At 47.7% G+C, this 71,174-nt stretch overlaps 2 protein-coding genes, 1 long non-coding RNA gene and 1 pseudogene across 4 annotated transcripts in view; 3 read left to right on the plus strand and 1 right to left on the minus strand.

Moving 5' to 3' along the window:
- Positions 1-3,625: 3,625 nt before the first annotated feature.
- Positions 3,626-29,367, minus strand: PRMT2 (protein arginine methyltransferase 2). The gene is given in 12 exon segments (XM_062204085.1): positions 3,626-4,251; positions 4,695-4,784; positions 4,787-4,866; positions 5,942-6,078; positions 6,507-6,636; positions 9,634-9,809; positions 13,522-13,686; positions 14,431-14,592; positions 20,883-21,065; positions 21,729-21,833; positions 28,795-28,892; positions 29,308-29,367. Coding segments are annotated over 11 exon segments (1,338 nt in total). The 5' UTR covers positions 28,834-28,892; positions 29,308-29,367; the 3' UTR covers positions 3,626-4,180.
- On the plus strand, positions 26,410-28,025 carry LOC133769016 (pre-mRNA-splicing factor 38B-like; annotated as a pseudogene).
- A 1,656-nt stretch (positions 29,368-31,023) lies between the features above and the next one.
- LOC133769020 (uncharacterized) lies at positions 31,024-38,687 on the plus strand. Of its 2 annotated transcripts, XR_009867095.1 has the most exons (4): positions 31,024-31,112; positions 31,221-31,374; positions 37,507-37,714; positions 38,306-38,687. It is a non-coding gene; the product is annotated as an uncharacterized LOC133769020 (long non-coding RNA). The 2 variants fall into 2 exon arrangements; XR_009867094.1 differs by lacking the exon at positions 31,024-31,112 and having other exon boundaries at positions 31,129-31,374.
- Positions 38,688-62,897: 24,210 nt separating this feature from the next.
- The window catches only part of S100B (S100 calcium binding protein B), an 8,476-nt gene continuing 199 nt past the window's right edge, over positions 62,898-71,174 (plus strand). The window contains exons 1-3 of the mRNA XM_062174996.1: positions 62,898-63,008; positions 67,816-67,962; positions 70,793-71,174. The exon at positions 70,793-71,174 is cut by the window's right edge and continues 199 nt beyond it. Coding sequence (XP_062030980.1) covers positions 67,825-67,962; positions 70,793-70,933 — 279 coding nt within the window. The 5' untranslated portion in view covers positions 62,898-63,008; positions 67,816-67,824 and the 3' untranslated portion in view covers positions 70,934-71,174. The remainder of the gene's footprint in view (positions 63,009-67,815; positions 67,963-70,792) is intronic.

The following is a 71,174-nucleotide window of genomic DNA, read 5'->3' on the forward strand; positions in this document are numbered from 1 at the left end:
GTTACTGTCTAATGTCCATTAATTTCAAACTGAAGGAGTCCCTTTAGCAGTTCTTGCAAGGCATGGTTAGCAGTAACAAATTTCCTCAATCTTCTGCAACTGAGATCGTCTTAATTTCCCCCTCACTTTTTTTTTTTTTTTTTTTTTTTTTGGACAGGCAGAGTGGACAGTAGAGGGAGACAGAGAGAAAGGTCTTCCTTTTTTTGGTTCACCCTCCAATGGCCGCCGCGGTTGGCGTGCTGCAGCTGGCGCACCGCGCTGTTCAGACGGCAGGAGCCAGGTGCTTATCCTGGTCTCCCATGGGGTGCAGGGCCCAAGAACTTGGGCCATCCTCCACTGTACTCCCTGGCCACAGCAGAGAGCTGGCCTGGAAGAGGGGCAACCGGGACAGGATCGGTGCCCCGACCGGGACTAGAACCCGGTGTGCAGGCGCCGCAAGGCGGAGGATTAGCCTACTGAGCCGTGGCGCCGGCCCCCCTCACTTTTGTAGGCCAATTTTTGCTGGATGGGGGATTCTTGATTGTTAGGTTGCTTTTTCTTTCAGCACTTTGAATATATCAGCTCCCTGGTTCCTGATGAGAAATCTGCTGATAATCTTATTGAAGATAACTTGCATGTGATGACTCACTGTTTTGTTGCTTCCAAATTTTTCTATCTTTGGCTTTCAACAGTTTGATTCAGTGTGAGTCTCTTGGAGTTTATCATAACTAGAATTCAATGAGCCGCTAATGTTTGTGTTCATGTCTTTCATTAAATTTGGGGTGGGAGGTCTGACCATTATTTCTTCAAGTATTCTCTATGTCCCCACTTCCCTTCCCTTTCTGTAACTTCTACACTATACATGTATGACCCCTTTGACAGCATTCAGTCTACACTGTATATGTATGATCCCTTTGACAGCATTCAATGCGTCCCTTAGTATTTGTTCCTTTTCTTTGTTTTCCTTTCTGTTCTTTAGACTCAGTAATTTTCATTGTCCTCTCTTCAAGACAGCTGATTCTGTTTCCCCACTGAGCTCTGCATTTAAATATCTCCAGTGAATTTTTCACTTCAGTTATATTTTCATCTCTAGAATTTGTTGCTGGACTCTGTCTCCTTATTGACATTATCACTTTGTTCATACATAATTTTCTTTACTTTCTCTACATCTTCATTTAGTTCTCTGAGCATCTTTAAGACAGTTATTTAAAAGTCTTCGCCCAGTAGATCTGTGACCAGATGTTTCCCAAGGACAGTTTCTGACAGTTTATTCTTTCCTTTGAATACCATACTTTTCTTTTTCTTTCTATGCTTGTCAATTTTCTGTTGAAAACTTGGCACTTGAACCGAGTGATATGTGGTAATTCAGGAAATAAAATTCTCCTCCTTCTCCAAGGATTCCTGTTTTGTTTATATCTTTGTTGGTATAGGTTGTCTCTGTGTTGAGAATGAGCTTGAGATAAAGACTTCAGGTCTTCTTGGGTCTTTTATTTCTTTTTTAAAAATTTATTTATTTGAAGGGAAGAATTACAGAGAAAGAGATAGAGAAATCTTCCATCTGCTGGTTTACTCCCCAAATGACTGCAACCACAGCTGGGCTGATCCAAAGTCAGGAGCCAGGAGTTTCTTCCAGGTCTCCTCCATAGGTGCAGGGGACATGGCACCTGGGCCATCTTCAGCTGCTTTCGCAGGAACAGTAGCAGGGAGCTGGGTCAGAAATGGAGCAGCCAAGACATGAACCGGCACCCATATGGGATGCTGGCACCCACTACACCACAGTGCCAGCCTCTTTTTTTTTTTTTTAATCCTGAACCTTCTCCCAGGCACGCACATTGATTTCTAGTTCCCTTTTATACACAGCTGTTTCTGAATGTCCTAATCTTGCATCTATTTTTATCTAATTAAGACTTACTATCATGTAGAATGCATTTGTTGCATAGACTTGTAAATGTTTACACATATTCTGAGGATAAAAGGTGCATTTTAAACCTAGACAGGTGGTGACACCTCTGTCCACGTATGTGGGAATATTTCAGTAGCCCCTCTTCAAGGATGGCGACCAGAGTCCAAGGAGCCACCGTGCACCTGGCCTGGCTCCTGCTCTGGCAGAGGAGGCAGTGGCCATCACCCTGGAGCATGGGGCTCCTGTCTCAACAGCCTGGGCAGGGCAGATGGGGCCCCATGAGCACCGCCTCTGCTCTTGCATCATCATCACTGCCAACAAGAACCTCAAGTCACAAGACCAGCCCAGGGAAACTCTTCCTAGTCCACCTAAGTCAAAGTTCAAAAGCAACAAACCTCATATCCTCTCGTGCTGTCACTTCTCTCCATTTAAAACATGATCTCCAGGGCCCACATTGTGGCACAGCAGTTACACTGCCACCGGAGTTACCAGCATCCCATATGAGCACCAAGTCGTGTTACAGCTCCCTGTTAATGCATCTGGGAAAGCAGATGATGACCCAAGTGCTTGTGCCCCAGCTACCTATATGGGAGACCTGGTTGGAGTTCCCGGCTGCTAGTTTCAGCCTGGCCCATCCCTGGCCATTACAACCATTTTGGGAATGAACCAGTAGATGGGAGATCTCTTTCACTCTCTCTTTGTAACTCTTTCAGATATATAAATCATTAAAAATAAATAAATAAAAATTAAACATGATCTCTGGGTTTGACATCTGACTCCTCAGTGTCCAGTCCACCTTCAGTATCCAAGACAGTGAGAAACAAGCCACAGAATGGGAGAAGATATTTGCAAAATTATTTCTCTGAAAAAAGACTCCTAGCTAGATTATATCAAGAACATCTACAAAATCAATTAGAGATAAACAACCCTAATAATAAAGTGGGCAAGTGACTTAAATAAGCACTTCAGAAAATAAGATAATCAAATGACCAGTGAATAAATTAAACCACATTAGTCTTGGGGGAAAAAAACATATTAAATCCAGATGGCCACAGGACAGGTCAGATGGGAAACACAGTACTGGTTATTGCAAAGGATGCGGAACTCTCACTGTGGCTGGGAGGGACCTGACTCCCTGACTTTGAAAATCTTATGGTATCCAGGACAGTCCACAGCCCCAAGAAATGTGTACATATGTGCACCGAAAGACATAAGCCGAAATGCTCACATGCTCACTCACTCTGATGGCTAAATATTGGGAAAAATCCAGCTGTCCACCCACAGAGGAGTAAGACAGATAAGTTATGGTCACACTGCAGAGTACTGCATGAGGTGAAATCAAACTACCCTGCCCCCACAGCTCAGGGATGAACCTCACAAACACAACATTCTTCACAAAGGAATACACATGTCCCAAACCAGGGCTACCCACCATGCTGCCCATCAGGGTACTGCTCCTGAGACAACAGAGTGGAAGGGGCGTCCGGGGCCCTCTGGTCTGTGGACTTGTCGTGGCCTGGGTGCAGGCTATGCTGAAATTTCACCTGTCTATAAACTCAAGACTAGTGCAGTTTTTAGTATATACTGTATATTTCAGAAAAACTTCACTAAAAAAAAATCCAGAAAACAACAACTGTAGATATTTTTCTACTGACATGGAAGTTTCTTCACAATACTGAGAAAAGGTTAAGAGTAATGCATACAGAACAACCCCAAGCGTGTGAAGAGTGATACACATTCAGGGGTATAGGATACACAATATTAGTTCATTAAAAATATTTATTGAGCATGTACTATGTGCCAACACATAATTTATCTGGAAGACATCTACACACTGTACCATCCCATGCAGAGGCCCAACGCATGCATCCCCACCTGCAGCACCAACGCTGAGCACACCACCCACACAGCTCCATGCAATCCCACATCCCACAAGTGGAGTGGCTGGGCCGACGGCAGCAAGGATAACACTAACACATGATGTGTAAACGCCACTGGCACTGGGATACACAAGCTGATGCGTGTACGTCCTAGGAGTTCAGAACTAGACCGAGCTGGGGAACACTGAGCCACGACCTACCCATGGAGTGGCACTGTAGGCACCCGTGGGGAACACCTGGAACAACCTATTCTACAGGGCAGCCACTGGGCAGTGAGTGGCGCAGGGCCCAGCCATGTTTCTGAAGGGCCCTGACGTCACCTGCCGGGCGGGAAGGGGTCAGGCGGGGCACACATCCACGGACTGCACAGGAGCATGGGCAGCAGCCAGGTGCGTCTTGATTCGTGTGTGTTCATCCCTCAAGACACGCACCCTGCTTCCCAGAAGAACACTGCTGTCATCTCCAGATTGGAAACACTTTCTCTCCAACCTGAAAACCAGAAAACAGCCAAGCAAATAAGAAGTCACCTCAGCTCGGTTAACACGCAACTTAACATTATTTGGGTACAGAATTCTTTCTGACAAACATTTAAAAGCACAAAACAGGTATTAAGAAACAAAGGCCCACGGGGTGCCCCCTACACTGCTTCACATCTGGAACACGGCCCGCTAGTCTCTCCCACACACCCGCGTCCACTGCCGCCACAAGAGCCACCAGGCTTGCGTGAAGCACAACAGCCGGACCGTGTGCACCCTGGGCAGGCGCACGAGGGGGCTTACTCTCACTGCTCAGCAAGGACCCCTTCCTGAACCCTCCACTTCCTATGCAGTGAGGTGGAAAATGAAGCCAAGAACTGCATGCAAGATGGAGCGAACAGTCACCTGCACTGTCGCTGTCGCCCACACCTGAACTTTCACAACCAATGTTCTTACTTTTTGAGATGTGGGGTCTTGTCCAGAGGTGACCACCCAGCTCAGAGAGACTGACATGTGCCTTCTCCACACTGGGTTTCTCTGCAACACCACTGAGCCTGTGACCACATCTCCTGTGTGGACAGGGACTGGGTCATCCATCATGAACAGCGTCTGCTTCCAGTGTGTTGTGCTGCAAGAGACAAGGCGGAGTTATCTGGGGGCCTGACCCAACTTGGGCTCAGAGTGGCCCCTGAGCTGCTGACCTGGGCTCTGCAGCCTGTGCCCATCTTTGGACCCCTGGGAGCCTGGGAAGGAGTCTGACTTCTCAGGTAAGTGTACGGAACAGACAGCCCCACCAGGTGAGCAAAACGGTCCTTAGGGACACCATTGGGATCCAAGTTACAGCAACAGAGCAGATACCCCCGGCCCACGGCAGTGGTTTCTCCTGGAAACTGCTCAGATCCCAGCAGGAAGTGATCTCACAGGGTGCACACAGCCACCTGCAGGGCCCACCCTGGACCCTGCTTCTTGCTCTGAATCTTTCCACCCAGCTCTTGTGGCTGCTGTGCCATGGTCCGGTGATATACAGCCACGAAATCAAGTCCATGCAGTCAGTTCTGGGAATCTGTTAATATGAGCAAGACACTGCAATATTTGGGAGTAGAAAAACTGCGATTCTGCACCTGGCTGTACTGGAACTGCCTCTATGTCCCATGGGCTCTGGACCCTCGTGCCCACCATGGTCTGGGTCCAGCCGCCCTGGCCCATCCCAGCCTGGCCACACCCTCCTTCCACCTTAACCCCTGCAGCTGCACCCCCTGCCACCCTGGGCAACCACCCAGACACCTTGGTCACCTGGCTTCCAACCTCCACACCTGGTCTGGGTGAGGGAGCATGGTCTGGAGCCTTGCCCTGCACCCCTGCCCGAGCCTTAGTCCCACACGGAGCATCCACAGGGCAGTTACTGAAGGGAGTGACAGAAGCCATCAGGGCACAGCTGTGGGATCTCCATGCCAGGCACCAAGGAAACTGCTGCCCACACCCCCAAAATGTCCAGATAAAACCCCTCCAGTTCTGCTGACAGGATCTGTGTGTTGGGACATGACAAGCTCATTCCTCCCTGGCAAGCCTGGGGATCTCGTGTATGCCTGAGGCAGGGTGGACAGGGCCACAGTGAGACCCCACCTCACTCTGCACACACAGGCAGCAGTGCCTCTCCCAATCCTGTGCACCCCTACCCCACCCCCGAGTGCCCCCAGACTCACGGGTGCAGCGGTCCAGTGCTGAGCACCTGTGGCGGCTGGCCATCCTGCAGGCTCTGGAAGTGCACGCTGAACCAGGCGGTGAAGCCGTGCAGGGTGCCCGCCCTCTGGATGTCGAAGTGCAGCTCGCCCCGCATGGTCTGCACTCAAGCACACAACACGCAGGGTGACCCCTGGGCCCTACCCCATCCGCTCCGCTGGCAGCCCAACTGCCTCAAGTCCCTGTGGAATACTATGGGCTCCATTCTTGGTGAAAAATGTTTAATTCCAATACTGTGCCAGCATAAAACAGAATGTAATTTGGTTTTGAAGAGGCTGAGAATGTTAAACATAAATCTAAAAGCAACTGAAAATGTCAAAGAGATCATAAAGAAAACCACGTAAAAAATACCAATGACAGAATCAGAACACAGAACATAAAAACAGAAAAACCAATAGCAAGAGGCTTAAAAAATCAGTCATACAACAAAATAATTACACGCAGTGGCACATCCCATGTCCACGGAAGCACCGGGATCTGCCAGGCCCGATTCTTGGCTGTGTGAGACAGAGTCCACCTTCCCCTCACCTCTAGATCGGAGATCTGCACAGTTCTCATGTCCAGCTGTAATATGGTGCATGGTTCAGACAGACAGTCTTCCGGTTTCAAAATGTGATTATACTTGGGCTTCGAAAAAAACTCCTTAATTGCTAAAGATCTAGGGAAAAAGGCCAAAGTCATCGCCCAAAGTCATCCATACTTGCCTTGAAGCACACGCGTGTAACTCTGAGTGCCTCTGCTCCTGTGCATTGTGGAATTGAAACCATGGCGCCCGGACTGCAGGGGGAAGCACTCTGCTGCCCAGGCCCCTGCTCACCCTCCTCCCCAGAGGATGAGCCCCTGCCCAGCTGAGGGACCTGCAGCCTTCCTGAGCCTGCTCCTGGATAGCGCCCCTGGAGTAGGCCAACAACTGGGGTGCTTCCCCTTTTACATCTTGTTCATGGAAACCTCCACTCGTTCTCCCTAAGCCTAGAGGGCACAGGATGCAGCTTCCTGTTGGTGACTCTAACAAATGCAAACAATCAGCAGGCCTGGCCTTGGGAGATGCTTGTTCCACCACTGTGCAAGCCCAACATGAAGGTCCCTGGGCTCCCGTGGTCCTGCACAGCATGTCACCCGTGTGCCAACCCACACACTGTCTGTACTTGTCAGAGAGCCAGCCATTATGGTGCCACTTTGAAATAAGAAAAAAGTACGTCTTAATGAAATTTCATTACATGTATATATTTCTGAATATTTTCGTGATACAAATAATGATGAATGTACAAGAAAATTGGAAAATACACAAATATGAAGAAAAAAAACTTCAATTCCCCATGTTCTTGCCTTCTCCACTATAGGCATATGCATATATATTAATTTATGCAAGACAGGAGCCCTCCCATATAAACAGTTTGTAATGCCAATTTTTCTTTCTAATATCCTTACACATTCCTCAAAATTCAGTTAATTTCAAATAGTTTCCCAGTACGTCATCAGGTAGACATACAGCAGCTTAGTTAGCCACATTGCTAAAGATAGCCATTTGCTTCCAGTGCTGTCCATGGACATGAGAACACCACATACCATGGCTCATCAGGCTGTGAGCGGCAGGCTGTGGCTGCACTGTGGGGCGGACATGGGATACGACCTCTGTGGCTGGCTCCCTGACCCCACGGCTCCAGGCAGACCATGCCCAGCCTCCCATGTGGCACCAGGGCAGGGGGCCCTTCTGCTCCACCAAGCAAACTTGCTCTGCTATTCTAATTTTTGCTCATCTGGTGGAGAACAACTACATTATTTTAACATATTTTAATTGCTAATAGCATTATAATTTTTGAAATATTACTGGTTAATTTTATTATTTGTGAATTGTTATTCTAAGTGACATGGCTATGACTTCATATAGCTATTCATCCTTTTTTCATTGCCTCTAAGATCTGTCAACAAGTAACTTTCTCTAGTGAAATATAACCTTTTATAATTGTCTTTGCTGATTTTTTTAAAAAAATATTTTTTTATTTATTTGAAAGGCAGATTACAGAGGGAGAAGAGAGAGAGAGAGAGAAAATCTTCCATCCACTGGTTCATTCCCCAAATGGCTGCAATGACCAGGGCTGGGCCAGGCCAAAGCCAGGAGCCAGGTTCTTCCAGGTATCCTGAGGGTGCAGGGGCCCAAGCACTTGGGTCATCCTCCATTGCTTTCCTAGGCTCATTAGCAGGCAGCTGGATCGGAAGAGGAGCAGCCAGGACTGAAACTGGCACCCATATGGGATGCCAGTGCTGTAGGCAGTGGCTTAAACCCTTGTGCCACAGCCCTGGCCTCTTGGGCCATCTTTCACTGCTTTCCCAGGCCATTAGCAGGAAGCAGCTGGGACACGAACCAGTGCCCATATGGGATGCCGGCATTGCAGGCGGCAGCTGAATCTACTGCACCACAGTGCCAGCTCCTATTTTGGCTGATTTCTGACACACACCCTGTCATGTTTTACAAACTCCAACCCAGTGCCTTTTTCATTCCTCATTTTTGGTGACGCCCTCATCTCCCAAGATCTGACACACAGGCCTCAAGGATTCCTTTTTAACACAAAGTCTTACTTTCATATTTGCTTATTTCACATAATGCCCAGCCTGAGAGGAGAAAAGAGCTTTTTCCACAGGCTCACTGCATATCCTGTGCACTCGCCCTCACACCCTCCTGACTCTCAGGCACTAGCACATCCTGTGCACACCGCACCCTGCTCTGCTGCCTGGTCTTCTCTTGTGAGGGTACCCCCTGCTCACCTCCTCGCTGTGCCCCCTGGCTCTTCCCTCTGGGGCTCCATACACTCATGGGGAAGACGTCATGCATTACATCACTTGTGCTACCTTGGAATTTTTAAATAAACACTCAGAAGGCCCAGAGGCCCACACCTTGCCACCAACTCTCTGCCTGCAAATGTCACCAGGAGACCAGGTTCGCCCGGTCCTCACAGAATGGAGCTCATGTCACTTGTTCATCTGTTCTTCGAACAAGAACACTTCCTCACTGCTGGGCCTGGGCCGGGCTTCAGACACAGGATGCCTCAGCACTGCCCTTCCTGGCCCACCCACAGTTAAAAGGCAAAGGGTTCACTGGAAATCACTTCACATGAAAACCCAAAGCCCAACTCATGAATGTCTGTAAAAACCAGGAGGCCACTTTGCGGAGCACAGCCTACTTGGCAAGCTGCCAGCACGTCACTAGCCCACTCTGTGACTCCCCACTTTTCCCATGGCGTTTGGGAACTCAGACTGCTGGAGACAGCCCAGTTCTCACATCTGCTCTGGGTTTAAAGGCAGCAAAAGCAAAGTTCTCCAGCGCACGGACTGGGGTGATCAGCTCTGGCATGTTCTGTCATGGACACTGGCGCCCTGAACCTGGGGCTTCCTCCCCCTCCAAGTCCTTCCTGCCCCTTTGCTCACCTCAGGAGCAGGAAGTATGCCGAGTGTGGACCCCCAGTGGGCTGCCCTGGGATGACCACCTCACCACTGAGAAGGAGCCTGGGCAGGGAGGGGCGGACCATAAGAAAATCCTGGCCAGGCTCCCACAGCCATTCCGGGTGACCAGGGGCAAAAGGAGACAATTTTCCCAAGACAAGAATGCCTGTGCTCCCCTGGGGAAGCACCTTCTTCTGAGGTCCTGGGGGCCACTTACTTGAGAGCACTGAGGTTGAACTCGTAGGCATTGTCCCAGAAGAGCACCTTGCTGTGATAGTCCTTGTCGGCGCTGCAGGGTACCAGGTGCAGTGCGGCCGAGCTTGGCCACATGACCCCATCCTCCTTCAGCCAGGTGTCTCGGGCAAACAGGATGGACTCGATCATGAACTCAAACTGCACAGAGGGAAGGACACACGGGAGCCACATGTCACCAGGGCTCACGTCTGCACACACTGCCACCTACACTCAGCACAAGACAGAGCACTGTCCCATGTCTCAAATCAATTCTTTTTTTGAAAGTTGATCATAACTGGGTCAGTGTTGTGGCACAGCAGGTTAAGGCACTGCCTGCAACCCTATGGGTGCCGGTTTGAGTCCTGCCCGCTCCACTTCTGATCCAGCTCCCTGCTAGTGGGCCTGGGAAAGCAGCAGAGGATGACTCAAGTGCCTGGCCCCTGCACACACGTGGAAGACTTGGATGGAGTTCTAGCCTCCTGGCTTTGGCCTGGCCCAGCCCCAGCAGTTACAACCATTTGTGGAATGAACCAGCAGGCGGAAGACCTCTCTCTCTCTCCAACTCTGCCTTTCAACTAAATTTTTTTTTTTCAAAAATTGTTATGGGCTATCTTAGTTCCTTGTACACTTTAGAATGAGTTTGTCTGTGTTGGCAAAAAATAGTGCCACCTGGACTTCGACTGGCACTGTACTGTCTGACACCTTCAGTGGGCTGAGGCCTCTGGCACGAACACCTTACATGTCTTTGTCCATTCAGGTCTCCTGTGACTTCTCTCCTCAGCATCTCACAGCTCTCAGTATACAGATCCTGGCGGGCTCTGTTTGAGCTCTAAGTGCTATGTTTCATTATTTGTAGAGTTACTATAAGTGTTGTTGCTTCTGTAATTTCAGTTTCCACCTGCACGCTGCTAGGACATAAAAATATGATTTTGTATGATGACCTGTACTCCAGGATCTTGCTAAATTTATTTACTAGTTCTAGGGAATCTTTGGGTAGGTTCATTGACATTTTCTACAAAGATAATCTGGAAAAAGGATGGTTGTATTTCTGTTTTCAATTTTATCCATTTCTTCTTTGCGTTGGTTAGGAGTTCCAGTATGCTGCTGAGTGCTTGCTGAGGCTTGTCACATTAAGTGTGACGTTGGCTGTAGGTTCTCTGTAGATGCCTGTGATCAGGCTGACTTACCTTCCATTCCCAGTTTGCTGAGAATGTTATCAGCAAAACTGATAAGAAATTTTTGAGTTGTGTTAATTATTATAATAATACTTTTCTTCTTCAGACTAATGCAGTTGATTACACTGATAGATTTTCAAATATTGAGGCTGCTCTGAATTCTTAATTTCTTCTTTGTTGTAGTGTACTATTATTTGTTTTATATGTTGCTGGATGAAATTGTTAGTATTTTCTTCAAGATTTTTACATTTACTTTTTACAATTATTTTCATGAAGATTACAGATCAATAGTTTTCATATTGTGTACTAATTTTGGTTTTGTATTAGGATAAGGCTGACCTCATAAAATGGGTTGGGTGGTATTGCCTGTTCTTCGATTTTATGATAAAACTGTTTAGAACTGGTATTGTTTCTTTGCTAAATGTGTTGAAAGAACTCAGCAGTGAGATCATTTAGGCCTGGAGATTTCTACTTTGATGGTTTTCAACCATGAATTCTGCATCTTTCGCAGTCACTTCCTCATTCATATGTGTTTCATCTTGGCTGAGCTGTGGGAGTTTGCAGTTTTCAAAGGAATTGGTCCACAGAGAGAACCAAAGGGAGAAAATCATAAACTCAGCCTGGGTCAGTGGTACCTCAAGTCCTGGTCTTCCCCAGTCTGCCTCTGCTACACACTCTTCAGTCTCCAGGATCCTCACACTGCTGCCTCCTTGTGCTACATCGCCCACCTACCTGCTCAACAGCAAATCCACTGGTCAGCCCCAAGTCCATAATCCCTATGTCCATCCAATTACCCGCAAGACCCTGGTAGTCTGAACCCGCCTGCCCTCTTCTGTCCTCTGCCATGGCTGGCCTCACAGCCTCTACGGCCAGTCACTGCTCAGAAGACCCTGACTGGGGCCAACGTTGGGCATAGTAGCTTAAGCCGCTGTCTGTAATGCTGCTCACATACTGGAGAACCAGTTCAGGTCCCAGCTTCTTCACTTCCAATCCAGTCCCCTACAAGTGTGCCTGGGAAGGCAGCAGACAGTACAAGCAGTTGGGCCCCTGCCACCCATGTGGGAGACCTGGATGGAGTTGCAAACTCCTGGCTTTGACCTGGCCCAGCCCCAGCTGCTGTGGCCATTGGGAAGTGAACCAGTAGAAGCAAGATAACTCTGTCTCTCCCTCCCACCACTCTCCCTTTCTCTGTCACTCTGCCTTTCAAGTAAATGGGCCACTCAAGTAGGGAAGGCAGCTGGTCCCTGCTTCTATCCCACAGCCACACACACCCAACAGCTGCAAACACAGCCTCACTCCTTACTCCAACATATAAGAGTCAATGGCAGGGTCCAGCACTGCGGCGCAGTGTGTTAAAGTCCCGGCCTGTGATGCCGGCATCTCTTATGGGCACCAGTTTGAATCCCGGCTGCTCCACTTCCGATCCAGCTCTCTGCTGTGCCTGGGAAAGCAGTGGAGGATGGCCCAACTCCTTGGGCCCCTGCACCCATGTGGGAGACCCAGAGGAGGCTCCTGGCTCCTGGCTTCAGATCAGCACAACTCTGGCCATTGTGGCTATCTGGGGAGTGAACCAGTGGATGAAAGAAATCTCTCTCTCTCTCTCTGCCTCTTTGTAACTCTGTCTTTCAAATAAATAAATAAATCTTAAAAAAAAAAGTCTGTGGCAGACCCTGGGTACCTAACACGCACTCACCATGGGGCCCTGAGCCGCCCCACACGCACTCACCACGGGGCCCTGAGCTGCCCACACGCACTCACCACGGGGCCCTGAGCTGCCCATACGCACTCACCACGGGGCCCTGAGCCGCCCTGCACATATTCACCACGGGGCCCTGAGCCGCCCACACGCACTCACCACGGGGCCCTGAGCCGCCCACACACACTCACCACGGGGCCCTGAGCCGCCCTGCACACATTCACCACGGGGCCCTGAGCTGCCCTACAGCTCACTGCACGGGCACTAGTGCTGCCTATAGGCTCTGGCCTGCTTCAGGGAGAGCTGTGTGCCTCCTGCTTCCTGTCACTTTAAGAACCCAGAGACATTGTTCAGAAGCCAAATTACATCACGCACCCTGAGTCTTCCAAGGTCCTATCTTCTGGCGTGTTTCGGGGGCTAGAGGCCCACCATCACTTGCCATCCCTTCTCTCAGTCTCTGAGGTCCCTGAGAGTCCAGGGTGACACCCGGTGGCCTCATGCTTGTTATTTCAGTGCTCCACTGCCCTTCCTGGATCTGTGCAGAGACTGAGTTTCAGCCTCATGTTCCCTGTGGCATCTCATGTCCCGATACTGCACCCAGGACGAGGGGCAAGGCAGTCATACATGCTGCCCCCACCTGCCACCTGCTTCCCAGCCTGGGGCACTGTGACAGTGTACCAGGCAAGGATTGTGGGCAGATGACCCCAACAGTACCAGCCATGGGGACAGGCAGAGCACATAGGCCAGACCCCAGACAAGGCCCAAATTGGGTACAGGGCCCATCACTCCTGACTTAATTCCATCACACCCACATTTCATTAACCAGCTAGAAACCCAACACCCTGCACCAAGGATCATGGGAGAAACTAACCGTACCTTCCCCTGGGGAACCATCAGTCATGGGGAGAGTTCTTGGGCCTGGCCAAGAGGGTACCCTTCCCCTCCGTCCCTCCCACAGCCTGCTGTCCACCTCGTCCCCCATCCCGGGCCCAGCCCTTACCAGCAGGCAGGTCCCCATCCACTCGGACACAAGCACGTCCACCTTCTCGGGCAGCACCACCTCCTCCACCTTCTGCTGGAACACGGTGATGGTGTCTGCGAAGCCATTCTGCAGGACCAGCTGGCCCGTGTGCTGCGCCATCTCGCTGGCCTCCACTGCGTACACCTGTACACAGGCGCCCGTCAGTGCAGCCCGCCCTCCCCCAACCGTAACCAGTGCAGGGGCAGTGGAGTCCCAGAGTGGCACCGTCTCCTGCCTTCCTCCCCAGCCTGCACGTAAAAGGTAGGCTCTGGCTGCCAGCCCGCAAAGCCTCCACCTGGCAAGACCACTCTCAACCATGCAGCAGGCCTGGCCCACCTGGGAGCAGCTGGACTGTCACGGGTGCCTGAGGGACTGTTCCACTCAAAGGGCCCACAGGAGGGCTGTGTTAGGGTTAGGGACACGTCCAGCGGGTGGCATGAGAGTGACGCTGTGCACAGGTCACACCTGCAAGCTGGGACGTCACCCTCATGTCACTCCCATGTGAGGCATAGCACAGACCACCCTGAAGGGGAAGGGAGGTCACAGAGCAACAAGGCCCTCCAGTCTGTGGAGGCATCATTGCTGGGTAGATCATACACACACGCCCAGACAGATCTGGGATCCACCTGCTCCTACAGCTAACGGAACTACGTCTCAGGATATACCTGCCAATACAACTTGCTTGGGTATTTTCTGTTCTGCCCCATTCCCCTCCATGCTGTCTGTGCCTCACTCCACTCAGGTAATAGCCTCCAAGGGCTCGGCCTGCAAAGAGCCTCCCATGAGGACACTCACCAAGGCCATGGAGTGGTCAGTGAGTCCCTACCCACATGGGGGCCACCTGGGACCCTGCTGGCCTCCGCAGGGGCACTGTGGGGCTCCACTTACTGCCTTGGGCCGTGCGTAGTTGGCACAGAAGAGGCTGATGATCCCAGTGCCACAGCCGACATCCAGGATGACTTTGCCCTCCAAGGCCTCCTTATTCTGCAGGATGACGCTGTGGTATTTGGTCGTCCGAGGCTGGTCTGCCAACATCTCCAGGTGAAGTTTCTGCAGAAAACACACACTGAGAAGCATTCTATGCCTAGAGCTGTTTCCAGCTCTGCTGTGAGAGGAGGGTTAGAGCCACACCCACTCCACACTAAAATCAGGAGCAATAAACAGGCTTAAGAGATCACCATGGGGCCAGAGTTGTGGTGCAGTGAGCTCAGCCGCCACTGCAATGTGGGCAGTCCCACATCAGAGCACTGTCTCAAGTCCTGGCGGCTCCACTTCCAATCCAGCTCCCTGCTAGTGCGCCTGGGAGAGCAGTGGAAGACAGCTCCCTGTTAATGCACCTGAGAGAGCAGTGGGAGATGGCCCAAGTGCTTGGGTCTCTGCCACCCACGTAGGAGACCCAGATGAAGTTCCAGGCTCCTGATTTTGGCCTGGACCAGCTCCAGCCAGTGTAGCCATTTGGAGAATGAACCAGTAGATGGAAGAGCTCTGTCTTTCTCTCTCTCTCTCTCTCACTCTGCCTTTCAAATAAATAAATGCTTAAAAATAAAAGCCAAAAATCAAAAGATAAACAAGGGACGGTGCTGTGGCATAGCAGGTTAACGCACTGTCTGTAGTGCCAAGCATCCCATATGGGCATCAGTTCTGGTCCCAGCTGTTCCATTTCCAATCTAGCCCCCTGCTAATGTGCCTGGGAAAGCAGAAGATGGGCCCTGCACCCATGTGGGAGACTCGGATGAAGCTCCTAGCTCCTGGCTTCAGCCTGGTGTAGGCCTTGCCATTGTGGCCATTTAGGGATGAACTAGTGGAGGGAAGCCTTCTCTCTCTGCCTCTGCCTCTCTGCAAATCTGCCTTTCAAACAAATAAATAAATCTTAAAAAAAAAAAAAAAAAAAAAGACAAATAAGCCAGGAGATAAAACAGGAGTGGGCAGTGAAGGGCTGGAACAGAAGCTTCTGGAATCCTTCCAGCTCAGCAGGGCGCTGCCTGCAGCTTTTCTCTGCACTGCTCCGAGTCAGGTGAGCAGAGACGCAGATGCGGTCCGTCTGAGACAGAGGCACAGGTGCCGCCTCCCTGACTCCTGCCCGGCGGCCACAGGGAGAGGGCTGGGAGGTGAGCACTGCCCCAGGTCCTCCTCACGGAAGGAAGCCTGGAGCTCATGTGCTTAGAAAGTACTCAACTGCAGCTGGGGGATGGCAGCTCTGGCAGCCCTTGGGTGAACAGAGGCCCCAGCCAAGTCCTCAGAGGAAACACACCTGACACTCGAAGACAGTCACGCAGGAAGCGGCCAGTCCCCGAGGAGGCAGAGAGGGACTTGCCCAGCACAGTGGTCAGATCTGCTCCCCAGCGCTCTCATGATACAGAAAGCGCAGCTCACAAAAGCACCTGGCAGAAGAAGGGAGCAGGGCCAACACCTGCCATCCAGACCCACCCAGATCCACCAGGGTTGCACCACCAAACAGGAGAGCTGGACAGGTCCTCATGGACCCCTCCTGGCTCCTCCTAGAGAACAAACAACAAAGGGACAGGCGGAAGGAGGCTTGCAGGGGTCTAAAAGCCAAGGCCCAAATATCCTTCCCGCAAGAACCTAACCCAGACAGAAAGACAGCTGAGCTAAAGGACAGGAGAGCTGCAGAGGCTCTCGAAGCACACTGCAGAGCACCCTGGGGCAAAGTCCGTGGGCTCAGGACAACAGGGCACCGAGGCACCAGAGGGACCCAAAAGAAAGCTCCAAAACCCACAGCAATGGGACAGCAAAGATTCACACTCACAGTCAGAGAGAGTCAATACCCCCTGCTCAGTGACAAAGGAAAACCAAAGGCCACAGAACCTCAGCAACAACATGAGACCCACATTACGCAGCACCCCCTCCACTTAGAGCACTGATAAGAGAGGCACACCCCCTCCACTAAGAACACTGATAAGAGAGGCACACCCCCTCCACTTAGAGCACTGATGATAAGAGAGGCACACCCCCTCCACTTAGAACACTGATGATAAGAGAGGCACATGGCCCTGAATGACCAGAACCTTTGAAGTCAAACAGGCTTAAGCAGGGAGGAACGTGTGCTCAATGTCACAGATGTCACTTGGCCCTATGCTGATGTACACAATCCATGCAGTACCAGGTACCCACAAGAAAATGGTAAAATTGTTTCAAAAACAACAAACTCCCAAGGCTACAAGAAAAATGCTAAAAAACAAACAAACAAAAAACAGAACTTCTAAAGATCCAGCGCTCATGGACCTCATAAAGCTACAGTGATGAAGAGTTGGGAGTTGCAGAAGACACAAGCAGATCAATGGAGCTCACAGAGGTCCCAGGAATGTAGGACCAGTGTGGCAGCTGTCTGATAACAGGCTCAGATGCCGAGTATCTGTGAGGGAAAGTAAGGCAGGATTGTACCTTATTCTTTACAATGAAATCTAGGTTAATTTAAATATTTCACTGTTTAAAATAGGATCATGGCCGGGCCGCGGCTCAATAGGCTAATCCTCTGCCTGTGGCGCCGGCACACCGGGTTCTAGTCTGGGGTGCCGGACTCTGTCCCGGTTGCCCCTCTTCCAGGCCAGCTCTCTGCTGTGGCCCGGGAGTGCAGTGGAGGATGGCACAGCTGCTTGGGCCCTGCACCCGCATGGGAGACCAGGAGAAGCACCTGGCTCCTGGCTTCAGATCAGCGCAGCGCATGGGCCACAGTGGCCATTGGAAGGTGAACCAACGGCAAAGGAAGAACTTTCTGTCTCTCTTGCTGTCCACTCTGCCTATCAAAAAAAAAAAAAAATAGGATCATAACCATTCTAAAATAAAGTAGATATTTCAAACCTTGGAGTGAAGAATATCTTTCAAAGTAGGACACAAAATCCAGAAGTCACAAAGAAAAATAAACCAGGCTACACAGAGATAAAAAGTTTTCTATGGGAGAAAACAATGCCAAGCAAAGAGTTCCATACACATAAACACAAGCAAACTGCTTATTCAATACATCAACAGAAGGAAATGGGCAAAGATATCAAAGACAGCTTGCCAATCAAGGAGAAATACCAAAGGCTACCAAGTGCACAAAAGATGATTAATCTCACTTTTTTAAAAAATGGAAAGCAAAATCAAGAAATGCCATCTTTCACCTTGGAGGCTGGAAATCTATTTCCACTCTGATAAGGTGTGGTGGGAAATGATACTTTGGTAGATAGATTCTGTGATCTGAATGCCATCAGCATCATTTGCTGACACAGAATCACCAGTGTGACAGCACCAAGTCACAGAAGCTGACCCAGGAGCAGGATGGAGCCCTCATAAAAGGCCTGCCATTGGAGGGAGCTCTCACACCCACAGCAGTACAAATGGAATAAGACAGTGTATAGTAATCTCCAAGACATTCATGGAAAATACATATTAGAAAAAACTATGTGTGGATTTCAACTTTTTTGTACCAAAATAAACATCACTTAATTCATTTTTTCCATAAACTTTTTGAGGTACCTTCATATAATTAGCAAGTCTTTCTGGAAGACAAATTGTCAAAATTCATCAAAGTTAAAAATAAAACCATATGTGTATATATATATATATACATATAAATGCATATATATTTATAAATGAATGTACATATATTTTATATATTAAAATGCACATATAGATATGAATTTAAGCCATGGAAACTGAAGGGACAGTTAAAACAGATCTAATGTAGGGTTCGATTGCAGCATGATATGTCATCATAAGAAGTTGTTAGATAATCACTGTCCAATCTTTTCAGAACGCACAGTAACCTAGAGCTGCTATAAAGACCTTATAAAATGCTCTAAAGCTTTTGCCCTTATAGTCTTAACTGTGGGTTAAAATGCTCACATCCCACATCAGAGTACCCGGTTCAATACCCAGCTCCAGCTCCTACCTCTGCCTCCAGCCTCCTGCTACTGCAGACCCTGGAGGCAGTGGTGACGACTCAAAGGGCTGGGCTCCTGCCACCCACATCAGAGACCTGGAATGAGTTCTCAACTTCCAGGTTCAGCCACAGTTTGGGGAGTGAACTAGTGAATGGGAGCTCTCTTTGTCTATCTTTCTCTGTGTCTCTAAGAAAGAAGAGAACTACAGGTTTCAGAATGGAGAGATCATCAAAACAACCTAACCATGTGAAAAGGGCAAAGTAAATACCTGTGGATATGCAAGACTTCCTTTTCTATAAATTAAAAAAAAAAAAATCGAACTGGTGGAGGCCTGCATTTGGGACAGTACTTAAGATGGACACCTGTGTTCCATATTGGAGTGTCTGGTTTCAGGTCCCAGCTCTATTCCCAATTCCAGCTTCCTATTAACGCAGACCCTGGGAGGCAGCCAGTGACAGCTCAAGAAGTTGGTTCCTCCCACCCAGGTGGGAGACCCAGACTGAGCTCCTGGCTTCATCCCTGACCTAGTCCTAGCCATTGCAGGCATTCGGGTGAGCGAACCAGCAGACAAGTGCTCTCTCTTTCTCTGCCTCCCTCTATCTGTCTGTGTCTCTCTATCTCGCAAATAAATAAGTAAAAAATCTTTTAAAAAATCATACAATCAGGCCGGCGTCGCGGCTCAATAGGCTAATCCTCTATCTGCGGCGCCGGCACCCCGGGTTCTAGTCCCGGTCGGGGTGCCGGATTCTGTCCCAGTTGCCCCTCTTCCAGTCCAGCTCTCTGCTGTGGCCCAGGAGTGCAGTGGAGGATGGCCCAAGTGCTTGGGCCCTGCACCTGCATGGGAGACCAGGAAGAGGCACCTGGCTCCTGGCTTTGGATCAGTATGGTGCGCCGGCCCGCAGCACGCCAGCCGGCCACTGGAGGGTGAACCAACGGAAAAAGGAAGACCTTTCTCTGTCTCTCTCTCTCACTGTCCACTCTGCCTGTCCAAAAAAAAAAAAAAAAAATAGCACAATCAGTGTAGCTCTCAGTTGGTACAGGGTGTGCATAAACCCTGTTACTGAACGTCTCGGTGTAGAAGGCACAGCTTTGTGCTAGGGCTGCAGGAAGGAGACTCTGCTTTTCACTAGGATCGTTCCTTGCTGGACTGCAAGCTCTAAGCATGCATGCATACACATGAGCGGTTTTAACATTTTTAACTGTGAAATACAGCATGCCTACAAAAAAGGTACACTAAGTGTGTACAGTTTATCAAAGGCAGTTATTCAGCAGATTCTTGTTTAACAAACACCAGAACACTGCTAGCACCAGTCTCCTGCCTTGCCACCCTGGCAAAGACCTCCCTCTCACAGGTCACCCACACCGGTTCCCAGGAGTGCCAGCTCCCTGCCTTCAAGTTTCACAACTTCTTTACACATCCACCTTTTATTATTATTTATTCAAGAGGCAAAAAGAGAAATGCAAGAGCTCTTCTCTACTGGTTCATTCTCCAAATGCCTGCAACAACCATGACCAAAGCCAGGTCCAAAGCCAGAAGCCAGAAACGCAATCCAGGTCTCTCACGTGGGTGGCAGTAACCAAACCACTTGAGCCATCACTGCTGCTCCCCAGGGTCTGGATTAGCAGGAAGCTGGATTCAGGAGCAGAGCTGGGAATAGAACACAGGCATTCCAAAGTGTCTCATCTCCACTGGTGTCTCAACCACCATACCAAGTGCTTAGCCCTCCATTCACCTTTTAAAATGGCCTTTTCACTTTAAATAATTGGAAAATTTTGTATATGCTCTCATGCCTTCTTTCTTTCATGCAGCATTACTTTTGTAAAGTTCATCCTGCAAGTAACAATTGTCATCTAAGTTTAAAATGTAAACAGGGCTGTTGAATGGACCGCAGGATCACAGTCTCTTCTCCACAGAAAACACTAAGGTACTGGTTGTCTGGCAGTCCTGCTGCTGGCTGATTTACACAATTTCTTTCCATCTCATTGTTAAAGTGAAATGTATTATTTTTTGAAATACTGAGAGAAGCTCATAACCCAGTGGCTCAAATGGTATCACTAAGGGTCAGCAAACAACAGCTCACAGGCCAGATCCCTTCCACTACCTAAGTTCATAAGGCCTCCAAGCCGAGAATGGCTTTTACATTTTTAAATGACTTTTAAAAATCCAAAGATTTTGTGACACATGCGAAGTACAAGAAAATCAAATTTCGATGTCAGCTGCACTGGCACACAGCCGTGCTCATGTCTGTGTCGTCCACGGCCACTTTCACGCAACAGCAGCAGGGCTAAGGAGTGGCGACACGGACCCTGTGTCCCACTAAGACTAGGAGACAGTTCGCAAGCCTCGCTCTGAACAACAAGTACAAGCAGCCCAGAGATTATTTCTGAAACATTAGAACATAAACTAGAGAAAAGAAGTGGCGCCTGGGCAGCTAACAGGGAATGTACAGGTGATACCAGGGTCCCGTAGCTGCCAAAGTACTCCTCATCCTGCCACGTGTCCTCGGGGTCGTACTCCTCCATGGGCCGGCCCACATGATTGGCGGGAATGTACCCGCAACAGCCTGCTCGCTCGCCCCACCACCACTCTGCAGTCGTTTGTCTCAGGATGAGAATCTTCTCTCCTCTCAAAAAGCTGAGCTGGAAAATAAAAAGACAGAAGTTAAATTCAATAGGAACACCACCAGCAGGCACCTTGATTGTGGCTCAGTGATAAATCTCCATCGCCGGTGACCAATCAGTGATTTCCAAAACAGAGCAAGTAACTACAGCAACTGACAGCCCGTGAAAGTGACAGGATTCAGGGATCTTTGTGGGACATCTGCCTGGCAGAGGACAGAGTGCAGTTGATTTTTTTAAAAAAGCGAAGGGTAAACAATTTCAAATAGCTCAGCAGAGCATCCCTCACTGTAGCCCCCGAAGCCATAGCCAATTTTGTTACCAGAGGTTTACTCTAAGAAATCCTACCACCAAGTAAGGAGAGCTACAGCAAGCAGACACCTCCCTCTTACTCGTCAGCCTCCTTCCTAACTGGGTGGGCTCCGCACCACACTTTCCAAGTGGACATGGACCAGGTGCCTCTCCCTCCACTGACACGCCCTATTCCTTACCCTGGCATCTTCACATCGTGGTAGGGGTCAGAATTTGTTGGACTAGAAAGTGAAGGTCACATAACAGGTCTCCTTTGGCTCTATAAACAATTGAGCACCACTTTATTTAATGTTAGTATGATGCCCACAAACCACATCTAAACACATCTGAACATGCTGAAATCCACAAAACACAGACTGCCACACAGGCTACCTGGTTCTCATCAGTGGCGGTGTAGTCAGCGATGGCCACAAATTCCTCTGGCTGTACTCCCTCCTGGAGGAGCTCCGCCTCGCTGGGCTGCACAGGTTCCTCTTCCTGCTCAAAGCCAAGGAAAGCACAAAGAAAGAACTCCAGAGCTTGTTTTCTTTCTTGTTTTTGACTAGGAAGGTTTGGGATGTTAGACACAGCGGGCTGAGCGTGCCTGGGACACCAGAATCCCATATCAGAGTTCTAGTTCAAGTCCCAGCGCCTCCACTTCCAGCTTCCTGCTAAAGCACAACCCTGGGAGGCAGCAGATAATGGCTCAAGTACTTAGGCCCCTGCCACCCATGTGAGTGACCACACAGAGTTCCTGGCTTCACACTGCCCAGCCTGGCTGTTGCAGGCATTTGGTGAGTGAACCAGCAGATGGAAGATAGGTCAATCTGCCTCTTGAGTAGATGAAAAATTAACATTTTTTAAAAAGATTCTTGTGATTAAATATTCATTAGAAAAACGAATTGGATCATCTTTACCACCCCTACCAAGGAGGTCTGCTGTCAGCGTCTCTCCGGTAAGGCACCCTTGGCCTCACAAGCAATGGTTAGGACAGCGACAATCAACCCCAGGAAAAGGAAATCATGTCTGAAAGTGTTGGCTCTACAGACCTCTTCAGACCCAAAGACAGAGTGAGGGACATGGTGGTGGTGAATGGAACAGATATCCCCATGAAAGCCTAGTCCCTAGAATTCAGAGGCTGGTCCTGCAGTCTTGGAGGAGCCCCACTAGCGGCCCGTGATACTTCCTACCCAGATAACCTGCCTGGACAACGTCCACTGGAGGGAGCAGAACCAAGCCACACATTCCAGCTCAGCAGAGCACCCCTGTCTCAACACCTACGTCTTAGTTTTCCTAAACATAAAAGAACGCATGGCCGGCGCTGCGGCTCAATAGGCTAATCCTCCACCTTGTGGCACCGGCACACCAGGTTCTAGTCCTGGTTGGGGCACCAGATTCTGTCTCAGTTGCCCCTCTTCCAGTCCAGCTCTCTGCTATGGCCCGGGAGTGCAGTGGAGGATGGCCCAGGTGCTTGGGCCCTGCACCCGCATGGGAGACCAGGAGAAGCACCTGGCTCCTGGCTTCAGATCAGCACAGTGCGCCGGCCACAGTGCGCCAGCCGCAGTGGCCATTGGAGGGTGAACCAACCGTAAAAGGAAGACCTTTCTCTCTGTCTCTCTCTCTCTGTCTACTCTTCCTGTCAAAAATTTAAAAAAAAAAAAATTTAAAGATTAAAAAAAAAAGAACTCATGCTCACATTAGGAAATGTGTGAAAAAAGTACACACAGGTACAAAAGCACCCAGAAGAAAACCAGAACCTCTTGCAGCCTCGGTCACCGATCAGAACGGTATCCTACTCCAGGAAGCGGGCATGGTGCACGTGCCCATGGCATGCAGGGGTCGGAGTAGCGTTTATCCTTTCAGAGTCCAGGAGGCACGCATGGTGCACACGGCCTGCTGGGATTCCGTGTACCACTTCACAGCTGTCACAGTGACAATGCCTGTTCTCCTGAGTCCCCTCTAAGAGTATTTTTTATTCAGACATGTCACAGTCTTTCCATAAAGGGTGCCACACTTCACACTTTACGATTAATGCACAGGGTATCCAGTTCCTGAGCACTCAATAGAGACTTAAACACTCCCATTTACCCATGTAATCTCAGTGACATTTATAGAAAACTCAACAACTGCAGAATACAGTCTTTGCAAGTGGACACAGAATATTCACTAAAATAGTCCATATGACGAGGCCATACAGCAGGCTGGAATACATTTCAAAGGACTGAAATTATGGAGTATGTTACATTCTGTAACCAAATGTCATCAAACTCAAATTGAGCAACAAAAAAGACAAGTAAAAATTCCCAAATGTTTGGAAATTAAGCAACACACTTTCAAAATGCTCCAGAATTGTTTTAATTTCCATTGTGATATATTAAACATATTTTAACTGAACATTAAAAATGCAACGCAATGTGTGAGATACAGCTAGAGCAGTGGTGAGAGGAAAGGTGGCAGCTTTAAAGACATCTTAGGGAAAGAAGAGCAAACCCAAAAAGATAAAAGGAAATGAAAATAAAAGCAGAAGTCAATATATTCCAGTCTAATGTATGGACTAGTCATATGGAACACTTTAGTGGATATTCTGTGTGCACTTGAAAATACTGTGCTCTGCAGTTGTTGGGTGTTTTATAAATGATACTGAAAACAGAAGACTAGAGAAACTCAACAAAGACAAAAACATTTCTTCAAAAAGATAAGTTGATAAAATTCTAGAAAGGCTTGATGGGGGGGGGGATAAAACACCAATATCGGGCATTGCTTCCATTGTGGAAGGTGGTAGTAACAGGATGAACACAAATATTACTAAAATATTGCCATGTCTCACAAGTAACCAGAAAAATGAAAATAGTAAGATACCAACTACCAATCCTAATCTATCAAACTGATCAAATCCAAAAATGTGATGTCCCCACCTGTCAGCAAGCACTATTATCGGCTACTGCAGACAACAGATCATCATTTAGTAAAATGCAAACCATGCAATCCCTTCCATCCTATGATGCCATTACTGGCTACCCAGTCACACACAGAGGCATGGCGAAGGATGCTCACTGCAACACTGTGTAAGGGAGAACAACTTCAGTGTTTAAAAAAAAGGGAAATAAATAAACCAGGGCACACAACTTGATACATAAAAGTAAGGCTGCAACAGACCTATATACTTTATCTGTGAATGTAATACATTCTTTTTTTTTTTTAAGATTTATTTATTTTATTTGAAAAGCAGAGTTACAGAGAGGCAGAGGCAGAGAAAGGTCTTCCATCCACTGGTTCACTCCCCAGATGGCCACAACGGCCGGAGCTGCAACAATCTGAAGCCAGGAGCCAGGAGCTGCTTCTAGGTCTCCCACATAGGTTCAGGGACCTAAGGAGTTGGGCCATCTTCTACTGCTATCCCAGGCCATTAGCAGAGAGCTGGATCAGAAGTGGTGCAGCTGGGACTCGAACTGACATCCATATGGGATGCTGACACTGCAGGCAGAAGCTTTACCTGCTATGCCACAGCGCCGGCCCCTGATACATTCTTCTAAAGAACATGCTACAGGACAAGGACTGAGCTAGCACAATATATCTATCGACAGATGTAAAGTTAAGTGGGAAAAAAAAGCAAGCTACAGGTGACAGAGAGTATGAATCACATATGTAAGTTCTGAAAAGCATACACAGATACTATCATATTGTTCAAAGATTTCTGCATAATGTATAGAGGTATAAAAAATGGGGCAGAAGCACACTCATCAAATTCATAATTCACAGTAGCTTATACCTCTAGAGAAATAGGAAGAGGAAAAGGATGTTGCTGGGGAAAAAAACTTTACTTGTGGTGTTGTTATTTTACACGTGTGTGTGTGTGTGTGTACTGAAGTAAACATGGCAAAATGTTAGTGAGTCTAACTATAAAATGTACTTGATGTTTCCAGTACTATTCTATAAATGTTCTAATTATTTTAATGTCTCAATGTTCATGAGATTAAAACATTTTATGATTCATGACAATAGATTAATAAAATAAACCAACTGTAAATAACATTCCTATCCATAAAAACCCATTGAAAGGAGATCTTCAGAATGAAAGGGGGGAAAAGCGTTAAAACTGAAATCACAGATACTAAAAATGTTTGCTTTTTTAAAATTTTATTTTATTTTATTTTTTTACAGACAGAGTGGACAGTGAGAGAGAGAGACAGAGAGAAAGGTCTTCCTTTGCCATTGGTTCACCCTCCAATGGCCGCCGCGGTTGGCGCGCTGCGGCCGGCGCACCGCGCTAATCCGATGGCAGGAGCCAGGTGCTTCTCCTGGTCTCGCATGGTGTGCAGAGCCCAAGCACTTGGGCCATCCTCCACTGCACTCCCTGGCCACAGCAGAGAGCTGGCCTGGAAGAGGGGCATCCGGGACAGAATCCGGTGCCCCGACCGGGACTAGAACCCAGTGTGCCGGCGCCGCAAGGCGGAGGATTAGCCTAGTGAGCCGCGGCACCGGCCAAAATGTTTGATTTTTTAAAACATTTATTAGAATATTAGTTTATTTTACATAACCATCATTCCTTAAAATTTAACGTGGCTTTTTTTTTTTTTTCACTTTTTGACAGGCAGAGTGGACAGTGAGAGACAGAGAGAAAGGTCTTCCTTTTGCCATTGGTTCACCCTCCAATGGCCGCCGTGTCTGGCGCGCTGTGGCCGGCGCACCGCGCTGTTCCGAAGGCAGGAGCCAGTTGCTTATCCTAGTCTCCCATGGGATGCAGGACCCAAGCACTTGGGCCATCCTCCACTGCACTCCCTGGCCACAGCAGAGAGCTGGCCTGGAAGAGGGGCAACCGGGTAACGTGGCTTTTACTTCAAAGTGCAGCTCTACGAGCTCAAGACCTACCACGAGGTGGTGGACGAGATCTACTTTAAGTTCTTGTTTCGTTAGCAGGATTGACTCAGTCTTGCAGCGAGGCTCGGAGCAGCCCAGTGTTGCAGGTAGAGGTCACACATGATGAACCATGGGAGAAAGGAAGCAGGAAAACAGCAGGCCAGACCAGGATGTGCGGAGGGGTATACACAGCCACCCACAGATCTCTGGGACTGGTTTGAATCCTTCCTTGATGATGAAGAGGTTTGGGACTGACAATAGCTGACTAACATGTCCTGAGCTGTGAGAGGGCATAGCAAGAAGGCCTTCATGCGGACCTAGATGTGAAGGCTGGTGGAGGCTGTGTAATGACCATTGGAGAAATGCTGCGATCTTTTCTTACAAAACTGGAGTGGTTTTCTACCTTGTTTCCAAGAATTCCAGTTCCAGTTCAGAAGAATATTGATCAACAGATTAAAACTCGACCTAGAAAAATCAAGAAAGACGGGAAGGAAGGGACTGAGGAAATAGACAGACATGTTGAACGCAGACGTTCAAGGTCTCCAAGGAGATCACTGAGTCCACGGAGGTCCCCAAGAAGATCAAGAAGTAGAAGTCACCATCGAGAGGGCCACGGGTCTTCTAGTTTTGATAGAGAATTAGAGAGAGAGAAAGAACGGCAACGACTAGAGCGTGAAGCCAAAGAAAGGGCAAAAGAAAGGCGACAATCCCGAAGTATCGATCGGGGGTTGGAACGCAGGCGTAGCAGGGTAGAGAAAGGCATAGAAGTCGCAGTCGAAGTCGTGATAGGAAAGGGGACAGAAGGGACAGGGATCGGGAAAGAGAGAAAGAAAATGAGAGAGGCAGAAGACGAGATCGAGACTATGATAAGGAAAGAGGGACTGACCGAGAAAAGGAAAGGGAACCTTTCAAGAGAACAGTCCAAGAAACAGAGAAGTAGGAGTGAGGTAGAAGAGAAGAAGCATAAAGAAGACAAAGATGACAGGTGGCATAGAGATGACAGAAAAGATTCCAAGAAAGAGAAAAAACACGGCAGAAGTAGAAGCAGGGAAAGGAAGCACAGAAGTGGGAGTAGAAGTAGAAATGCAGGGAAGCGAAGTAGAAGCAGGAGCAAAGACAAATCAAGTAAACACAAAAATGAAAGTAAAGAAAGAGCAAATGAACGAGTAGAAGTGGCAGTCAAGGAAGAACTGACAGTGTTGAAAAATCAAAGAAATGGAACATAGTCCCAGCAAAGAAAATCTAGAAAGCGTAGCAGAAGCAAAGAACGTTCTCACAAACAAGATCACGGTGACAGTAAGGACCAGTCAGACAAACACGATCGTGGAAGGAGCCAAAGTATAGAACAAGAGAGCCAAGAAAAACAACATAAAAACAAAGATGAGACTGTGTGAAAATTTTTTTGTAAAAGTGGATCACATTGAATCCTATAAATGTTTGATTAAACCTGCTTTTTTTTTTTCCTCCCCAAGTTGAGATTGTGCAGTAGTTACACACTCTTCAAGCTCCCTGTAGGCTGCATTTTCATTTCCTCTTTTGTGTAGGGAAGTGCCTTTGTAATCCCATTTATTGCATTGTTGTTTTCACCCAGTTGTTCAGTTTGATACATGATGCACAGATTGTTCTTGCATTTTTGTTGTTTTAAAAATGTACAGTCTGTACATATGTCCTGAAAATGTTTTAATTCCGTTGGCATGGTTGCCACGTTGGTTAAATTTGTATAAGGCAATAAACTGCCACTAATTCTATTTTTGTTTTGTAGGTGTGGGATTATGGTTTGTGTACTGAAGTTTAGCATGGCTGTGCTTTTCGTAATAGAATGCTAAAGACTTTGAAAAAAAAATTTAACGTGGCTTTTTTTTCTTTTTTTTTTTTTACTGCTAACTTGAATGAAATTAAGTGTGTAGCCCAGGTAGAAACCAGTGTGCATACATGTATCTCTTCTAATTGGCTGGTATTCTACTTGGATGTCATCAATTAGCTAGGAAAGCATGCTAGCTTCACTAGTTCAGGCACCAAAACTGAGTCCTAGGTGACTGATATTTTTGTGTGCAAAGTTTCTTTTTTTGTTTTTTGCTCTGTGCTTAATTTTATTTATTTAAAAGGTAGAGACAGAGACAGAGAGAGAGAGAGAGAGAGAGAGAGAGCAAACTCATGTGCTGGTTCATTCTCCAAATGCCCACAACAGCAGGGCTTTGGACCAGGCAAAGACAGGAGCCAGGAATTCAATCTGGGTCTCCCATGCGGGTGGCAGATATCCCGCTATTTGAGCCATCACCTGCTGCCTCCCAGGGTGCACCACAGCAGAAAGCTGGAATCAGGAGCCAAGCCCGCACCTGAAGCCAGGCACTCCCACGCTGGATGCAGGTGTGCAGAGGACCCCACGTTCTGACCACCGGAAGCACTCCCCTAGACGTTTCCAGCGCCTACACAGGAACGCCATCTGCAACCCTGTACCTCAAGCTCTTTCAATGGAAGCAGCCCGCTGTGGGGGCCACCTTCAAGGACACAAGTGACGCTCCCTGACTTGTGAGCTGACACTTGTTTCTGTCACATTCACGCTCGTTGGGCACGAGTTCTTACACTGCAGACTCAAAATTACCTGAGGCTCACTCCCGGGGCAGTCACCTGACGTGGCCATAGTTCCCTCGGGCTCTGCCTCATACCTGCTGCCTTTATTATTTCATCTTCTCCTCGTTTCTACTGAGAGAGGGAGAGAGAGAGAGAGAGAAAGAGGGAGGGAGAGAGAGAGAGAGAGGGCTGTTACGCCGCTTGACAATCAAATCCAGTTAACTTCTGAGGCACACTAGAAAGGTCCCCGACCCAAGTGAAACCAACCCACGCGTGCGCCGCGGTGTGGCGATGAAATTCATCCTCAGTTCTACAACGTCCATCGAAAGCACCGACCAGCGGCACACGTCAGGCGCGCGGCCCGGGCTGGCCCGGGCGCTCCTGGGGTCGCTCTGCGACGGGCCCCCGCCTCTCCTCGGCTGCCCCGCGCCTGTCAGCGCCACACTCCTTCAGAGCGCACGCCTCGCCTGCAAACTGAGGCCTGACCCTACTTCCGTGATTCCTGGAACCGTAACTACTAACTCCACTGGAACCCTGGGCCCACCTCCGACGTGGCGAGGGTGCGGCCAGGATCTGACCCCGGGACGAGGCAGCTCCGGGAGAGACCTGACGGGAGGGAGGGAGACCCGGAGCGGCGCGGCTGGCCCGGGCCGAGGGGGCGTGGCGCCGCGAGGGGCGTGCCTGCGGGAGGGGCGTGCCTGCGGGAAGGGGGCGTGGCTAGGGCGGAGCTCTGAAAGAGACCTGATGGGAGGGAGACCCGGAGCGGCGCGGCTGGCCCGGGCCGAGGGGGCATGGCGCCGCGAGGGGCGTGCCTGCGGGAGGGGCGTGGCCAGGGCGGAGCTCTGGGAGAGACCTGACGGGAGGGAGGGAGACCCGGAGCGGCGCGGCTGGCCTGGGCCGAGGAGGCGTGGCGCCGAGAGGGGCGTGCCTGCGGGGAGGGGCGTGGCTAGGGCGGAGCACTGGGAGAGACCTGACGGGAGGGAGGGAGACCCGGAGCGGCGCGGCTGGCCCGGGCCGAGGGGACGTGGCGCCGCGAGGGGCGTGCCTGCGGGAAGGGGGCGTGGCTAGGGCGGAGCTCTGGGAGAGACCTGACGGGAGGGAGGGAGACCCGGAGCGGCGCGGCTGGCCTGGGCCGAGGGGGCGTGGCGCCGCGAGGGGCGTGCCTGCGGGAGGGGCGTGCCTGCGGGAAGGGGGCGTGGCTAGGGCGGAGCTCTGGGAGAGACCTGACGGGAGGGAGGGAGACCCGGAGCGGCGCGGCTGGCCCGGGCCGAGGGGGCGTGGCGCCGCGAGGGGCGTGCCTGCGGGAAGGGGGCGTGGCTAGGGCGGAGCTCTGAAAGAGACCTGATGGGAGGGAGACCGGGAGCGGCGCGGCTGGCCCGGGCCGAGGGGGCGTGGCGCCGCGAGGGGCGTGCCTGCGGGAGGGGCGTGGCCAGGGCGGAGCTCTGGGAGAGACCTGACGGGAGGGAGGGAGACCCGGAGCGGCGCGGCTGGCCTGGGCCGAGGGGGCGTGGCGCCGAGAGGGGCGTGCCTGCGGGAGGGGCGTGGCTAGGGCGGAGCACTGGGAGAGACCTGACGGGAGGGAGGGAGACCCGGAGCGGCGCGGCTGGCCCGGGCCGAGGGGGCGTGCCTGCGGGAGGGGCGTGCGCCGGGAGGGGCGTGCCTGCGGGGAGGGGCGTGGCTAGGGCGGAGCTCTGGGAGACTTGACGGGAGGGAGGGAGACCCGGGACCGACCGGGATAACCCAGGCCGAGGGAGCGTGGCGCCGCGAGGGGCGTGCCTGCGGGGGGCGTAGCTCGGCCAGGGCCGCCGGTGGGAGCGGCGCAGGGAAGAGGCGGGGCGTCGGAGAGGGGCGGGGCAACGGGGTGGGGCAGGCGCGGAGCTCGCGGGCAGCCGCTACAGCGCAGAGCCGAGGACCCGGGAGGGCGCTCGGGGGTCCCAGGAGCAGACGGAGGCTTCAGTCGGCCAGCGACGCACACGGGGGGCGAGGACCCCCTCACCCTACAAGTCCTGCCTCAAGTGCAGCCCAGCCTCCTACGCCGGGTCCACCAGGACACCTACCTCAGTCGCTTCTCCCCGCCGAGTTGCACATCCACGCCGCCAGCACGTAGGGGCGCACGGTTCCCCACCGGGAGCCAGAGCCACCGCCCTCGGCCCGCGCAGGCGCAGTGCGCACGAGCCGCGCCCAGGGGAGGCCCCGCCCTGGGGCGGGCCATCCTACCGCGCAGGCGCACTCCACCGGCTACGCCTTCTGCTGGGGTAGAGTCGGGTTGCGTCGTCCGCCCGTGTGAGGAACCGGCTTCTGCGCCCACAGCCGGCCGGGGCGGGAGTCGGACGCCGGGAACGGGCGCGGGTACGTAGGCCGGGGCGGAGGGCCGCGGGTCGGACGCGGTGCAGGGCAGCTGTGGGCAGCGTGTTGCTGGCCCAAGACCCCGATTGGGGTTTTCTTGTGGTAATTCAGGAACCTTCCGTTGTCCGTGTGGACCGGGTCTGGACGCCGGGAGCGCAGCGGTCAAGTAGGGTTTGCCCCGCCAGAAGCCCGGGGTTACCGGAAGGCGGACTGCCGTCCCTGCCCCAGCTGGGAGAGCGGCCCCAGAGCTGTGTGGTCGCACAGGGTGAGACGAATGTATAAAAAAACATTCAACTTGAAGGTCTGATTGGGTTTGTGTGCAATTCTAGATTCAGTCAACGCCCTGTTCTAAAACAGAATGAGCGTTCTAATGAGCTGAGTAGATGTTAGTTTAGTAGACAGAGGGCTGAGGAGAGCAGAAACAGACAACAGAGGAATTTCCAAGTTACTTTCCTGCCACGTCTGGCCTGTTTGGGAATGTGGCCTCTCCCTCCCTGCCTCTTGCCCTCCCTCTCCTGATGTCTCAGAAGTCAGATAAACATTCTGCTTTCAGCTTGGTGACTTGGAATTGGGGCATCAGTGAGTCCATATGGTTTGGTCTTTTGGGTCTTGTGCAGGGCAGCCTCCCATAATCTACCCAACAACCTAAAATACCAGCCCCCCACCCCACCCCCAGCGCACCTGCTGAGGCAGACGCACACCTAATGGTCTCCGTCAACAGCACACAGGCACAGCCCTGGCAGGGGCTTCTGATGCTGGTGGGCTGGCATGATGGATTGGAAATGAGAAGAGCAAACAGGCAGGTCTTGGCCTGCATGGTAGAGAGAAATCACACTACCAGCTTCTCCCTCAGGAGGCTCGTGCTAAGCCAAAACCTCTGTCAGGGCGAGAAAAGCAGTTCTCAATGAGAAGTCCAGGAGTGAAGTCCAGGCTTGGGGTGGGCATTGTGCTCAGCCAGTTACGCCACCTCCTGCAGTGCAGACATCCCATGTGAGTGCTAGCTGCTCAACCTGCAATCCAGTTCCCTGCTAATGCACTAGAAAAGCAGCAAAAGCTGGCCCAAGTGATTGGGCTCCTGCCAACCACGTGAGACACCCAGATGGAATTCTGGGCTACTGGCTTTGGCCTGGCCCTGGCCTGGCCCTGGCCTGGCTGCTGTGGCCATTTGCAGAGTGAACCAGCAGATGGAAATCCGTGTGTTTCTCTCTCTCTCTCTCTCTCCCTCTCTCCCTCTATCCCTCTCTCCCTCTCTCCCTCTCTCCCTCTCCTCACCCCTCCCCTCTCCTTTCTACCCTCCCTCTCTCTAAAATTGCCTTTCAAATACATTAATAAATGTATTTGAATGTTGGAACTGTGTGTTGGCACCACCCAGCCCAATCCCTTGCTGTCCTGAGGTGTTCAGGCCCCACACAGCTTAAAAGAAGATAAGGTTCCCTCACTGATAGATGATGCCATATGGAATTTTTTTGGTTCTTTTAGGCATATTTCCAATATACAGTAAAATTGCTAGGCATGTGAAGAAACAAGAAAATGTGAACTATAATTATGAGGAAAAAGCTTTGAATAGAAATGCCACATAGATCATCAAGATGAGTTAGCAGACATGGACTTTAAAATGCTGAAAATTACTATGTTGAAGGTTTTCAAGGAAATGATGAAGAAAATGGACATGAAAAGGAAAATTCACTTATAGTATGGGATATGTTTTTTAGAAAATCAAATAGACAACCTACAGCTGAAAGCATAGCACTGCCTGAACTAGCACAGCAGACAGGAGCTGATAACAGAAGGCAAAAACAAATCTAAAGAATTTAACCAGACTGTGGCAGAGAGAGGAAAATGAGAAAACAGCAGCACATAAGAGATTCTGCCATGTTAATAGACACCCAAAAAGAGGTAAGAGTGAATCAAATCCAATACTTAAAAAGGAAATGTTGAAGACCTGCTCAGCAACTTTTCCAGGGTGAAGAGGGGACAAGGCGCAATGAATAAAGATCAACCAAGACAAGAGATTATGGAGAAACCAGGAGGAAGGCGGGAGGGACAGTGGGACCCTCTTCCTGAGCAGAGAAGGAACACCTCTGTATCTCCCTGCAGCTTTTATTCCCTCCAGATAGCATTCAGCCTTGCTATGTCAGCAAGTGTGTACTCGCATCTGCAGTTTTGCCTATGTGGCAGTATGCATCAAGCTGCCTCTCACCTTGTGAGACCAACAGACCTCTGCTCGTTTGTCTTAGGTGATATCTCATGAGAAGGAGGGAAACATCCTGGAACAGGATATCCAAGGCCTCTATGATGTGAGCTTTCTCACAACCTAAGGCACAAGGGAACCGTTCCCAGTGTTTATGGCCTTCCAAGGAATGCAGACATGATGTTCCCAACTCTCTCCTCAGGATATCGGTGGCATCCTTGCCTTCCAAGGGATGCAGGTGTGATGTTTCTATCTCAAGAGATCACTGAGGTGGCGCCCAGGCAGTCCCCACAAGGAAACATTTGAGGACTGTGCTAAGCTAAGTCAAATCAAAGTAGACTATGTACAAAGAACATCCCACAGAGTCACAACAGTGAAACCAAAATAGTAGTTGAGAAAATATCAAAAGCAGCCCAAAGTAAAAGACATTACCCATAAAGACCAGCAATAAGATTATGGCTTACTCAGCAGCAGAAATTACAAGAAATTGAAGACAATGAAATCATATCTTTAAAGTGCTAAAAAGAAAAATCTAAAGTGTAATTCTAAACCCCTGCAAAAGTATCATACAAACTGTCAAGGGACTGGAATTGTGGCACACCAAGCTAAATTGCCAGTGGTGATGCTGGCATCCCCTATGAGTTCTGGTTCAAATCCCAGCAGCTCTTCTTCCAATCCAATTCCTTGCTAATGTGCTTGGGAAAGCAGTGCAATTGGCCCAAGTTCTTGGGTCCCTGTCACCCACCTGGAAGGCCCAGAGGGAGTTCCAGGCTCTTTGTTTCAACCTGGCCCATCCCCAGCCATTGCAGCTATTCGGAGAGTTAACCAGTGGATGGAAGTTCATGCTCTCTCCTCCTCTCCCTGTAACCTGCCTTTTAAATACATTTTTTTCAAAAAGTAATTTTCTTATAAAATCTCAGAGAATCTAAAACAAGTGAGCAGAACTCAGACTGCAGTAATCACATAAATAACTGCAGGAAAGAAAGGAAAGCTAGTACTAGAAAGTATAAGTGATAGATATGGCTTTTAAATTTTTCCCTAAGTCAACAATAACTGTCTTGTGAAGTTTGTAACAATTGGTGATAAAATATTTCTCAACAGAGGCACCAAAAGCAAGGGCAATAAAGAACTACTAAACAGTTGTAAGGTCTGCATCTTTATGAGGAAAAGGTAAAAGTGGTATTACACCTCAGGTGGGTTAAGGATGCATATGGAAATTCACAAAAATACAATAATAGGGGCTGGCATGGCACAGCGGGTTATGCCACCACCTGTGACACTGGCATCCCATATGAGTGTCAGTTTGAGTCCTGGCTGCTTGTGTTCCAATCCAGCTCCTTAGTAATGTACCTGGGGAAGCAGCAGAAGATGGCCCAGTGCTTGGACACCTGCCACCCATATGGGAGACCCAGATAGAGTTCTAGGCTACTGGCTTCTGTTGTGGCTATCTGGGGAGTGAACCAGTAGATAGAATTCTCTCTTTGTTACTCTACCTTTCAAATAAATAATTTTTTTAAAAGGCAGTGATGTATGACTAATAGAAGTAGTAAAAGAGAACTAAAGTAATAAACAACCAATAGGACAAATGGAAAACAAATGGCAGGATTGTAAAGTCAAACCCAATTATACTGTTGCAATAAAAAATATAAAATTAGTAAACACGTCATTTTTTAAAATGTGGCTTTTAAAAAGATTCTACTAAATGTTGTTTATAAGAAACATCCTTTAAAGGTAAATATTTAGTGAAAAATAAAAGGGTAGGGAAAGCTATATCTCACAATACCAACATTTTTTAAATATTTATTTATTTATTTGAAAGGCAGAGAGAGGGCCCAGTGCCATGGCTCACTTGGCTAATCCTCCACCTGCAGCGCCACCATCCCATATGGGTGCCGGGTTCTAGACCTGGCTGCCCCTCCTCCAGTCCAGCTCTCTGCTGTCGCCTGGGAGGGCAGTGGAGGATGGCCCAGGTGCTTGGGCCCCTGCACCCACATGGGAGACCAGGAGGAGGTGCCTGGCTCCTGGCTTTGGATCGGCACAGTGCCAGCCATGGCAGCCATTTGGGGGGTGAACCAATGGAAGGGAGGCTTTTCTCTTTCTCTTTCTCACTGTCTAACTCTACCTGTCAAATAAATAAATCTTTAAAAAAAAAAAAAGGCAGAGAGAGAGAATCTTCCATCTGTTGATTCACTCCCCAGATGGCTGCAATGACCAGAGCTGGTCAATCCAAAGCCAGGAGCCAGGCGCTCCTTCCAGGTCTCCCAAGCGGGTACAGGGGCCCAGGTACTTGGGTCATCTTCTACTGCTTTCCCAGGCCATAACAAAAAGCTGGATCAGAAGTGGAGCAGCTGGGTCTCGAACCAGCTCCCATATGGGATGCTGGCACTGCAGGAGGAGGCTTTACCTACTACACCATGGTGCCAGGCCCTGTACCATTTTTAAAATCAGACCTTGAGGTAGATAGTATGACTGGAAATTAAGTACTTCATGATAAGAGGTCAATTCAATATATCTCCAGTGGTCCTAAATCTATGTATTTATAATATATAAAAATAAATGTATTTGTTATGATTCAAAATATATAAAGTAAAATGCCAAAAATTCTATTTTAAAGGAAGTAGTGTAATAACCTATCATCATAGTCGGGGAATTTAAACATACTCTTCACATAACTCACAGAACAAGAGAACAGAGGATATAGATTTGAACACCCAAATAGCCAACTTGACATATATCATGTTGGTATACATCATAAGATTATTTACATCTGGGGCTGATGCTGGCTGATGGGGCTGATGCTGCCAACTGTTGCCAGCATCCCATATGGGTGCTGGTTTGAGTCCCAGCTGCTCCACTTCTGATCCAGCTCTCTGCTATGGCCTGGGAAAACAGTAGAAGATGGCTCAAGTCCTTGGGTCCCTGCACCCACATGGGAGACCTGAAAGAAGCTCCTCTTACCTAGCTTCAGATTGGCCCAGCTCTGGCTGTTGCGGCTGCTTGGGGAGTGAACCAGTGGATGGAAGGCCTCTCTCTCACTCTCTGCCTCTCTCTAACTCTGCCTTTCAAATAAATAAATAAATCTTTTTTTAAAAAAGAAAAGATTATTTGCATGTTATAGTATATATAATTACTATATTCTACTACTAACAGAGTACATACTATTTTCAGGTACCTTTTTGCAAAATAGACCTAGGGTGGGCCACAAAGCAAATGTGGCCAACTCCAGTTTGGTCCCTGTGATCCCTGCCTCCCGGTAGTCGTACCTGCCTCATTCACTACTGAAAACTGGCCCCCTCCCAATTAATAGGTTGAATGTCAGTGCCACTTCTGCTACACATAGGCCAAGAGGGAATGGAAAAATATACCCCCCCCCCATCATTGGAGTTTCTAGGTAGAGCAGACCAGAACCAAGGCTGGTTCACAATTAGTATGAGAAAGAGTAGAAGTGAGTGGTTTTGTTTTTCTTATGATTAGGGCTACAGACAAGGAAGAGTTTAGATGTGTGGGCAGAACTTGAACTTTGTACCAGCCCCCAAGGAAAAGCATGTACAAACTTCACACAGCAGAAGGAGGATGGGCGATGGGTTTAACAGCTGTCGATAGCCTCTTTTTTTTTTTTTTTTTTTTTTTTTTAATTTTTGACAGGCAGAGTGGACAGTGAGAGAGAGACAGGGAGAAAGGTCTTCCTTTTGCCGTTGGTTCACCCTCCAATGGCCGCCGCGGTAGCGCGCTGCGGCCGGCGCACCGCGCTGTTCCGATGGCAGGAGCCAGGTGCTTCTCCTGGTCTCCCATGGGGTGCAGGGCCCAAGCACCTGGGCCATCCTCCACTGCACTCCCTGGCCACAGCAGAGAGCTGGCCTGGAAGAGGGGCAACCGGGACAGGATCGGTGCCCCGACCGGGACTAGAACCCGGTGTGCCGGCGCCGCAAGGCGGAGGATTAGCCCGTTGAGCCACGGCGCCGGCCAATAGCCTCTTTATTATAATGTCCTTCCTGACCTTCCCCTTCAGTGAGCGAGACTACGCCTTGATTTGAACCAACAGAAATCCTCAGTGATAGGTTGTCATTTTGTAATGTAAAATTATGATCTTTACTATGCAAGGAAACTGCCTTACTGGCTTTGATTTTTAAAAGTGTTCATGTTGAGGATAGTTCAGGTAAAGCTGCCACCTGCAGTGCTAGCATCACATATGGGTGTTGTTTTGAGTCCTAGCTGCTCAACTTCCAATCCAGCTCTGTGCTATGGCCTGGGAAAGCAGTAGAAGATGGCTGGTCCTTGGGCTCCTACACCCACATGGGAGACCTGAAAGAAGCTCCTGGCTCCTGGCTTCAGATTTGCCCAGCTTCAATTGTTGCAGCCTTTGGGGAGTGAACCAGAGAATGGAAGACGTCTCTCTCTCGGCCTCTGCATTTCTGTAAGTTTGCCTTTCAAATAAATAAATAAATCTTTTTTTAGAAAAAAGTGTTCATGTTGCAGACATCCTCATGGCAAAGAAAGTCAAAAAAGTTGAGAGCTAACAGCAGGAAACAGGACCTCAGTCCTCAGCTTCAAGAAGTTGGATTCTGGGACCAGCATTGTGGTTTAGTGGGTTAATCCACCACTTGCGACACTAGCATCCCAGATTTGAGGATTGGTTTGAGTTCTGGCTGTTCTGGTTCCAATCCAGCTCTCTACTGATGCATTTGGGTCATTCTCTGCTGCTTTCGAGACACTTGGGTGTGTGGGTCAGCCATATCAGTAGAACAGAACCTGAAAGAGGGAGTGGGAATGAAAAGAGAGGCAAGGGCGCAGAGAATGGAGCCAAGACAACAAGGCTGATCAAGGCTCATTTATTCTAATGTCTCAGTGGTGTTTATACATAACCAGCTGTAGAATAAAGAAGCACAAAAGATAACAACATACATAAGCAACTTATCGGGGCCTCCAGTAGCACAGATAATTTTAACAGAGTGTTCTTGATTAACATCCTCCTTCAGAATAGGAATATGTGACTTTCTTGTCCCAGGAATTCCACAGGCCTGGATTAGCCTTGACTTGTCCAAAGGCTTTCTACACTTGGGAAAGCAGCGGAGAATGACCAAAGTGCTTGGGCACCTGCCACCCAAGTGGGAGATGCAGATGGAATTCCTGGATTCTGGCTTTGTCCTGAATCAATTGCAGCCACTTGGAGAATGAACCAGTGCATGAAAAAAAATCTCTCCCCACCTCTGTCACTGTGCCTTTTAAATATAAAAATCTTTTAAATAAAAAAGGAAACTGATTCTTTCAACAAGATATTAGTCTACTTGTGTTGCCACAACAAAAATACCATGGAGGGACTGGTGCAGTGGTGTAGTGGGCTAAGCCTCCACCTGCAGTGACATCATCCCATATGGGTGCTGATTCTAGTCCTGGCTGCTCCTCTTCCAATCCAGCTCCCTACTGATGGCCTGCAAAAACAGAGGAAGATGGCCCAAGTGGTGCCCCTGCACCCACGTGGGAGACCCAGAAGAAGCTCCTGGCTCCTGCCTTCAGATCGGCCCAGCTCTGGCCATTGTGGCCATTTGGAGAGTGAACTAGTTGATGGAAGAACTTTCTCTCTCTTTTTCCCTCTATCTGTCTGAAACTCTACCTCTCAAATAAATAGATAAAATCCTAAAAAAAAAAAAAGTGACCACTACCTGGGTGAGTTAAACAACAGAAATTGGTTTTCACGTGATTCTAGACTAGAGGCTGAAAGTACATGACTGAGGTGCCAGTATGCTGGGTCTCTGGTGGGGGCACTCTTTCTGTCTTGTAGCAAGCCACCTTCTCACACTGTCCTCACATGGCCTTTCCTGGGGTGCAGGCAGAGTGCTCTAGTGCCTCCTCTACTCCAAACACACCAGCCATAGCAGACTAAGGTCCTACCCTTATTATACAATTATTATTATTATTATACAACTTAATTACCTCCCTAAAAACCCCATCTTCAATTACAGTGGCATTGAGACTAGCTTTAAAACATGAGTTGGAGTGAGTGGAGAGACATAACTCAATCCATAGCACATCTGCATATCCTATGATTCAGAAAAAAATTCTGCATTTTTCCAAGATAAATGAAAATGTGTCTAAAAAAAGTGGTCCATAAAAGAAAAAAAAAAACACACAATGAGGTTTCACCTCATCACAGTTAAAATGGCTATCATCCAAAAATCAAAAAAATAAATAAATAAATAACAAATGCTGGTGATGATGTGGAGAAAAAGGTACTCTAATACACTGTTGGGGGAATGTAAACTGGTACCACCATTATGGAAGATAGGATGGTGATTCCTCAGAAATCTAAAAATAGATCTTGCATATGACCCAGCTATCCTACCCCTGGGATTTACCCAAAGGACATGAAATCAGCATATGACAGTATTACCTTTATCCCCGTGTTTAGAGCAGCTCAATTCACAGTAGCTAAGATATGGAATTAACCCAAATGACTATCAACTGATGACTGGATAAAGAAAATGTGGTATATGTACATGATGGAATACTACTTAGTTATTAAAAAGAATAAAATCCTATCTTTTACAAGAAGATGAATGTAAATGGATTCCAATATACTTAGTGAAATAAGCCAGACCCAAAAAGACAAATATCACATGTTTTTCTCTGATGTATGGTAGCTAATATAAAAAGTACAAAAGAGAAAATTTAATGTATATGAATGAAGTTGACATTTTGAGATTTTATTGTTGTTGACAGCTTTTTTCTATAGCTCTGGAACAGTGGCCTTTCAACTTTTTTGCTTGTTGAATTCTTTATTTAGTGGAGAATTAACCTGTGATTATAAGTACATTTAAAGCCAGCGCCATGGCTCACTTGGATAATCCTCTATCTGCGGCGCCGGCACCCCAGCTTCTAGTCCTGGCTGGGGCGCTGGATTCTGTCCTGGTTGCCTCTCTTCCAGTCCAGTTCTCTGCTGTGGCCCGGGAAGGCAGTGGAGGATGGCCCAAGTGCTTGGGCCCTGCACCTGCATGGGGGACCAGGAGGAAGTACCTGGCTCCTGGCTTTGGATTGGTGCAGCGCACCGGCCGTAGTGGCCATTTAGGGGGTGAACCAATGGAAAGAAAGACCTTTCTCCCTGTCTCTCTCTCTCTCACTGTCTAACTCTGCCTGTCCCAGAAAAAAAAAAAGTACATTTAAAAATATGTTCTCACAAAAATTAAAAGAAAAGAAGGAGTAGGGAGGGAAGTATATTATATTCTTAGAATTGTGTCTATAAACTACAGAAATATGCTTTTTAAATTACTAAAATCTTTAAAAAGAAAAAAATGCTGTCCAAGAATATTCATAGCACCTTAAATAGCAAATAAAGAAAAAATAAAAAGTCAAATAACAGGGCCGGCACCTTGGCTCAACAGGCTAATCCTCTGCCTAGCGGCACCGGCACACCAAATTCTAGTCCCAGTCGGGGCGCCAGATTCTGTCCCGGTTGCCCCTCTTCTAGACCAGCTCTCTGCTATGGCCTGGGAGTGCAGTGGAGGATGGCCCAAGTGCTTGGGCCCTGCACCCCATGGGAGACCAGGAGAAGCACCTGGCTCTTGCCTTTGGATCAGCGCAGTGTGCTGGCCGCAGCGCACTGGCCACGGCGGCCATTGGAGGGTGAACCAACGGCAAAGGAAGACCTTTCTCTCTGTCTCTCTCTCTCACTGTCCACTCTGCCTGTCAAAAATAAAAATTAAAATTAAAAAAAAGTCAAATAACAGAATGAGTACACAACTGTAGTTTATTCATAAAAATGTTACTTCAGAATGTTTTCAAATAGAAACAAGGCATGCCACCCCAACTTCCTGTGGGCAAGATAATATCTATGCCACTATTAGGAAAATGTAGCCTCCGAATAAAAGTGAAGCCCAGGATGGGACTGTATAATCCTCTATTAAGACTCAAAAGGGTAGGTGAAGCTGCTCCACTTCTGATCTAGCAACTTGGGAAGGCAGTGAAAGATGGCCCAAATCCTTGGGCCCCTGCACTCACGTGGGAGACCCAGAAGAAGCTCCTGGCTCCTGGCTTTGGATCAGCCCAGCTCTGGCCATTTCAGCCATTTGGGGATTGAACCAATAGATGGAAGATCTCTCTCTCCTCTGCCTCTCTGCCTTTCAAATAAGTAAATTAATTTTAAAAAGACTCAGAAGAATTTAAAATGGCATTGCATGGATCCTTTGAGATGGGCAAAAGGCCTCTTATGTATGTGCCTCCCAGAGTCTCTTCATTAAATGATCTTCTAAGAATCCTAAGAGCATTGTCCCACAACAGCTTTACAAATATCCTAAAACAGAAAATAACCTGTTTAAGAGATTTAGGGTATGGATTTTGTCCAATGGTGTGAACACCAATAAAATTCATAGAAAACTGACAACAGTTTTTAGGAGCATTCTACAAGAACCAACACCAGGGGCTGGCGCTGTGGTGTAGTGGGTAAAGCCACCGCTAGCAGTACCGGCACCCCATATAGGTGCCGGTTCAAGTCCCGGCTGCTCCACTTCCCATCCAGCTCTCTGCTGTTGCCTGGGAAGGCAATAGAAGATGGCCCAAGTCCTTGGGCCCCTGCATCAATACGGGAGACCTGGGGGAGGCTCCTGGCTTCGGATCAGTGCAGCTCTGGCCGTTGTGGCCATTTGGGGAGTGGACCAGCAGATGGAAGATGTCTCTTTCTCTACCTCTCATTCTCTCTCTGTATAACTCTGACTTTTAAGTAAAATAAATAAATCTTAAAACAAAACAAAAAGAACCAACACCAGCTTGACTAAGAGTCCAAAACAAACATAGGCCTCTGAACCCCTAAACTTCTCAGGTCAGCAATAGGCTATGAAAAGTACTCAACTGCAAAACAGGAGCTACTTTTTAGAGAAATGAAAGGGTGGCACAATGGGTGTAATCAAAAGCCATGGAGAATCAGCCTAGGGAGAAATCTAGGCCCTAACCAATGAGTTTGTGGCCTGTATCAGTCTGCTTTCTGTTACCATAACAAAATACCTGAGGCTGGGTAACTGATTAAAAAAAATTATTTAGCTCACACTTCTAGAGTTTGAAATTCCAATGTAAGGTGGCCCCATTGCTTCAGTCTCATGGCAGATGGCATCACAGTGGGAGCAGGTCACATGTTAAAACATGAAGCCAGAGTATGAAGACAGGTCACTTTTTCTCATAAAAACTCACCCCAGAGGACCAGCATCAACCCCTTCCAAGGGTGATATCCTCAATAACCCAATCACCTTGTAGTGGACCCCTCTTCTTAAAGGTCCTACAACCTCCTAACAATGCTACACAAGGAACCAAGCTTCCAACACATGAACCTTGGGGACACACTCAAACTATAGCTATACAAAGCGCATGTGTTAGGGTGGATTTCAGTCCCTGCTTCATGCCTCCACTCTTGCCTTTTGACCAAGAGTGTTGGTTGTAGCCATCCTATCCCTGTCCCACCAGTGGGGAAGAGGATGAGGCCAGGCAATTTTCTTCCTTAGGTCACAAGTCTTTGAGTGGGGAAGGAAATGTTTTCCAGAGGCTGTCCTTGAGGAATCATGCCCAAGGATCTTCAAACGTGGACCTGAGTTGGGTGTTGAGATCCTGGAGATGGAGCCATCATAATGCAATGAGACCCTGGGTTGCTGGACAAGTTTATTCCACGTGTATATTGGCTGTGGCCAGAGGGCAGATTGTATTTCCCAAAGGTGGACATGATAATATTTCCCATCCCACAGGCTCTCACCCAGTGGAGTCAGGAAGTAAAGTCTAAGGGTGTGTGATTAGCCTACCAGTGAAGATGCCCACATTCCATTCCACGTTGGAGTACCTGCATTCAGTTCTTAGCTCTAGCTCCCAACTCCAGCTTTCCTGTTAATGCAGACACTGAGAGGCAGCAGTGATGGTTCAAGTGATTGGGTTCCTGCCAACTGCATGGAAGATCAGGATTGAGTTCCTGGCTCCCAGCTTCAGTCTGGTCTGGTCTGGCCTGGCCCAGCCTGTCTTTGGCCCTTGTGTTGTGCACTTGGGTAATGAAGCAGTGGATGGGAGTGTTCTCTCTTTCTCAAATTAGTACATAAGTAAATAAATAAAAGAAGTGGAGTCTAAGTCCCCTTTCTTTGATTCTGGCTGACCTTAAAACTTGCCTGTAACCAAGTGAATGTGACAAAAGTATCACTTCTGAGACTAGGTCAAATAAGTCCTACAACTTCTACCAGGTTCTCTCTGGATACCCCTCAAGTTGGCAGTCCCAATGGAGCTCAGCCTTCCAGCCATCCTCATCAAGGCACCAGACATGTGAGCAAGACTACATGGGCGCTCTAGACCTGTTTAAGTGCCAGCTGAATATTACCAATGAACTCTGTCAACATCACTTGGAGCAAAAGTAGCCCAGTCTCAACCATAACCTATAGAACTCATGGGATCTAATAAAATGGTGGTTGTTTCCAGTCACTATGTTTTGGAGTAGTTTGTTTGCAGCAACAACAATCGAATAGTCTGCCACATAAGGAAATGTCTTGCTTACCTATGTGGCACAGAAGGATGTGAATTCAGCAAGGGAGTTCTGGCTGCTGCTTAATAAAGTCTTTCAATCACCTTTGGCAGTCATGAGTAAGCTTTTTAAATGGTGGATTTATGATTGATTTTTATTTACAAGGAATCCAACAAAAGTTCAGTGATTCAACTACACATACAAAACTCGTCATATTACACTGGTTTTAGAAATGTTCTTAGATACAAAAAAGATAGTCTGTTTTGTGCTGCTATAACAGTATCACAGACTGAGTAATTTTACAAACTGTAGGAGTTTGCTCAGCTCATATGTGGGCTGGAATACCCACAACCAAGGGGCTACATTGGGTAGGGGCTTTCTTGCTACAACATAACAGAGTAGAAAGAGGGTCAAACTCACTTCTGTAGCAATCTCACAGATCATCTCTTAAAGGCCTCATTTCTTAACACTTGCACTGGGACGAAGTTTTCAACACATGAACTTAGGAGGGACACATTCAAACCCTAGTACTCATCTTTCTCTCACATTCTCTCTCATATCTGTCCTAATAGACTTACTAAAGTTAAATTGAATTTACAAAAGAGGTGTCTCCAAAATTTTATACTAAAAGAACACTATCTCGACCCTTTGAAGGGGAGGGCATTCCGTGTGCTGAATTGCTCCAAGGCAACACTCCAGCGCATAGAACTTGGATTCTGGAGACAGACTCAACTTCAGATCTTTGCTTTCCTACTTCTCAGTGATGTAACCTGACAAACTACTGCCCTTCTCCAAGCCTCAGTTTCCCCCAACAATGAGAAATGCATGTTTCTTGGACAAGCTGAGCTTCAGAATGCCTGCCAAGCTCCTCTCCCCTTCTCAGAGATTTCCTCATGTGTGCCTAGTGCCCAGGTGACCTTTGGGTGTAGCTGTCACACAGGTTCCATGTAGCCCTGTCTCCAAACCAACAAGACCCCTGGAACAGGGCTGAGCCCAGGCCTGTGTTCATCCGATTGCTACTGAGCACTGGAACTTTGCACTCTTAACCAGCTCCTAGGGTGACCAGAATACACTGAAATCTGAGCACTGCTGACCACACAGGACAGAGCAGGAGTGCATGCTGGGTAGGAACACTGATGCCAACATGCCCAGCTAGGGGAACGTCAGGGCATGCAAATTACGTGCTGGGGGAGGTGGAGCAAGTTCTCCCCACTTCTGAAAGAATCAAGGTGGGCTCAGTAGCTGGCCTGACCCCTGCCCTGCACTCTCCAGGGGAGGTCCCCTGAACCTCCCATAGCTTTAAGCCAAGGACCCACACTGGCTGGAGGCAGAGCCAGCACAGCAGGCACTAAGTTTGTTTTTGTCACTTCAGGCAAAGCTAGGTCAGCAGGATGCCTGTTTCGAACAAAGGATGTGTACTCTCTCACCACTGGAGGCCTGAGCTTTTTGTTTTGAAGATTGGGTTGCCAAAATGCTGCTCTGGTCTGCTTCTGGGTTCCATGGTTCCAGCTGGAGGAGTTGTCTCTACACATTAGTCAGCCTTACTAGTTAAAGGGATGAAGCCTAGGAGCTGCTCAAACACAGCCCCCATACTGGCAGCCCCACTGAGGTCAGCCAAGGTCATTCAAGAGACCCAAAATGCTGAACTCCAAAGATTGCTGCATTGGCCAGCGCCGCGGCTCAATAGGCTAATCCTCCGCCTAGCGGCGCCGGCACACCGGGTTCTAGTCCCGGTCGGGGCACCGATCCTGTCCCGGTTGCCCCTCTTCCAGGCCAGCTCTCTGCTGTGGCCAGGGAGTGCAGTGGAGGATGGCCCAAGCCCTTGGGCCCTGCACCCCATGGGAGACCAGGATAAACACCTGGCTCCTGCCATCGGATCAGCGCGGTGCGCCGGCCGCAGCGCGCTACCGCGGCGGCCATTGGAGGGTGAACCAACGGCAAAAGGAAGACCTTTCTCTCTGTCTCTGTCTCTCACTGTCCACTCTGCCTGTCAAAAAAATAAAAATAAAAAAAATAAAAAATAAATAAAAAAAAAAAAGATTGCTGCATTAAGGCACCTAGGTAAACATGAGCCTATGTGTGTAAGAGGGGCTGAATACAATGAAAATCTTTAAGGAAAACAAGGGAGCCTGAGGAGCTGAATGGGGTCTGACCAACTGCCAGGCTTGGAGCAGGAAGCTGCCCTGCAGAGCACATTGATTATGTGAGTATGTGCCTCTGTTGCCCTCCTACCAGTATCAGAATCAGCGTCAAGAGGAAAGAGAAATGAAACTGCAGCGGCCATGCCACTGGTGATATTGCCTGAGGGAGAACCTTGTGAGCCACAAGACATTGAGTCTGGCCTTGATCACTAGTGGGGGCACGGTGCCATCTTAACCCCAGAAGCAAGAAGCACGCCTGCTTCCCATCCACCCAGAAGGGCTCCCAGCTAACAGGGGAGAAGCGCCATTTTTTTAAAAAAAGATTTATTTTATTTATTTGAAAGACAGAGTTACAGAGAGACAGAGAGGTCTTCCATCTGCTGGTTCATCCCCCAGATGGCTGCAATGGCCAGAGTGCAATGGCACTGATCCAAAGCCAGGAGCCTCCTCCAGGTCTCCCACATGGGTGCAAAGGCCCAGGGACTTGGGCCATCTTCTACTGCTATTCCAGGCCATAGCAGAAGCTGGATCGGAAGAGGAGCAGCCGGACTCGAACCGGTGTCCATATGGGATGCCAGCGCTTCAGGCCAGGGCGTTAACCTGCTGTGCCACAGTGCTGGCCCCAAAGCGGCATCTTAAAAGGTGAATATAGGCTGCTGCAGCCTCACATGTAACTAGGGGATTTTATCTGATTGATAAACCCAGGATCCCCACTGACTTTGAGTCTGGCCTGGAGAGTTGACAGGTGGCCGAGCTCACTTAAGCCTGTGAGGCACCCCCTCCCCTCTATATCACTGGCACCTGTACTCAAACTGCCAAGGGGAAAACAACAACAGGAACCAGGATCTGGCAACACCTTGGCTGTCTATGGACAAAGCAGCTTCATGGGGCTGAGAGTGGATCCTGCTCCAGTGAGCTATGACTGTGGGAATCCTGTGACTGCACAATAGGGCATGGAGTGTAGCTGGCTCTCTGGGTAACCACTGTGTCTGCTGTCAGAAGCTCAGAGTTCACTGAGTGTCTGGGGTGGGTCCTTGCAGAGAGCTCTGCTCACACTGAGGACTGCACAGACCTTTTGTGTGGTGCTTTCAAATGTGTGTGTGTGGTGTATAGCCACTGTGGGCTCATCTGGGCATTGATCATCTTAACAGAGAGGAGGTGAGGCAGTGATCATAACCTACCCCCTGCTAACAATAGAGAACATCTACCACACCCAACGTGGGTGTCACCTGGGACTCTTGCACCATATCCAAGAGCTGACCAGAGCTTTCTAGCCCTACCCAGCACACATCTCTGAATATCCACTGAAGGAGCAGACACACCACTAAGCCACAGAGGCATATTTCAAAGATAAAACCATCATGGGAGAAAACCAACCAATGGTTCCACAAATGCCCAAAAATAAATGTAGAAATATGAGAAACATGAACAAGGAAGACAACATGACTCTCCCAAAGGAACAAAACAACATTCCAATATTAGAATGTGAAGATGAAGAGATTGATGAAATGCCTGAAAAGGAATTCAAAAGAATAATCATAAGATTACTCAAAAGCAATGAGAAGCAAATTCATGAGTTAAAGAAATCCATACATGACATGCATAAAAAATTTCCCTACAAAATAAGAGATATTCAAGTGAAATCAATTCAGCCGGTGCGGCTCACTTGGCTAATACTCTGCCTGCGGTGCCGGCACCCCAGGTTCTAGTCCTGGTTGAGGTGCTAGATTCTGTCCCGGTTGCTCCTCTTCCAGTTCAGCTCTCTGCTGTGGCCCGGGAGTGCAGTGGAGGATGGCCCAGGTCCTTGGGCCCTGCACCTGCATGGGAGACCAGAAGGAAGCACCTGGCTACTGGCTTTGGATTGGCTCAGCACGCCAGCCGTAGCGGCCACTTCGGGGGTGAACCAACAGAAAAAGGAAGAACTATCTTTCTCTCTCTCTCTCTCTCTTTCTCTCTCACTGTCTAACTCTGCCTGTCAAAAAAAGAAAGAAAGAAAGAAATGAAATGAAAATTTCAATACATCAAATAAAAATATAGTGTAAAGTCTTAACAACAGACTTGGTGAGGCAGAAGAAAGAATATTTGATCTAGAAGACAAATCTTTGGCAATATCTCAGTCAAACCACACACACAAAAATAAAATAAAATGAAGAAGAAATTAGAAAAACTAAAAATAGTGTTCAAGATTTGTGAGATACTATTAAATGACCCCACATATGGGTCTTAAGAGTTCCTAAAGATATGGAAAGAATGGATTTGAAGGCCTATTCAGTGAAATAGTAGCAGAAACTTCCATAATTCAGAAAAGGAATGTCCAAGTACAGGAAGCACATAGGAACCCTAATAGATATGACCAGAAAAGACCTTCACCATGGCCATCAAATTTTAAACAGTAGTCAAATTTTAAACAGTAAAACAACAAAAAAAGAAATATTCTAAAATGTGTACAAGAATAATGCCAAATTACCATCAAAGACAGTCCAATTAGACTGACAGCTGACTTCTCATCAGAAACCCTACAGGCCGGCGCCACAGCTCAATAGGCTAATCCTCTGCCTTGCGGTGCCAGCACACCGGGTTCTAGTTCCGGTCGGGGCACCAGATTCTGTCCTGGTTGCCCCCCTTCCAGGCCAGCTCTCTGCTGTGGCCAGGGAGTGCAGTGGAGGATGGCACAGGTGCTTGGGCCCTGCACCCGCATGGGAGACCAGGAGAAGCACCTGGCTCCTGCCATCGGATCAGCACAGTGCGCCGGCCACAGCGCGCCGGCCGCGGCAGCCATTGGAGGGTGAACCAACGGCAAAAAGGAAGACCTTTCTCTCTGTCTCTCTCTCTCACTGTCCACTCTGCCTGTCAAAAAATTTTTAAAAATAAATAAATAAATAAATAAATAAAAAAGAAACCCTACAGGGTAGGAGAGAATGCAGACATAGTCCAAGTCTTAAAGAAAAACTGTCAACCCATAATGAAGTACCATGAAAAGCTCCCATTTATGAATAAAGGTGGAAAAAAAGACCTTCAATAACAAATAGAAATTGACAGAATTTGTCACCACTAGTCAACCCTTACAAATAATGCTTAAGGATGCACTTCACACGGAAACACAGAAAGATAGTCATCATTATGAAAGAATGTGAAGGCAGAAAATCTCCTAGTAAAAGTACAAAGGAAATCCAAAGCAGTCTATAGGAATACTTATGGCAAAATGGAAGGGCCAAGTCATTATTTATCAATAATAACCTCTAGGGGCTGTGCTGTGGCATAGCTGCTAAAGCTGCTGCCTGTGGTGCTGGCATCCCATATGGGCGCCAGTTTGAGTCCCAGCTGCTCCACTTCTGATCCAGCTCTCTGATATGGCCTGGGAAATCAGTGGAAGATGGCCCAAGTCCTTGGCCCCTTCATCCAGGTGGGAGACCCAGAGAAAGCTCTTGTCTCCTAGCTTCAGATTGGCACAGCTCCTGCTGTTGTGGCCATCTGGAAAGTGAACCAGTAAATGGGAGAACTCTCTCTCTCTCTCTGCCTCTGCCTCTCTGTAACACTGCCTTTCAAATAAACAAATATTTAAAAAACAATAATAATAGCTTTGAATGTAAATGGCCCAAATTCTCCATTAAAACATGCAGACTGTCTGAATGGATTAAAAAACAAGATCCATTTATTTGCTGTTTTCAAGAAACACATCTCACCAACAAAGATACACATAGACTGAAAGTGAAAGGATAGGGGAGACCGGCGCTGCGGCTCACTAGGCTAATCCTCCACCTTGCGGTGGTGGCACACCAGGTTCTAGTCCCAGTCGGGGTGCCAGATTCTGTCCTGGTTGCCCCTCTTCCAGGCCAGCTCTCTGCTGTGACCAGGGAGTGCAGTGGAGGATGTCCCAAGTACTTGGACCCTGCACCCCATGGGAGACCAGGAGAAGCACCTGGCTCCTGGCTTCGGATCAGCGCAGTGCGCCGGCCACAGCGCGCCGGCCACGGCGGCCATTGGAGGGTGAACCAACGGCAAAAGGAAGACCTTTCTCTCTGTCTCTCTCTCTCTCACTGTCCACTCTGCCTGTCAACAACAAAAAAAAAAGGACAGGGGAGAAAAGATATTCTATGTTAATGGAAAGCAAAAAAAAAAAAAGCTGGAGTAGCCATCCTGATATCAGACAAAATAGATTGTAACACAAAAATCATTCAAAGAGACAAAGAAGGGCACTATGTAATATTTAAAGGTTTCAACAGAAAGATGTATCTATAATAAATGTATAAGCACCCAATTCCAGGACACGTGGTTATTTAAAACATGTTAATGGATCTAAAGGGAGGCATAGACTCTAATACAGTAATAATGGGGGACTTCAACACCCCACTTTCATCAATGGACAAATCAACCAGAAAGAAAATTAGCAAAGAAACAACACAGCTAATCAACAGTATGGGCAAAATGGACCTGATAGCTACAGAACATTTCATCTCACAGTTGCAGAATATACATTCTCTAGGATACACCATATGCTTGGTCAGAAAGCAAATCTCAACAAATTAAAAAAAAAATTGAAACATTAGTGTGTATCTTTTCTGACCACAATGGAATGAAGGTAGAAAGTAACAACTTAAGAAACTCCAGAAAATATGCAAATATATGGAGACTAAACAACATGCTCCTGAATGAATACAGAATTCAAAAGGTAAATCAAAAAATTTCTGGCCGGCACCATGGCTCACTTGGTTAACCCTCCACCTGTGGCACCCGTGTCCCATATGGGCACCAAATTCTAGTCCCAGTTGCTCCTCTTCCAGTCCAGCTCTCTGCTGTGGCCTGGGAAGGCAGTGGAGGATGGCCCAAGTGCTTGGGCCTCTGCACCCGCATGGGAAACCAGGAGGAGGTGCCTGGCTCCTGGCTTCAGATCAGTGTAGCTCCAGCCATAGCAGCCATTTTGGGGGTGAACCAATGGAAGGAAGACCTTTTTCTCTGTCTCTCTCTCTCTCTCTCTCACTGTCTATCTGTCAAATAAAAAAAAAAATTCCTGGAAATGAATGAAGATGACAACACAATATATCAAAACCTATGGGATACAACAAAAGCAGAATTAAGAGGAAACTTTATAGAAATTATTGCCTACATCAAGAAATTGGAAAGGCATCAAATAATGAGCTAATAATGCATCTCAAGGATCTACAAAAATAAGAACAAACCAAACCCCAAATTAGTAGGATAAATAATTATAATTAGAGAAGAAATAAACAAAATTGAGACAAAATGATAAAAAGATCAGTGAAATGAAGAGCTGATTTTAAAAATGAGCAAAACTGATAAACCATTGACCTAACCAAAAAAGGGGGAGCGACCCAAATTAATAAAATTAGAGATGAAAAAGGAGATGTTCAATGGATATCACAGAAATAAAAGGACCATCATAAATTACTACAGAAAGTTATATGCCAACAAATTGGAAAATCTAGAAGAAATGTACAGATTTCTTGGCACATACAATCTACCAAAATTGAGTCATGAAGACACAGAGACACAGAAAACCTAAATAGGCTAATAACCAAGACAGAGATTTTATCAGTAATAGAGACCTTCCCAACAAGGAAAAACATAGAATCAGATGGGTTCACTGCTGAATTCTACCATACTTTTAAAGAAGAATTAATTCCAATTTTTCTCAAACTATCCAAAACAATTAAAAGGGAGTGAATCTCACCAAACGCCTTTTATGAGGCCAGTATCACCTTAATCCCAAAACCAGAAAAAGATACAATAAAGAGGGGCTGGTGCCATGGCTCACTTGGTTAATCCTCCACCTGTGGCACTGGCATCCTATATGGGTGCCGGGTTCTAGTTCCAGTTGCTCCTCTTCCAGTCCAGCTCTCTGCTGTGGCCCAGGAAGGCAGTGGAGGATATGCTTGGTCAGAAAGTGCTTGGGCCCTGCATCCGTATGGGAGACCAGGAGGAAGCACCTGGCTCCTGGCTTCGGATTGGCATAGCTCTGGCCATAGCAGCCATTTGGGGGGTGAACCAAAGGAAGGAAGACCTTTCTCTCTCTCTCTCTCTCTCTCTCTCTCTCTCTCTTTCTCACTGTCTAACTCTGTCAAATGAAAAAAAAGATACAATAAAGAAAGAGAACTACAGACCAATAGACATAAAAATCCTTAATAAATACTAGCTAATCAAATTCAACAACACATCAGAAAGTTCATTCACCTGGACCAAGTGGGACTTATCCTTGGTATGCAGGGTTGGTTCAAAATATGCAAATCAAAAATTTGATACAACTGAAGAATAAAAACCATATGAGTATCTCAATAGATGCAGAGAAAGCACTTGATAAAATATAATATCCTTTCACAATAAAAAAAAACCTTATGCAAATTGGATATAGAAGGGATATTCCTCAACACAATCAAGGCAATTTATGACAAACTCACGACCAACATCTTATTGAATGTGGAAAAGTTGGAAGCATTTCCACTAAGATTTGGAATGAGACAAGGATGCCCACTCTCATCATTGTTATACAATAAAGTCCTGGAAGTTTTAGCCAGAGCCATTGGGCAAGAAAAAAACATCAAAGAGATATAAATTAAAAGAGGAAGTCAAACTATCCCTGTTTGCAGATGACATGATTGCATACATTTAGGGGAGCCAAAAGACTTCACTAAGAGACTATTGGAACTTATAAGAGAGTTTGATAAAGTGGCAGGATACAATATCAACACATCAAAATCAATAGCCTTTGTATATACAATGTCATGGCCGAAAAAGAACTTGTAAGATCAGTCTCATTCACAATAGCTTTAAAAAATTAAATACTTTGGAATAAATTTGACCAAGGATATGAAAGCTCTACAAAACATTAAAGAAACAAATGAAGCAAGACACAAAAAAATGGAAAAATCTATGTTCATGGATTAGAAGAATCAATATCATCAAAATGTCCACACTACTGAAAACAATTTACAGATTCAATGTGATTCCAATCAAAATACCAACAGCATTCTTCTCAGATCTAGAAAAAAATGATGCTAAAATTCATATGGAAACACAGGAGACCCCAAATAGCTTAAGCAATCTTAAGCAAAACAAAGGAGGAAACATCACAACACCAGATTTCATGGCATACTACTGGGAAGTTGCACTCAAAACAGCCTGGTACTGGCACAAAAAAAATAGAAATGTAGACCAATGTAACAGAATAGAAACCCCGGAATCAACCCACACATCTACAACCAATATTTGAAAAAGGAGCTAAAATCAATCCCTGGAGAAAGGACAGTCTCCCCAACAAATGGTGCTGGGAAAATTGGATCTCCACACGCAGAAGTATGAAACAAGACCGCTACCTTACTCCTTACATAAAAATCCACTCAAAGTGGACCAAGATATAACTATGACCTGATGCCATCTAATTATTAAAGGAGAACATTGGGGGAGATTCTGCAAGACGTTGGCATAGGCAAAGACTTCTTGGAAAAGACACCAAAAGTACAGGCAATCAAAGCCAAAATTGACAAATGGGGTTACATCAAGCTGAGAAACTTCTGCACTGCAAAAGAAACACTCAGCAAAGAGAAGAGTCAGCTGACAGAATGGAATAAAATATTTGCAAACTATGCAACTGATAAGGATTAATACCCAGAATCTATAAAGAGCTCAAGAAACTCAACAACAACAAAGCAAACAAGGGTAGGGAAGGTAGGGTAGGAAGAATCACTGTGCTTCTAAATCTGTATATATGATTATGTGAAATTTGTTCACATTATATAAATAAAAAGTATTTTTATTTTAAAAAATATTTATTTATTTGAAAGGCAGAGTTACAGACAGGAGAGATGGAGAGAAGTGTCTTTCATCTTCTGGTTCACTCCCCAAATAGCCACAACGGCCTGAGCTAAGCCAATCCAAAGCCAGGAACCAGGAGCCAGAAGCTTCCTCCGGATCTTCCACATGGATGCAGGGGCCCAATAATTTGGGCCACCTTCCACTGCTTTCCCAGGCCACAGCAGAGAGCTGGATTGGAAGAGGAGCAGCCATGAAACAAACTGGCGCCTCAGGTGAAAGCTTAGCCCACTATACCACAGCACCAGCCCCCTAAAAAATTTTTTTTTAAAAAAAGGACAATTGTAAGTACCAAAAGGCAGAGGTCAAAAATTCAAAGGTGAAGAAGTTTAGAGGAGAGAGCTAAAACAAGTCTGAAATTGGCAATGAGAAAAAAAAAAAAAAAGACAAAAACAAAAACATGAGGGAACAAAGCCTGAAAGCAGAGCGGCACTGAAGTAATTGCTGTTGTTCTATAGCCCTGTGAGAGAGGTTCAGCCCGCAAGAATCCCTGAGCAGCTGATCTCCAGTAAACAGCTGCAAAGTTCCACCTCAGGAAGTCTTGAAAACTGTCTCAGTGTATCGCAAATACAGTAATCCAGGAATTTAGCCTAGTGCTCGAGACCCCCACACCCTCTATCAGGGTACCTGGACTCAGTACCTCATTTGGCTCCCAACTTTGGCTTCATACTGTAGGGAGCAGGCAGAACTTGGCTGCTTCACCCCACGGACCAGAAGGAGTACACAGACTTGGCCTGCTCCATCTGATACAGATGAACTGCAACCACCTGATAAGATGCACCCAGGACAGCAGGCTGCACCCAACCACTAGACCATGATGCAGCGAATAGAGCTCATATAAGCAGCAAGCAAAGAAGCCCCGACGAGACTCTGAGCAGATGCTCATGGGAGCGTCAGAGTGAAAGCCCTGGGTTGACCCACCACACTCAGACCTTCCCACAATGGAGTTCTCCCAGCCAGCCCTGCACCTGCCCAATGCCGAGGCCCTGAGCTCCCTGGACACTGAGACTACTTGCCCTTCAAGACCTGCATTCTTCAGCCTAGCGGCACCACCCGTACAGACACTGTGAGAATCCGCCCTCTGTGGGTAAGATATGTTGTGAGGAGCACCAGAGTTACTGTGGGAACCTTGGGTGGTCGGTTTGCCCAGTGTGCTGTGAATTAGAACGTGTGACTTCCCCACTGCACAATAAAGTCCTCATTGGATCCAACATTGCCTTGGTGCTGTTTACTGCTCGCGACACCTACTAAGGCAGACCCTGGGAGGCAGCAGTGGTGTCTCAAGTACTTGGGTCTCTACCAACCCACACAGAAGACCTGGACTGAATTCTCAGCTGCAGGCTTCGGCCCAGTCCTGGCTCCTGCATTTGGATACTGAACCAGCAGATGGGAGCTGCCGCTCTCTCTCTCTCTCAAATAAATATTGTTTTTAAAAGAATGTATTAAACTGGTGATATACAAATATAAGATAAGATATATTTAGAAGGATAATAACATAATCTTAATTGGAAAACCTAATGTTAATACACAACACAAGAATTATATCTATCCATTTTTAAAAAAAGATTAATTTATTTGAAAGGCAGAGCAACAGGGCAGGGAGAGAAAGTGAGAAAGAGAGAGAGAGAGAGAGAGAGAGAGAGAGAATCTTCCATCTGTTGGTTTACTACTCAAATGGCCCCAATGGCCAGGACTTGGCCAGGCTGAAGTTAGGAGCCCAGAACTCTATCATAGTCTCCTATGTGGGTGAAGGGGTCCAAGGAACTGGGCCATCTTCCACTGCTTTCCCAAGCACTTTAGCAGGGAACTGGACTAGAAGTGGAGCAGCAGGGACTCACATCGGTATGCATATGGAATGTCAGCATTGGCTTAATCTACTATGCCAGCCCCCTATTCAATATTATTATAGAGGCTATTTGATGTTTTAATTCCAAAAGTAGGTTATCTTTTCTATGATTTTAATTATATTCTGAATTTTTATTTATATTAGCACTCCAATGATCATACTAAATATACTTGTGGACATATTTCAGTTATACTAAAATTTTGAAGAGTATCAGACCCTTTACAAGGTCTCCAACTTAGTTTCTGTTTCAAAAGCAAAGATATTATTCTTCTGCAATAGCAAAAGCATCAGAGATTAGGCTTCCAGACTTACACAACTTTATCTTTCATATTCTTACTTTTGTACATTACGTGAGTCTATAAATTAACTCGTTCCCACATCCTGGGTCATTCTTGTTGGAAATAGTTCAATTCCATAAAGAGATGCTTTAAATTTTATTTATTTATTTATTTATTTTCTTTTTATTTGAAAGGCAGAGAGACAGAGATCTTCCATCCCCTGGCTACTCCCCAAATTCCCACAATATCCAGGACGAGGCCCGGTTGAAGCCAGGAGAATGGAACACAAACTGGGTCTCACATAAGATCGCAGGGACACAAGTACTTGAGCTGTCACCTAGGCCTCAGAGGGTGCACATCTGCAGGGAGCTAGAACTTCAGTGGAGGATCTGGGACTCAAACCAGTCACTCTGGAACAGGACGTGTGTGTCTCAAGAGGCATCTTCAGCAATGTGTTGAATGCCTGCCTCTCTAGAGGCATTTTTTTTTTCTTTTTGACAGGCAGAGTGGATAGTGAGAGAGAGAGACAGAGAGAAAGGTCTTCCTTTTTTGCCGTTGGTTCACCCTCCAATGGCCGCTGCGGCCGAATCATCGCGCTGATCTGAAGCCAGGAGCCAGGTGCTTCTCCTGGTCTCCCATGGTGTGCAGGGCCCAAGCACTTGGGCCATCCTCCACTGCCTTCCCGGGCCATAGCAGAGAGCTGGCCTGGAAGAGGGGCAACCGGGATAGAATCCGGCACCCCAACCGGGACTAGAACCCGGTGTGCCGGCGCCGCAAGGCGGAGGATTAGCCTGTTAAGCCACGGCGCCGGCCTCTAGAGGCATTTTTTTAAAGATTTATTTATTTATTTTAAAGTCAGAGTTACACAGAGAGAGGAGAGGCAGAGGCAGAGGCAGAGGCAGAGGGGGAGAGAGAGAGGTCTTCCATCCAATGGTTCACTCCCCAGATGGCCGCAACAGCTGGAGCTGGGCCGATCCGAAGCCAGGAGCCAGGAGCTTCTTCCTGGTCTCCCATGTGGGCACAGGGGCCCAAGGACTTGGGCCATCTTCCACTGTTTTCCCGGGCCACAGCAGAGAGCTGGACAGGAAGTGGAGCAGCCAGGTCTCAAACCGGCACCCATATGGGATGCAGGCGCTTCAGGCCAGGGCGTTAACCCACTGCGCCACAACGTCTAGAGGCATTTTCAACATAAAGCGTGTGAATCCTCTTTGGTTACACAGTGTTGACAGTTGACTGGTCAGATTGCTGCTGTTGTCCACTTGGCCCAGTGTGGCTGAACATGCGTCCTCCTAGAAGGGACAAAACCATAAAAACCTGGGCTGCTTTTAAAGTGGCTAAAGGAAAAGTGTTCCCATTGAGTGCAGAAAAAAAGCTAATCCTTTAATGGCAAATTTCCAAGAATTCTTCTAAGTTATAAAAAGTATAATCAAGATAAATATTTGCACAGGGTTCTGCTAAAGGCAGAACTCGTGGTTTTCCTTTGGATACCTTCCCCGGCATCAGTTCAAACTCTTCCTCTCACATTTCACGGAGACTCGGTTCCTGAGCAGCAAAGCTCACACACAGCAAGAGCTTGGAGGGCTTTGTGTGGGGGCATACTCTGTGCTCTGGCCTCCTTCTCAAAAGCTGAAAAACAAAAATAAAAACAAAAGCCCTGTTGTCTCGAGCAGGGCACTCAAGCTGCCACGGCCCGGAGCAGAGGGCAGTGGTCTCGCTCTCCGCTCTGCCCGCTGCTCTGGAAGGGAGCACAGCCTTCAGAATGGTCAGAAGCCAAGCGGATTCATGGAATTTGATGTGATGCAAAACCAGAAGACGTGACTCCCATGAAATGCTGATGTTCTTCCAGAGTCGGCCAAATGGAGGCTCTCTGGGATTCAAAGTGTTCCAAATCAGCCAGTGAGTTCTTTCTGCGCTTTTGGATCCTAGCACATTTGGCTCAGAAAGAAATCTCTGTCCTTTTGTTATTCACTGGGCTTTGCTTTGCCTTATCTGCCTTGTGCACCAGGAGATGTCCCAACGGCCGCAGGTGTTTCAATAGAGAAAAAATAGCTCTCATAATAATAATGGCCAGGAATCTAGCAATGCTGCTCTCCACACTACAGATGCACATGTGTGTGCGCACATTCAGGTAGATCCATGTTTCATTCACTCCTCCAACAATCCTCCGAAGAGCACAGATTGTCCTCTCTCACTGGGACTGAGAAAGTTGTCCCTTTCCAACAGGGACTCAGTAGGTAGGGTCTGCACCCAGCTCCAAGACTCCAGTACCAGAGCCCTGCTCCAAGGCCTCCTGCTGACTGGTGGGAGCTTCTTTCACAAGAGGAAAGGCGATTAATTCTCACTGCATCAACGCTTGCATTTACTACCACAGAGGCTCTTTGTCTCTGCTCCCACATCCTTTAGAACAAGGCCTCCCTTCTCCCTGTGGACACCAAGCTCATGAGCAGCTTGGTGGCGGATGGCACTGTCCTTTGTGTGAGAAAACAATGCTGCAGCCCGAGCCTTTCCTCCTAGACAACGCCAGAACGACCTCTTCCTGCCCATGAGCGGCCCCAGGCAGGCTGGGGACTGGCTAAGTCATCCGAGCCAAGGGCTGCTGGAGGGATGGAGGCTGGGCCAAAGACAGAGGGAATGTCAGGAGCTTTATGTAGAGGGAGCTACTTGTTGATCCACCAGTGCCTCTGTCACCCACTTAGGTGCACAAGGCACCCTTGCAAAGGAAGTGGACCCCCTCCCTGTCTGGACAGCCGAGCCTGCACTGTGACCCTCGTTCCCTCAGCCAGCAGAGCCTCACCTTGAGGTCAGAAGAACAGTGTGGAGGTCACACAAAGGGCCCTTGGCATTCAGGGTGCCACAGACCACAGCCTCCTTCACCCTCCCCCAGTCATGCTCAAAGTGTCCCAGATGGAAATGTTGCTCCCTTCTAACAACGCCATGAGCACTAACTAAGCAGATGGTTCTTGACCATAGGAGTCATTTTAGTGTCACTCATGGGAGGTGCCTTTCTCCCCAGGTGTCACACCCAAAGGAAACACCACAGTGATCACTACCCAGCAATTACCTCCTCGAGGGCACTGTCCCCCTAGGCGTTTTTATTATTTGGGCAATGCTACATATAAGGGGTCCTTGTGGAAAATGTGTATTATGAGAAAACCATGCATGGGTTTCAAAACATTTTGCACCAAAATAAACTTACCTTTCAATTCCATTTTACATTAATTTTTAAGCCCCTTTTTATTTTTTTTGCTTATAGATTTAGCATAGTTGCAATATGTTATTATATCAGTGTGGGGATTTTTTTCTTTAGTGAATCTACCTTTTTATTGTTAATTAATGAATTAATTTTGTTTGAAAGTCACAGAGACAGAGATAGATCTTCCACCTGCTGGTTCACTTTCAAAATGACTACATCAGCTAGGATTGGGCCAATCTGAAACAGGAACCTGGAACTCAACCTTTCTCCTATCTGGATGGCAGAGACCCAATAACTTGGACCAACACCAAATCTCCAAGAGTGTACATTAGCAGGAAGCAGGAATCAGAAGCAGATCAGGAACTCAAACTCTGATATCGGATGTGGTCATCCCAAGCAGTATCTTAACCATTGCACCAAGCACCCTCCCCAGTTGTGGGATGTTATGAGTTTATAAAATAAGTGTTCATTTTTGGTTTCTAGTCCAGCATACAAGCTTGGAAGTCTTTATCCTGAAAAACCAACAACTCCTCTGAGATCCACCAGGGAGGTAGAGTCGCAGGACAAACTGTTGTCCCCCAAGTTGGAAAGACACACAACCAGCTGGGGTCACAACGTACAGCAGAAACTGCCAGGAAAACCAGGGCCAAGAAAACCTGACCTATAACTGAGTCCCAGCATCGCAGAACCTGAGAGAGACCCAGACACCGAGGGGCCCTGCACTTCTGTGAGTCTTGCCTGTGAGGTCCTCACAGTGAATGCTGAAGAAACACTCCCTTGCGCCTCAGCCGCGGAGGGGAAGTAGAACCACTCTGAAACACAGGAGAATATTCTGTTGCTAACGAGGCCTGAGGTTCTATGAAGTCTGGCCTGCCTAGAGGAAGGGGCGTGCTCAGCCCCAGCCTCCCTTGGCCACTCCATCCCCCACGGGGGGGCTGTGTGTGCATGAGACGCCCTAGTGAGAGCCACAGTGCAGAGGGACAAGCTCACCGAGCACTGAGGCCCAGTCATGGGACTGTGGGACACCTTGCCTCCCCTCCCTGCCACGCCTCATTACTGCGGCGCTGAAGGTCTGTTCGCAGCAGCTCCTTCTACCCAGAACATCATGTAAAGCTTTCAACAAAAAATGAAGAGAAAGCAGAAAGCTTGAAGAACCTAAATCAGTATGAGATGGAGAGACAGGTGGAGCAGGGATATTGGGATTATCAGACCAGGAACTTCAAAAAGCTGTGACTATGACGCTGAGGCGTTTCATGGAGAAAGTCTACAGCATGCAAAACCAGATGCTAGAGAGAAAAATGAAGAATGCCTGTGACAGGCTCATGGGTAAGCTTGAGGCTGAGGAAAGAATCCGGAGTTGACAAGGTGACAAAAGAAACTTCAAAAGCTAAACAGCAAAGGAGGGGCTGTGGGATACCCACACTGAGTCCCAGCGCTTCTTCCAATGCAGCTTCCTGATAATGCACACCCTGGAAGCCAGCAGTGATGGCCTAAGTACTTGAATCTCTGCCACCCATGTGGGAGACCTAGATTGAGCTCCAGGCTTCTGGCTTTGGCCTGGCCCAGCCCTGGCTGTTGCGGGCATCTGGGGAGTGAACCAGCGGATTGATGAGCTTTCTCTGCCTGTGTCTGTCTCTATCTCTGGCTTTCAAATAGGTCAAAATAAATGACACAGTTTTTTTTAAAAAGAAGAGAACAAAAACTGGGAAAAGAATAACTCAAGAACTATGGACAACTGCACAGGTGTAATGCATGTGAATAAAAGGAGAAAAGCAAGTAACAAGCAGTAATGACCGAGCATATGTGAGCTCCAAACCGGAGTTTTCCAGGTGCTCCAATCAGTAACGTATTTCACTGCTTTGGTGAAGGGCCCTTCTGTGGGATGCAGGTGTGGGGAGGGTGTGACTGTGCATATGACTACACCAGGTGGACTAGTCTAATGGGGTGAGCCTGAAAACAGGCGGGAGCCAGAGTGATTCAGAAATGGGACGGTAGCAAGGAATCCCCAAGCCCGGTGATGTTCAGCAGCTTGTCTGAAGCCGAATCGCTGGAGTAAACGGTGGAGTGCAGACTCAAATCTGGCAGCTGTGTGGATCTGTGGACTTTTGGTGAGATGTTGTCCATGAGTTCCTGGGGTGCTTCTTAGCACTGGAAAGCCTTGTTCACCCAGATGGCAGATTCTCTCCCAGCCTGTGGGGCCCTGGCATCACCTCCCCACCCCTCAGCCTTCTGCGTGGAGCCGGGAACACATTACACCCCATTTGGGAAACAGGATCTTGTATACAAGGGGTGCATTTGGGGCCTCTGCTCCTAGGGACATGCTGAAACTCTTCCTGTACACTGAAGGGTGAGCCAAGTCCTATTGCCATCCTAGGGAAGTGGTGGAGACTTGCAGGAGTGGCCACTCCCACAGTCTAGCTCCCTAGCACAACTGCTCCTGCCTGGACACGGGCCCCTGCTTCACAGAGCAAGTGCGTCTGATTCTTCAACAGCCAGCGAAGCTGAGGAGGAAGCAGGGCCCAAATGGCGTTCATGGAAGTGAGGACAGGGTGGTGTCCAGGCTGGGGCAAGTCCACCATTTCCTGGTTAAAATACCAGGTGCACAGCCATCTCAGTGCGCAAATCCTTCCACGGCCACTTTGAATCCAACTAACAGGACCCGCTTCTGGTGCAGACATCCTTAGGAGGCCACACCACCGCTTTTGTATAATTTGTCAACAGGGATGCCTACTTTTCTTTTTATTTTTTTAAAAAGATTATTTATTTGAGAGGCAGAATTACAGAGGGACAGACAGAGGTCTTCCATCCGCTGGTTCACTCCCCAGATGGCCACAACAGCCGGAGCTGGGCCGATCCAAAGCCAGGAGCCTGGAGCTTCCTCTGAGTCTCCCATGCAGGTGCAGGGGCCCAAGGACTTGGGCCATCTTCTGATGATCTACCAGGCGACAGCAGAGAGCTGGATCAGAAGTGGAGCAGCCGGAGCCCACATGAGATGGCAGTCCCGCAGGTGGAGGCTTAACCTACTCTGACACAGCACCAACCCAGAACGCCCATTTTTTACAGCACCCACAAACTGGTTTCCACATGTGAAGATGGCAGCAGGAAGTCTGGACGTGACTCTCCCGTGGCTGGTGGAGGCCTCTATGGGAGGCATTCTCTCTTTACACCTCTGAAAACAGCCTTCGGAGAGGATGTTTCCAAAATTCCGTGCGGCCATGACAGTGGGTGGCCTTTCAGTTAGGGTGAAGGTGGAGGCCTGGGCTGCCACGGGCGCATGTTCTCTATCTTAAGAGACTTGAACAAGGGCTTTCCCAAACACGCACCGAGTCCCTGCAGACACTGGGCCCCGCAGCTTTTCTGAGGTGCTGTTTGGCCCAGAGCTGACCACTGCCATACTAATGTCCCCAGAGGCCAGACCAGGAGCGGCTGGCAGACAGAAGAAGCTCGCCGGCCTCTTCATTGGAAACCAGCCCACGGCCACTTCATCTCTTACATTCAGCTGCGCTCGGAAGCCTCTCCTTCTTGGCTGTACATTTGCTTTGTTTGAGTCAATTAATCCATGTCCCTCTCCTCTCCCTACCCCCAACCTCGCTTTTAGAGAAACATCAATATTCATATAATAAGTAAAAAAAAAAAAAATTAAACACAAAAAGCTGACTCCCCACTTGCTGCCTCATAGGCCCTTTTTCTTCCTTAGTCCCTGTGTGATCTTGGCTTCCCAGCAAGTGTGGTGGGGGTGGGGGCAGCATTTGGTCAATGCGGCCCTGTGTGCAGGCCTGGCTGCCCTGCCGCCTCCGCCCTCAGCCCCGATTGGCTGCCTCGGCTGCAGTGGGACTGCAACAGTCCTCCGCCTGTCCTGCCTGGAAGGAAGGGATAAGAGGCTGCGACCTCAGCACCACTCGGACGCCGCAGCCGAGAGAGGACGCCTGCAGCAGGAGGTGACCGGGAGGAGGTGAGGACACTCCGGACAAAGCTGCTCATTTCTTGGGGATCGGGGGTGGGGGTGGCAGAGCTGCAAAGACTGGGAACTCTGGGCTTCTGAGATAATGGCGGCACTTCTCGAGCTTCCGTGGCATCACCTGTGTTAATCTTGACTTTGCTGTTGATCTTGTTCGGCTCTGTGGGCATTTGGTTACCTCAACACTAAACCAGCAGTGCTTGTGCCTGTGCTGTGATTTCTATAATTGAGAGAAACCCCAGGTCTAGTGGCATTTCCCCAGAGGTACTACAAATACTGATTCTTCCCGAACTCTTTGGAGAGGAAGGCTTTTGCTTTCTAATTCTGGAGAACCTAATGCCAGTTTACCACCTGTCGCTGATGCTTCACCTCCCTCCTGTTACTCCTTCCTCAGCCCTGGGTTGGTTTCCTAATTTCCTTCCATTTTGAATGTCAGGGTCCCCAAGTACCCCTGAACAACACTCAGAAATCACACAACAGCTGAGAAGTCTTTACAAATTATGGATTAGGGCCGGCGCCGTGGCTTAACAGGCTAATCCTCCGCCTTGCGGCGCCGGCACACCGGGTTCTAGTCCTGGTTGGGGCGCCGGATTCTATCCCGGTTGCCCCTCTTCCAAGCCAGCTCTCTGCTGTGGCCAGGGAGTGCAGTGGAGGATGGCCCAAGTGCTTGGGCCCTGCACACCATGGGAGACCAGGAGAAGCACCTGACTCCTGGCTTCGGATCAGCGCGATGATTCGGCCGCAGCGGCCATTGGAGGGTGAACCAATGGCAAAAAGGAAGACCTTTCTCTCTGTCTCTCTCTCTCACTATCCACTCTGCCTGTCAAAAAAAAAAAAAAAAAAAGAAAGAAAAAGAAAAACAAATTATGGATTAGGTCAAAGAAAGTGGGTTTTAACTTTCCTAAGTCTTCAGTTTCTTGTGGAGGGAAAACCTTTCATCAGAACCCTCACCTTATGAGTAATGTGCCTTTTTAAGGAGTTAGGGTCCAAAAGTGCTTTTGTTTTTATATAAAAAGACTCATGTAAAACATTCACAGAATTAAACAAGGAAAAAAAATAGATGCTTATTCCCATTTCTCTTAAAAGGTATGCTATAAGCCATCAGCTATTTCTGAACTCAAAAGGAAGGATTTAACAGGAAAAAATTTAAGTTAATTTGTAATGTGGTTGTGGAGAAAACTGTACTTTATTCATTTATTTTAGTTAGAGGGAGCGAGCTAGAGACAGACATAGATCTTCTGTCTGCTGGATCACGCTCCAAATGCTCACAGAATCCCAGAACTCGAGCCAGTTCTCCCATGTGTGTGGCAGGAAGCAAGCACAGGAGTCACCGCTGCTGCCTCCCTGTGTGCCCACGAGCAGGAAGCTGGAACTGAAAGCGGACCCAGGACTGGCACCCAGGCACTCAGTATGGGATGCAGCTGTCCCAGGCAGCGCCTTAACTGCTGAACCAAACACCTGCTCCAAGAAAAATACATTTTATGGAGTTCCCTAAGATATGTAATATTTATTTTATGTCTTCCCTTTTTTAAAAAAATCTCATACATTTACATAATTTAATTACCCCTTCCCCAAATTATCACAGACTTTGAGAAGGAAACATTAGTATGATGCAAAGATCATTTTATTCCTTAAAAAATATAGATTATCAATTGAAAACTTGAGCGCAAAGAATAAAAAAGTAGGAAGTAGGGACACAGCGGGTTAACGCCCTGGTCTGAAGCGCTGGCATCCCATATGGGCGTCGGTTCGAGACCTGGCTGCTCCATTTCCAATCCAGCTCTCTGCTGTGGCCTGGAAAAGCAGTGGAAGATGGCCCAAGTCCTTGGGCCCCTGAACCCGTGTGGGAGACCTGGAGGAAGCTCCTGACTCCTGGCTTTGGATCGGCTCAGCTCCAGCTGTTGCAGCCAATTGGGGAGGGAATCATAAGATGGAACACTTCTCTCTCTCTCTCTCTCCCTCTCTCTCTCTCTCTCTGCCTCTCTGCATCTCTTCTCTCTGTGTAACTCTGACTTTCAAATATATAAATAAATCTTTTTTAAAAAGTAGGAAGTGTAAATATTTCAATGTATCTAAATGGTTCTATCCACCTGTGATATATCAGATTGTTAGGGACTTAAGAGCAAAACATTTACACTGATTTTTAAGAGATGACATATGCAAGATGGGAATGATTTTTTAACAATATGTAATTTTAAAACATTTTAAATTATGATAGTGCAGAGGTTCTTTGTTTTTTTTTTTAAGATTTATTTATTTATTTGAAAGGCAGAGTTAGAGAGACAAAGGGAGAGGCAGAGAGAGAAAGATCTTCCATCTGTTGGTTCACTCCCCAAATGGTCACAATGACCACTGGGCCAATCTGAAGCCAGGAGCCAGGAGCTTCTTCCCAGTCTCCCATGCTGGTACAGGGGCCCAAGCACTTGGGCCATCTCCCACTGCTTTCCTGTCCATAGCAGGGAGCTGGATTGGAAGTGGAGCAGCCGGGTCTCAAACCAGTGCCCATATGGGATGTCAGCACTGCAGGCAGCAGCTTTCCTCACTAGGCCACAGCATCAGTCTTTGAGGTTCTTATTTAATGATTAGAACTCAAGGCCAACATTTGATAAATTTCTCTGCCTGACCATCTCAGTTTTGTGAACCAACTGATAATCCATTCTTCACAAAATATGATACACAGCAATGATTGATGAGATATTCTGTTGCAAACCATGGTATGAGGTACCTGTTGTGAGAGAAGTAGGAAGCTTCTTACTTTGATTTCTGCAGAGAAACTCTTTTAAAACAATGACTATATACTAAGTTACAAAGGAAATTTTTTTCCTAAAAAAAAAAAAAAGATTATTTATTTGAAAGACAGACTTATAGAGAAGCAGATGCAGAGAGAGAGATGTTTGCCACCCGCTGTTTCACTCCCCAAACAGCCGAAATGGCTGGAGCTTTGCCCATACAAAGCCAGGAGCCAGGAGCTTCTTCTGGGTCTCCCACGTGGGTGCAGGGGCCCAAGGATTTGGGCCATCTTCCACTGCCTTCCCAGGCACATTAGCAGGGAGCTGGATTGGAAGTGGAGCAGCTGGGACTTAAACTGGCGTCCACATGGGGTGCCAGCACTGCAGATGGCGGCTTTACCCCACTATACCACAGAGCCAGCCCCTGCAGAGAAACTATTATCCCTGCGTTTGTCCAGGCACAGAAATGAATAAGTCATGTTCCGCTTCCCCCTCAGTGCAGGAGGTCCGTCCACGAAACACCAAGTTGTGGTCCAGAATCCTGCTGCACACTGTCTACTCCTGTGTCAGGATTACACCAGTTTAATCATAAAACCTAGGATGTATTTTTATTTCTGATAAATCAAATGCCCTTCATTGCTATTTTTCTTTCTTCTTTCTTTTAAATAATCTGAAAGGAAGAGAGTGAGCAAGCATTCTCACCTCTTGGTTCACTCCTCTAATGCTTGCAACAGCTGGAGCGGGGCCAGAATGAAGCCAGGAGCCAGGATCTCCATCTGGGTTTTCCATGTGCTTGCAGCGACCCAAATACTTGAGCCACCACCTGCTACCTCCCAGGGCATGCATTAGCAAGAAGTTGGAATCAGAGGTCAGTATTGTGGTGTAGTAGGCTAAGCCTCCGCCTGTGATGCCGTCACCCCATAAGGGAATCAGTTAGAGACCTGATTGCTCCACTTCCGATCCAGTTTCCTGCTAATGGCCTAGGAAAGCAGCAGAGGACGGTCCAAGTCCTTGGGCCCCTGCACACACATGGAACACCCAGGAGAAGCTCCTGGCTCCTGGCTTCAGACTGGCCCAGCCCCAGCTGCTGCGGCCATTTGGAGTGTGAACAAGCAGATGGAAGATCTCTCTCTCTCTTTCTCTCTCTTCCTCCTCCTCCCTCTCCTCCTCTCTGTAACTTTTCCCTTCAAATAAATAAAAAATAAATCTTTAAAGAAAAAGAAGCTGGAATCAGGAGTGGTGCATTAGCAAGAATCAGCAGCGGAGTCAGGACTACAACGTACACACTCCAAACTGGGATGTCAGCTCCCAAGCAGTATCTTAACCACTACACAAAGAGCCTGTCCCTTATTTTCCAAACAAATTGTGGCACATTTATTTTTCAGATTAGTTTTATAGCTACTTTGTCAGGTTCCTCACACATCACCAAAAAACTTTGTTAACATTTTTATGAAAAATGACTTTAATTTATATATTCAAAGAAAAACAAGTTCCTACATTTTATGTTCTACAGTCTTTTACCAGGACTTGCTTTTTCTTATTCCTAGACAATATGTGTTACTGCTATATGAATAGAATATTGTCCAGCTGCTGATTGATATTACTTTGTTCCTCATCACCTGACTGCTCTCTAATTAGCCCTATCAACTGGCAGTTGATGCTTTGCTCACCTGTTCTCTATCTCCTCACCCTGGAGCCTGCAAGGGCAGAGAGCAGCCTACGAGGAAAGAAGCAGGCATCAATCCCTGAGCTCTCCTGCAGCTTTGGCTCTCAATTTTTTCTTAAGTTTCCCTTTGGCCCAGACCAACCAGAAGCCAGCAGGCTTGGGACTCATCCTTGCGGACCACAGGGACACAGAAGGGGACATGTGGGAGGTGGATCTAACAAGCAAAGAGGAAGAATGTGATAAATGTGCAGATTTCCCAGAATGCACTTCCAAGTGACACTCACCTGCTCAAGGGCCGGACAGATGTACTAAGGCCTGTCTACTACCCCACGCTGCATGGATAACGTGTTCAGTGTGTTATGTACAAACAAGGCACAAAGCATGAGAAGGCATCTTTCCTTTGCAGACTCCTAGGATGTCTGAGCTGGAGAAGGCCATGGTAGCCCTCATTGATGTTTTCCATCAGTATTCGGGAAGGGAGGGCGACAAGCACAAGCTGAAGAAATCTGAGCTAAAGGAGCTCATCAACAATGAGCTTTCGCATTTTTTAGAGGTGAGTCTTGCTACAGCTTATTCATTCTTCTGTCTTATAGAATGACTTTGCACTTTCTCTTCTGAGCTGCTCTGAAGGTGATTCCAGTTCTGTCTTGGGACACCTGGGTTGCTTCTAGAACCTCTTTGAACTACTGAGTCCTCATTGTACGCAGAATCACTTGGATGGGCTTCTTTGTTTTCAATTTCTTGTCACCTGGCTTGGGCACAACAGCCCATCAGGAAACACTGCTGTAGAAGTAAATATTCCCAATCATGTTGACCTTTCTCTGAAAATCTAAGGACTTACAAATGATAATGATAGCAGAATGGGATGAAAAAAATACTCATGACTTACCATTGGCCAAAGTGAACATATAAGAAAGCTAATAAACTTCTGTTGAGGGAGAGGATATGTTTTGGCTTTAGCTAGATGTTTACTATTTACCATGGAGATAAAAAGTGCCAGACATTCATTTGGTAAACATTTACTGATCCCTCAATAATTCAACACTGTGAGAGATACAAGCCAATAGGCATGGCCTCCACTTTCAAGGCATCCAGCCTGGTCCATCAACGATTGATTGTGATTGACTTGATTGAGGCCATGAGCAGGCCTGTGCACAAACTGTGGAAGCCCTGGGGCCTTACGGGCAGCTCTGTAGAGTAAGGGATGTTGGCAAGAAACTGTCTTTAGTTTGGGCTCCTATTTAGGAAGCTGCACAAGGACTCCTGATGAGCCCTATTCTTCTCCATGCAGCTCCTGTTCTGGTATATCGTGGAAGTCCAGACATTGGCATGAAAGATTCACTTTCCTTCCTTCTGCGTCCACTACCCTTGGATCAGCTGCCCATTGCTTCTACTGCCCACCAGCCTCATTGCCTTCATGGAAGTGAACTGTAATCCCCCCAGAACCTGATTCCCTCAATGCCAGAACTAAGGCTGGATCACAGGTTGAAACAGTGGTCATGTGCACAGGAAGGGTGGGATTTTTGCCATCAACTAATTTTCTGGGCATCAATATGACCAGTCACACACAGGAGAAATCAAAGTACTAGTACCTGGAGAAGATACTGGGGTAGGGCCCTGCTGCATGGTGATGGGGAACCACCCATGTGCACTAGCTGAGTCTCTCAGTGCAGAGCAACACTGCTGGTTTCCAACAACAAAACATTGTTGTCTGGAAGGATGGTTAGGGTTCTCTGTCCCCATTCCCTGTGACCCTCCAGCACTGTTAATGTCCCCCCCACCCAAAGAGGGAAACATGCTGGCAGGCTTTCTAGGCAGTCTCCAAATCTGATTCTGGGACTTGTTTTCCTAGGTATTCAAGTTCAAAATGTAACAGCTATTCCACCCACATGACAAGTTTTCCAGTCCCACCAATTCTGCCTTCTGAATAACCAATTAAAAATTGTCTCTTCTTCTATAAAAGGGACTATGATAAGGATGAGAAGAGACAGTGTGTATCACATGCTTAACAAACAGAAGCTACTAATATTAATATATTGATTTTAGAACATAAAAAAGCTTAGCATATGGAAATCACAATTTATAAATGATAAAATCAAAGTAATCATATCAAGGTTTTTCATGAACATTCTTTGGCCTGGGTTTTTTTTTTAAGACTTATTTATTTATTTTAAAGTTAGAGTTACACAGAGAAGGAGGGGGGGGGAGAGAGAGAGAGAGAGAGAAGTCTTTCATCTGCTGGTTCACTCCTCAATTGGTTGCAATGGCCAGAGCTGTGCCGATCAGAACCCAGGAGCCAGGAGCTTCCTCCAGGTTTTCCTATGTGGGTGCAGGGGCTCAAGGACTTGGGCCATCATCCACTGCTTTTCCAGACCATAGCAGAAAGCTGGATCGGAAGTGGAGCAGCTGGGACTCGAACCAGCGCCCATATGGGATGCCAGCCAGCACTGCTGGCTGCAGCTTTACCTGCATCACAGTGCCAGCCCTTGGCCTGGTTTGATCAAGGAAATTTCAGTGTGGAGGCAAATTTATGACAGGATTGAAATTAATACAATGTTCCCATCCATCTTTTTGTGGCTGCTTAGAATCAGAATAGTTTATACCTTCAGTCTTCTATACTCAAGGCAGCCATTGGACATTGCAATGACTCCTTGTGGCCAAACTCCCCTGTCCTGAGGCTTTGTTAATATACACACGCATATTATGCTCTTCTTCATGACTCAGTGCCACATTCTTTCCACCATGTTTGTAATCATACACTGTTGTTTGTTTCTCTGAGACTCTGTATCAGTCACACCATTCATTTGGCTTTGGTGTTACACAGGAAATGTCAGGAAAATATCTAACATTTAGAAAGCAACTCAAGTGGGAAAAAGAATGGGAGGAGTTAAGAAATTTAGCACATGTTCCTGAGAATTATTTTAGCAACAAAGCAAACTTACAGAGCATTAAAATCCACTGGAGGCCTTTACTATAGGGACTAGCACATACACAGACACAGGAAAAACTTAGGAAAGCCAAAAGTTCATTTGTTTCTTTCAAGACATTTGCTTGGACTGATCTAGACTGTGTTCCTTCTTTCCAGCTTCAGGTGTTTTGTTTTACGTATGACAACCTACAGTTTTTCATATCTTGGTTGTTCCATTCAGTCTTTTCAAGTAACTCAAGTCCCACTGCACCTATAAAGTAAGGTGGAAGAAAAGGTACAAGCCCCAAGGTCTATGCCTGGCCAACAGTTCCCTGGTCACAGAAGAAATCTTTTCTAGGATTTTGCATTCTAGTTGTATCTGATACAAAACATCAGAGTTGTGCAACCTTTAGTCATGTTTTTGATGGCTCTATATTCCATTTAAACAAGTTGGACAATTTCTCTTCTCTCCTAGGAAATCAAAGAGCAGGAGGTTGTGGATAAAGTCATGGAAACACTGGACAATGATGGAGACGGCGAATGTGACTTCCAAGAATTTATGGCCTTCGTCGCTATGGTTACCACTGCTTGCCACGAGTTCTTTGAACAGGAGTGAGAGAGAAAGCAGCCAGGCAGGAATGAAGGCGGCTTAGGGAAGCAAAGGGCAAGGGCTTGCAGGCTGCGTAGGGGCTGAGCCTTCCAGCCGCGGTGTAGCTCATTAGGAAGCCTGATTTGCTTTGTGAGTGAGCAATTGAAAGCCTCTTTGCAGGAGCTGTTTCACTCAGCTCACATGGTTACTTCTGCTGTCTTAGGCAATGCGTAGGCTGACTGGTCCCAGGCCTCTCGGTAATACACTT

Source organism: Lepus europaeus, chromosome 2 (assembly GCF_033115175.1).
Source record: "Lepus europaeus isolate LE1 chromosome 2, mLepTim1.pri, whole genome shotgun sequence".
Taxonomy (NCBI): domain Eukaryota; kingdom Metazoa; phylum Chordata; class Mammalia; order Lagomorpha; family Leporidae; genus Lepus; species Lepus europaeus.